We start from the raw sequence: 72,089 nt of genomic DNA, 5'->3' as shown, positions 1-72,089 counted from the left end.
GGCATCATTGGTAAGCTATGGAAACTCTCCATTCACTCACACACTACTGTTACACCTAAATATCAACAATACACATGCAAGACACCATTGATAAGATGTGGAATTCCTTCCATTCACACGCGCATTGTCATTGTAATTAAATATCAGCAATGTGGGTACAAGACATTATTGACAAGCAATGGATATCTTTCCATTCACACACACATTGTTACTGCAATTAAATATCAGCAATCTAAGTACAAGAAATTGTTGACAAGCAATGGAAATCCTTCCATTCACACACACACACTGTCACTGCAATTAAATATCAGCAATCTAAGTACAAGACATAGTTGACAAACAAAGGAAATTCTTCCATTCACGCACACACTGTCATTGCAATTAAATATCAACGATACACATGCAAGTCATCATTTCTGAGCTAAGGGAATCATCTCATTTCTGTGCATACCTACTGTAATTACTGCTAAATTTGAACTCAAAAGTTTACCATTTAGAGTCTTGAGGGCTGGGAAGTGATGTTTGTCTTTTACTGTAGAATGCGTTGCAGGATTCAGGCTAGAAAGTGGTGTCTGCATCTAACATTGAAAGTCAAAGACCTTTGAATACACTATGATGAGTAATACTTGTCATTTTCCATGTGCTCAGAGGAATACCTCTTTACTATATGTGTAAGGAGCTCAAATATTTGTACAGAAGTTACCTTCACTACTGCATATTTATATCAGAGACACCAATAACAATGCGACACTTATCAGGAGCAGGGGATACTGCAGGGAATACTGGGAACAAAGGTGTATAGGTCTAGTGTACCTACAATCAATATGTCAGTTGGGACAAGTTTGTGTCATAAACAGACAACTTTCATCGGGATTCCATCAAACCTCCAGATATCATGCCAATGAGCCTTTTAATGCAATAAGTGGACACCATGCAAATGCTATGTATGAGACTTTTGAAGGATCAGAACACCTAGTGGCCTAGTCTTCAGACAACCTAAGGCTTCCCTTCTTCAAGGTACCCTCAACCACAGATCTTGCCTTATATCAATATTACTTAAGGGTAATACTATCCAGGAGATCTGTAGATTTATCTTAGGGTTAAAACAACACAGTTTTAAATTTACCAGTCACACTCATGTTTACAAATTTATATCCATTAGTCTTCTCTACAAATTAGAACCTACACACGCAGAAATGTAACCTTGTAACCATGCATGGACATATTTGGGCATCTCAGTTAATTAAACACTCAGCACAGTGTGGGCATTGGGGCAAGGTTTATGATTCTCCTTTCAACCATTGGCAACCAACAATGCAACTACCACCCCCTAGCTTATGCAACCTATCCCAATGTCCAGACCAGTAATTCCAGAGGTCTTGTCCAAGAAAAAACTCTCATTGTGTCCCTAAATGACTTCAGGGAGCGAGTTGTATCTCGCCATAAAACTCAATCAGGATGACAATTTAAAAATTGTTGATTGTGTTGGGTTCTTGACATCAAATTACAGCTAGTGGCACACATTTCATTTGATTCAACTATCGAAAACTATTTTATTTGACAATCTCCTGAACTAGGGTTTTGCTTAATATTGGGCAATGTAAATTTTGCACTAAGGTTGTATTTCTCGAGGAAATAGCCCAGGTGATTATGGGAAGTGTGTTCATGTCGTCCATGGTTGATCACACTTGCAAGGGCATAGAAAATTCAATTTTTCTGTTGAGAAATGGCAACAAGAAATTCCAGATTAAATTTGTCCTTGAATTTAAACTGATAATTAAAATAGAATTCTATTCTCATAGCAACTTGTAAATAGTTAATTAAGTTTAATTGGCTTAATTAACTTAGGAATTTCGAGTTGGAAGTCTTTTGAAAGTCATGTAAGTGTTCTCCCTAAGTTTTAAGGGTCCAGTATGAGTTTAGATTGAGTGGAACTAGATAACTCAGTTTACTGAGTTATAGACAATTAAACTAGTTTCTAACTGTTTGTTGAACTAGTAGAGGATTAGCAGTCAGTTAATGCACTAGTGTATCCACAGGTGCTACTCCAGTTAACTGAAGATTCTCTCATCGAAAACTCATGCATGTTAGTTTTGAGAAAGACCCAGTTGAAACTAGAGTGCAGGGACAGTTTACTATTTGTTGTATAATTTTTTGAGCTGTATAGATCATGCATGCACTCAAGAAGAGGACCTAGATTGGATTGCGCAGTTTTGGTGCACTGGATTCCCATTAATATGGGCTATTCATCCTAGGAATTGCGCAAGGAAATAGGGGCTTGGCAGGCAGTGGAAATTGGCTAAGTGTTGGCTAAGAGCAGGCTTGTGAGGGAGAGAGTTGAGCATACTTGTGCGGAATTGTTCTTGTGAGAACAAGCTTTGTATCTTCACTCATATTTCTGATTAATGCAATACAGATAAGCGGGGTTTTGAGCAGTGGCTTTCCCCATAAAAACTTTTTGTGTTGTGCCATTGATTTATCTTCTTCTTGTGTTATTGTGTTCATCGATCTATTAGCTTCCGCTAGTTGAAAGTAGAAGTAGATTCTTGTCTCTTGTTTTAGCAGATTACTTGAGCTTGTGAATCTACAAAAAATCTACATTTTCTTCCCAATTTATATTTTATGCCCATGGACCAAAATCTCATTGTGTCCTCGAATGGTTTTAGGAAGGGAGTTGCAACTTGCCATAAAACTCCAACTGAAAATCCAATTGAAAATCCCTCGATTGCAATGGAATAATAACATCAAATTATAGCTAGGGAAACTCCTCTCATCTGATTCCCCTAGATAAAGGAGGTATTATTTGACAATCCGGAAAACTAGGATTTTGCTCAATAAGAGACAATGCAACTTTTTGAATTAATATTCTATTTTTCAAGACAATAACTTGGGCGATTCTAGGTAGTGTGCTCACATGGTACTTGGCTAAACACACTTGTAAGAGCTTACAAAACTCAATCATGTTTCTTAGTTTGGATTATATATCCCTAAACAAAATTTTCATTCTATCCCAATAAGGCTTCAAGAAGCAAGTTGCAACATGCCAGAAAACCCTACACAAGATACCAATAAAAAAACTATCGATTAGCTTGAACTCCTAACATAAAACTACATTTTGGCGCACCCATCTCATCTAATTCCACTAGCTAAGAAATGTTTTATCTGACAATATCCAAAACTATGGTTTTGGTCAGTAATGGACAATGTAATTCTTGCACTAAGGTTCTATTTTTCAAGACAATATGTCGCGACATTGTGGGTAGTGTGCCCACATGGTCTCTAGGCAAACACACTTGTAGGAGCTTACAGAACTCAATTATGCTACTTGGTTTGGATTTTATACCTCCATACCAAATTCTCATTATCTCCTTGAATGATTTTAGGAAGTGAGTTGCAACTTGCAATAAAGTTTAAACTCTAAATGGGACTTCAACCGAAACAATTGTCTATTATGTTGAACTCCTGACATCGAATTATAACTAGTGCCAACCTTCTCATCTAATTCCACCACCTAAAAAGGTTTTTATTTGCAAATCTCCAAAACTAGGGTTTTGCTTAATAAAGGACAATGTAATATATGCATTAAGATTCTATTATTCAAGACAATAAATTTGGTGATTTTGGGTAGCTTTCCCACTTGGTCCCTGGTTGAACGCACTAGCAAAAACTTACAAAACTCAATTATGTCGCTCGATTTATATTTTATGCCCAAGCAACAAATGTCCATTGTCTCCCTGAAGAGCTTTAGGAAGGGATTTGCATCTCGCCATTAAATTGTAACCATGAGTCTCATCGAAAAATCATCGATTTCATTGGATTGTTAACATCGAATTTCATCTACGAGCACCCTCTCATTTGATTCCACTGGCTAAAGAATGTATTATCTTACTATCTCCAAAAACTATGGTTTTTCTCAATAATGGACAATCTAATTTTACAAAAATGTTCTATTGGGACCCCAAGCTGCATTTCATGGAGTTGGCACACTTGAGACAAATGGGCAGCATAGAGGCTTACATATCGTAGTTCCAGAGTCTAGCTGTAATGGTGTCGTACATCTCTCAAGCTCAGTTGATTATGTTGTTTGTAGAGGGGTTATCAGATCCCTTGTGTGGATGGATGAGGGCCTACAAGCCCACAACATTGATGGACATCATTTCCAAGACCCGAGACATGATTGATGCAATTCCCAATACCAAGGCCCCTATACCCACTGTGCCCGTGGCTCCTTAGGGGAGCAAATATACTCATCATCCTTAGAGGGAGATTGGGTGTGGTCAAGTTGGATGACGAGACTTGGAGGGACCTATGGAGGAGGAAGTTGTGTTTCACGTTCCAAGATCTGTGGGTACCAGGGCACAAGTGCACCAAGGGCAAGGCCCATTACATCAAGGTGTACTCAGATGGTGAGTAGGAGGATGAGGCTGAGCAAGAGATAGACAATGGCGACGAAGGACCACAGTTTGCAGGAGGAGAACCACCGCCGCCACCACCACCTCGGTGAGGAGGGCTAATTGTTCCCACCAGGGGAGTTCTTGCTTCACTTCAGGAAGTTCCAAAGTACTTGACACTACGGAACAGGGGCACAGTGCAGGGGCAGTGTGTGTTAGTATTAGTGGACAGTGGGGCTACCCATAATTTTATTGATTCCTAGATGGTGGACCAGAGAGGCATACATATAGAGGCATTTGAGGGGTCTTTGATATTGGTACCAGGAGACCGAACTATGCGGTGCATGAGATATGTCCCTAGTCTAACTTTGATTATGGGGAACTATTCCATGACTAACCATTTCTTTGTGGTTGATGTTCCAAACACTAATGTGGTGATGGGTGTCCAATGGTTATATTCATTGGGGTGGGTCACTACCGATTGGAGGAAACTGGAGATGGAGTTCATGGGCCCAAATGGGAAGTTGGTAGTGTTGAGGGGTATGCACTCCTACCCACCATAGTCAATATACGTCCATCGGATGGAAGCAGACATGTGGCGTGGTGGTATAGAGTGAGCGGTGGTGCTCATGATTTCAGAGGCAAGAACTTAGGCATGACTGGTTCATCCAGACATCTTTGTGTTGTTGGAGAGACATCAAACAGTTTTTTGGGAGATCTGTCCAGGAAGGCCTCCTGATCGAGGGTTTGAGCACACCATTGAGTTGGAAGAGGGTGTACATACAATTATCACTACTCTGTATCAACGCCTTGAGGCCTGCAAGGACGATATTGAGAGGTCCATCTAGAAGCTATTGGTGTTAGGGCATATCAGGCCTAGTACTAGCCCTTTTGCTTCATCGGCGGTGCTAGTGAAGAAAAAGGATGGGACCCTTCGCATGTGCATCGACTACTAGGCGCTAAATAGAAGACTTTGAAGAACCAGTACCCCATGCCCCGTATAGATCAACTGATGTATGAGCTTAGAGGAGCCAAGTACTTCTCTAAGGTAGACTTGCGCACAAGGTACCATCAAATTCGAGTGTGTTAGCAGGACATTCTGAAGAAAGCATTCAGGTGCCACAAGGGGCACTTTAAGTTCTTGGTGATGCCCTTCAAACTCACCAATGCCCCAACCACATTTTAGTATTGCATGAACCATGTGTTCTGCAAGCACTTGTGCAGTTTTGTTTTGGTGTTCTTCAATGACATGCTTATCTACAACATGACATGGGAGGAGCACCTACAACACTTGGAATAGGTCTTAAGCATCCTGGAGGAGCAACAATTTTATGCCAGGACATCCAAGTGTGAATTTGGGATAACCAAGATGTTGTACCTAAGGTATGTGATAGGAGAGGACGGAGTTAGAGTCCACCAGGAGAAGATTCCCGCCATCCTTGATTGGCCCACACCAAGTAATGTGACGGAGGTGAGGGGATTACTGGGCATATGCACATATTACAAGCGCTTCGTGAGGGGGTTTTCTCAGTTGGTCGCACCCCTTATAGACCTCATGAAGAAGGGGGCACTCAGTTGGTCAGACACAGTGCAAGAGGCCTTTGAGCACCTCAAGATGGTCATGAGTACTTTCCCAGTCTTTGCGTTACCGAATTTTTCCCAACCCTTTATACTGGAGTGTGACACATCAGGTGAGGGCATTGGGGCAGTGTTGATGCAGAGTGGTCATCCCATACCTTATGAGAGTAGGAATCTTCGGGACTATGAACGGTTGTACTACATCAACACTCCCTCTTAGCTAGGGAGGTATTCATAATGACTATCCAGATTTTCTCTGTTAAAATCTTTCTTTAAGAATAAGGTTACACACTTCATAATACCATTATCCTATGGTACTATAACATAATTATGATCGAGATTCACCATCAAACAACTAGTCTCCATACATAGTCTAGGTGAAACTCCAAAGGCCTCGTCTTAGGCCTAATACCAAACAAGCTCACTGTAGAAAGATTTGAGCATGATACTGGGAGGAACTTGCTCATCAAAGTTGCCTCCAAAAATTTCTTCAACCAAGTTCACAATGATAATTACTCTTTCTTCACAGCCATGATTCCAACCCAACAGACATGCTTCTCCAAGACTCTAGGTGTTATCTAGGCTCTTGTTGAGACACCAATCCAAAAGACATGTTGATCTATAGGTCTAGGTACCATCTAGGTGATTACCAAGGCATTAAACCAACACATATTATTTCACGGATCTAGATACCATCCAGGCTACTGCCAAGTTATCGACCCAACATTTTTCAGGGATCTAGGTACCATCTAGGCTACTGCAAAGGTACATACCCAACATCTTTCAAGGATCTAGGTACCATCTAGGCTATTGCCAAGGTACCAACCCAACATCTTATAGGGATCTAGGTACCATCTGGGCTACTGCTAAGGTACCAACCCTATGTACCATCATACAGCCTATTCAACCTAAGGTACCACAACTTTATGTACCATCATACAGGCTACCTAGCCTAAGGTACAACAACTAGTCACCATGATCTGATCGGTGCCTCAACCACATCGTATACAAACTAGTATAGGTTTTCCATCACCAAGGTCAAAACTCCAAGAACATTTGTGTTCCAAGTTCCAACTACATAGGGTTGGCCAAACCCTAGAGCATATTTAACTCCTCACACCACAGGGTCAAAACCCTAACAAATCCTCACATCACAGGGTTGACATTATCTTGGCCAAAGGTCTCAAAAGGCTCACTCAACAAGTAAACGAGCTTGATAGAGGCACTCACTCTTATAGAGTGGTTGTTCCAATCATAGAAAGGTACGTACTCTTCTGAGTAACTAGGCCTTAAAGACCATACTTTCTAAATTAGGAGAATGTATGATTTCAACAATAGTCTGGGCCAAACTTCTACCCCTATTGTTATCTCATTAATGCTCCCTCTTTCTGAGAGAACTTACCTTAATGTGTCCAAGCTTGTCCCTGAAGTACATGTACTTCATCCAGGACAAAGGCTTGTCAAAGGCCCATCACAGCTTTAGCCATTAAATATAATTTAAAAATAATACTTAAATACATAAGAATTAAACTACTCCCTCTGAATCAAAGCTTCTTTTAAATTCATAGTTCTTTCTGGATTCAAAGCTCCTTCTACATTCACAACCCTTTCAAGATTCAAAGCTCCCTTTGAATCCAGGACTTGTCAGAAACTTCTTCCAACCTTAGACAACCTTCAACATGTTCTTGCAATCCTCTCTAGGAGGTCACGGAAGAATAGTTACAATCAAGCAATGAAAATAAAACGAGACTAGATTACTAGAGAAATCAATAATATTAAAGGAAGAGAGATAGAGTACGTATCTTTTATGATGAGTAACAACTCCCTCTTGATCTTATATTTTCGCAGTTATCCAATAGATCAACATTCTTGCTCTAGACATCATTATCATGACCTAGGGTTTCTTCTTTTAGCGGGAGCATCTCATCCTAGGGTTTTGTCCAAAACCCTAGGCATTCTCTTATCAAGCCTTTCTAAATTTGCAAACCCTATAAATCAAAAAGTCAAAACCCTAAATGTACTTTTACACAAGGGATAGATTACTCTATGGTTTTGTCCAAAAACCCTAGAAAATACACCAAACCTCAAATTCAAAGCAGATCAATACTCCAAGTCAAGACTTCAGATTACTTCAAATCAAGACTCCAGATCATCCTTGGCTCTTTCAAAAATTCTTAGCAACTTTGGATCATGAAAATGTCTTAGGCCAAACCTCACAGAAGAACCTCAGATTCACTCCATCTTAGGGTGCACTTCGAACTCCATCTCACGATCATTTTGTAGACAATGTTCTAGTAAACAGAACTTCGAGATTCATCCAAGGAACTTGGATCTTCATTTTGGATCTCATTATTGTCTTTAGGTCATCATATTGGTCTTAGATTACTATGCTTGGATTATACTTACAGAATGTGGAGCATACTTGTGGAACACAGAACTTGGAGCAAACTCTTTGACATGACTGGAATATGTTATAGATTGTTTCAAATTTCGGCCAAGTTTGGGAGCTTGAACTTGCACCTGGTTAAAAATGATCATAAGCCTAACTTTGTAGAAAAATCATAAGCCAAATTTAATCGATGCCATAGTAGATTGAGCATAGTTCCATCTCGGTGTGCGCAGTTTACATGATCTGTCAACTTGAAAAGTAATGAAGATATATAGAGCGTAAATAAGGTAGAAGATGCATACTCTTGTTATCATTACTCACATGGTTGTTTCAAGAGATACTAGTTTATTTCCTTCGACACCAATCTTGTTCATAGAAATAGGTATACTACTTGCTGAAATGTAAATGGAGACTGCAGTTGATAATTCTCTGTAAACTCTTGGTCTAGATGAAAGGAGATCCCGAGTACTAAATCCTTTTTTTAGTAAGCTGCAAGTTATCCATATGTCAGTTGGATTCTTGTTAACCTTCAACAAAGGTTCAAATTAAAGAATTGAGCATATTTTGACATATGATGGGGCACATCAATAGGCATATTAGATCCAGTGGTGACTATGCTTATTAATATGAAAGTGTTGATGGCAGAGGCCAAGACTGGCCAAAACATGTTATGCATTTAAGCATTTCTTGGTTACATGTAGTGCATGTATGGTTGTCTTTATGTGAGGTGACTTTCGGAATTGTGTGCAGTCAAATATGTAATTCCCAAAGAATGACCTTGCCCCACACTGAAGGCAAACCTTGAAAAATGACCTTGCCCCCACACGGCATCGCTGGAGAAGGTGAAGTCACCCATATACACATTGAGATTCAAGGTTAGGATGGTAACCACCTTTGGTTAGGGTGGGTTACATCCTCAATGCATAGGACCCTATTTTGCATGCATCTTCAAAACCATGTTAATAATGTATTTTGGTGTTCGGAACCCAGAATTGCAAAGAGGTAGTAACTAAGTTAAAATATGCGTAGAAGCAATCAGAACCACATTTGGAAATTCAAAATGTTTTGAATTTAACAAAATCAGAAGAAAATAATAAAATATAAAACTGAAAGAAAAAATACCTATGCTGAACTGTGAAACATGTAGAGGAAAAGAATATGAAACGCTTCAACTCGACCAATCTGAGACAAAATCGTGTATTGCCAATTTGAAAAATGAGATTGAAGACGGCACAGCCCCAAATAGCAAACTTCACAAGTTTTTCTCCGGTTTTGGCCTTTGTGCCCATTTCTATATCGGTCTTTGACAATGCAGGCTCTAGTTCTCTTTTTCTACTTTTGTTGGTGACGCTTCAACTGAAAAAACTGTGCCCACTATAGGGCAAGAATATAAAACTGAAAGAAAAAAGATACCTATGCCGAACTGTGTAACATGTAGAGGAAAAGAATCTGAAACGCTTCAACTCGACCAATCTGAGACAAAATCGTGTATTGCCAATTTGAAAAATGAGATTGAAGACGACACAGCCCCAAATAGCAAACTTCACAAGTTTTTCTCCAGTTTTGGCCTTTGTGCCCATTTCTATATCGGTCTTTGACAATGCAGACTCTGGTTCTCTTTTTCTACTTTTGTTGGTGACGCTTCAACTGAAAAAACTGTGCCCACTATAGGGCAAGATTGACCTAGATAATGATTTTGAAATCGGTTCAGGAGGGCAACAGAGGCTATGACTATTTCATTTATGGAAAAATCTGAAACTGTGCACATGGTTTAATTCGGATTGCACAGTGATGATTTGTGAAAATTTGGAAGCAACCTATGTTTTTCATAAATTTGGAGGCAATAATTCAAATTCGTAAATTTGGAGGGAATAATTTGGAATCATTATAATCTCTAATTTTCTTAAATAGATTTTATCTTTCTTTTACTCAAATTGCGGAGATATTAGGGTCACGGTGTGACAGAATGTAAAATTATGCGTTTTTTTTTTAACTCTTATTTCTTTTTTTTTTTTATTTTCAAGCTTATTGTCATTTAAGCCAGGATTGTTTTTTTAGGAAAGATAAAAAGGAAATGGGTTTGAAAGGTTGTATTTTTTAAAGGATCGAAGAGTTCTTAAAACCTAACCCATAAAATTATGATTTTTATTGGTATAGGAACCTAACAAAGTAATCATGGAAACAGGAATCCAACAACTACGAAATCGATTAATTTCGGTTATTATGATTGCGAACTTTTTAAAAAAGGCCTCTTTCACGCGCACAGCAGCAGCCCCTGGTGCGACCTGAATACTCCCTCCATCGCCATGGCCCTAGGAGGGAGCCCTGAGGCCCCTCCTCCACCAGAGATCCTTGCGTTCAGGAAGCTAATCAGCGACAGTAGTAAACGCCCAGCAAAGGAAACTCAGTGCAAGTTTGTAAAGAAACTGGACAACATTCCCACAGTCGCCCTGCCCGTTGAAGATTCTTGCAGATCTGCTTTGAACTTAGCTGAAAGAGGGCTCATCAGCCAATTTACAAGGCTATGGCCTTCCCCCAAGGCTGTCGAGGCGTGGGCACATAGGAACTGGCAATCACTAGTAAAGGAAGGCATCGGAAGCTTCCTGGTTGGTAAGGGCCTTTTTGTCTTTGTTTTTTATTCAGTAGAAGACAGAAATCTCATCTTTAGGAATGGACCATATTTCATGGGACCTCAGGGTCTGTATCTAAACTCATGGTCACCAGATTTCGATCCGACACAAGATGTGCCATGAGCAGTTCCATTGTGGGTGCGCCTCCCTCATCTTCCACTACACTGCTGGAACCCGAAGTCACTAGAAACGATTGGTAACACCCTGGGAAAATACATAGACAGAGCAGAGAGAAGGGATCAGTGTTCATGTGCAAGAATATGTGTCGAAGTTGACTTGGAAATAGGGTTACCTGAAGCCATAAAGTTAACAATAGCAGACTGGTCTTATATCCAAGAGTTAGACTACGAGCAACTACCATTCAAATGCAGAAATTGCCATGAATATGGGCATTTCGCAAGATACTGCAAAAAAAAGGAGGAAGATCTAGAGAAGTCGAAAGGAGAGAAATGGATCCAAGTGCAGAAAGTAGTCCAAGCCAAGGTGAGTAACAGGAATAAAGGGAAAGAGGTATCGATGGAGTCTGGAACTCCCTTAACAGGAATGGTTCAAATGGAAGGAAGAGGAGAACAGCCAAAGACAACAACCACAATAAACCCATTCGAAACCCTTAGCTCTTCAATTGAAATTCCAAAAATAGAGATAGAGGAGATTGAACGACAAGTTCCCTCACTCAAAGCAGAAAAGAAGAACATGGAAGTAACCCAACTTCACTCCCCAGCAGGAACCTCCTCCTCACCCACATATGCAGAAATGACAAGAAAAACCCCCGAAACCTCTGGGTCATCGGAAGACGAGACATTCGAGAGAACCTCTAAAAGAGTTGGAAGGAAATCTCATAAGGAAGCCAGGGAAGAAGAGGCCGAGAGGCAAAAAATGTAAGGCAACCAATCCACCATTGAAATGTCTATCGGGAGAAACACCAGAACAAGGCCCTCTAAGGGGGCATCAACTCACTCCAGTCCCGCTAAATAATGAAACTAGTCTCTTGGAATTGCAGAGGCTTGGGGAACCCTTCGAAAGCTGAAGCAATCAAAGATATTCTGAAAATAGAAACTCCCGAGATCCTCATGCTCCAAGAGACTAAGATTGAAGGGGAAACCCTTCTTGAGATCAGCAAATTAAAATGGGGAAAAAATGCAGGAAAGGCCATTAGTGCAAGAGGTACCTCTGGTGGCCTAGCAACATTGTGGTCGGAGGACAAGTATCAACTAGAAAGCTCCTTTGAGACCCAACATTGGATATTCACCGAACTTCGGCACCTCTCTAGTAAGCTCTCCATCTCTCTCTTCAACCTTGATGTTCTAGTCTACCTTACAGAGAAGAAAGAATGCTGGCAAACCTTGTCTAATTTCTTAGACATTTACTCCCTTCAGAATATAATAGTGGCTGGAGATCTCAACCTCGTCATTGATCCAAAAGAAAAGAGAGGTGGCAATAGTGGTAGGGACCAAATGCTTCCATTAGTAGAGGAGTTGATACTTCATTGGGATCTTCTTGACTTCAAACCGAAGAAAGGTCTTTACACCTGGACAAACAATAGAGTTGGGGCAGAACACATCTATGCTCGCCTAGATCGCTTCTTAGCACAGAGCTCTTTGTTGCTAGGAAAAAGACTGATCTCCTCAAAAATTCTCCCAAAGCTAGCCTCAGATCACAAACCTATTCTCTTACAGTTGGAAGAGGAAGAATATTTGGGTCCTATCCCCTTTAGATTCAACCTGCTTTGGTTAGGGAAAGAAAGGTTCATGGAAATTGTTTTGGAGGCATGGTCCATACCTGTGACAGGATCTCCAAGCTTCGTGTGGGAGCAGAAACTAAAAATAACCAAGAGGGCTCTGAAAAATGGATTAAATAACCCTCAAATTCTCCTACCAGCAACAGAAAGGAGACAGTTCAGTTGTTATCAAATCTGCAAATGGATTTGGAAAGTAAGGAGACCTCTGCTTCAGATTTAGAAAAAGAACAAGTTATCCAAATCAAATCATTTCGCGCTTTCCGCCATGAAGGAGAGACTTGGATGCTTAAGTCTTGTAGCCTGTGGCTTAAAGCTGGAGATCGAAATACCTCTTTCTTCCATAGGCAATATTGTTGAAAATGGCAACAAGAAATGCTATAAATAGCATCTCAGGTACGAGTGTTGGAAATAGAAACAAGGAATGATAAAATAGAAATACTAAAAATAGCATTGCTATAAATAGCATTTCGAGATAGATTCCAATTTTAGTTAGTCCCTGAACTAAAATTGAGAAGTAAAATTCGAATTTGATCTTAGCAGCTGTTTGTAAAATAATTAATTAATTCATCTTGAGTTAATTAGTTTTAGAAAATCAAACATGAAGTCCATGTGAAGACATGCAATAGTTTCTCCATCGATTAAGGAAGTTATCCCTTGATTAATGAGATCAGGATGAGTTGTACTTTGAGTTGTAATTAGTTAGCTCAGTTATCTGAGTTAAGTCCAGTTAGATTAGTTCCAACAATTTGTGGAACTGATTGTGAGTTCAGTTAGTTAATGCATGCATGCATGTAATTGTTGCACTTCAGATAATTGAATATTCTCTCATAAATAACTCATGCATGCCAGTTCAGTCAGAGACCCAGTTGAGATCAGAGGAAGGGACAGTGTACTATCAATTGGAGGAATTTTCCTATATAGGAAACTCATCCATGCAGAAGGAATTATCTCCTTCAGGATTGCACAATTTTTTCAGAGGTCAGTGTTATGTGTGAGGTGAGAATCACACAGGTTGCAGCTGGAGGACCCAGGAGAAACTGCGTAAGGAAATAGGAGGCTTCGAGGACTGAGGGAAGGCATATGTGGTGTCTATTCAGTCTATGAGCAGCATTGTAGGATTGTACTGAGAGCTGGATAGCTTGTGAGCTAAAGCTTTGTGTAATCCGAACATATTTCCACTTGTATGATAATACAGAGATCGGGGTTTTTTGCTAAGGCTTTCCCGAGAGTATTCTTCTGTGTTCATGTGTGATTGCTTTCTCATTCTCTGTTATATGTGTTCTATTTGATCTTGCTCAAAATCGATTAAGCTTCCACAAGTTTGTTGTAGAAGTAGATCTAGTATTTTGCTTTAGTATATTGCATAATCTGTTGATCTACAGTGAGAAATTCTACAAATATAGAGCCCGGCTATCTCGAAATCATATCTCTAAAATCACTTGCTCAGATGGGACTGTGCTCAAAGGTCAAGAACAACGAAAAAAGGCATCAGAAGATTATTTCCAGAATCTGTATAAAGAGGAAGGGAATGGGAGTGAAGAAGTCACCTCTGAATTTCTCTCCCACATTCTATCTTTGGTAAGCAAGGAGGACAACACTAGTCTTATGAAACCTTTCTCTGAAGAAGAAATCTGTAAAGTAATATGGTCCATGGAACCAGACAAGGCACCAGGACCTGACGGCTTCTCAATTCATTTTTATAGAATCTGCTAGGAAATAATAAAAGTTGATCTTATGAGGATGATTAAAGCTTTTCATCAAAAAGCCAAAGTGGGAGGCAGTACTAACTCTACCTTCCTTGCATTAATACCAAAAGAAGTGAATCCGGGCACTTTTGATAGGTTTAGGCCAATCTCACTTTGCAATGCATCATACAAAATCCTGACAAAACTAGTGGCAAACAGAATCAAGCCATTGCTTGGGAAACTCATTTCTCCCACCCAAGGCGGCTTTGTCAAAGGGAGACATATTTTGGACAATGTAATATAGGAGGACTCTTTTTGCAGCAGACCAATATCCCTCACATGGTTTATGCATAAATCTGAAAAGTATGCTCACAATATATGAGATATTTGGTATGTTCGTGGTTAGGTAGTTGATACTTCCAACAAGTTTTATGTACTTGGTTGCATCTTCAAGTGCATTCCCTTCTTTGACGTAAGCTTTAAATTCTAATCCATTAGAGTGGAGAGAGGGCTACAATCTGTCATGCCAAATCTGTTTAGTAGTCCTCCAATGTACTTATTTTGGGAAATTAATATGTATTTTGGATTTTGATTGACTTCAATTCCCAAGTAGTAATGAAGATGTTCCAAATTTGTCATCTCAAAACCTTTCTTCAAATATCTCTTCAAATCTTTCTTCATGGATGCAGTGTAAGTTTCATTGTTTCCAGTTATTAACAGATCAAAAGTGTGGATGGAATGACCTTGTCGGCCTCCTTCAATTGATCTTCAATAAAGCTAGGGCATCAATCCTTTCTTCCTTGGTATGCTACCTCAAATCCACCAAATGTTTCTCCATTTGTGCTCCACGGTTGACCTGTATATATGTGATTTGGAGGGGCCATTGCATGGAATAGACGAAGATTGAGCCGAAGCCTGGATGAAGCCCACTTCATTCTCATCTAAACACACAATTGTATATACGTCAAAGCTATTACAATAGCCTTTGACTGTCAACACCTCCAGGTTCTGTTTATATGCGGCTATCTTTTATGGTTATTATTGAACGTGTGATTGGAAATAGTAATGGTGGCTTAGGGGTACCAAATTTCCTTCGATTCCCTCACTACATCTTAATGCAAATATTTGTTCATGATATGGTTTCCATTAGCGGCGCCCCACTTTTATGGATGTTTTTATCCATTTGCCTAGGCTTATCTCAGAAAATCTCGCATTTCTCTCCCACGAGGCTTTTCCTCATAAAAGATTGCCTTTCTCTCCTACACAACTTTTATGTTTTTCTTGATGGATATTGATCTCCAATCCATCCAGCTTATCTAGAATTAAATCTACAAGCTTATCATGAAAGAATTATCCTTTCCCATTCACCAATGGGATTTGGCAAGAATCTCATCTCTTGGTGTCTCGCTTTTCCAAGTGATTAATTTATTAATAATGTATTTACTTTTTATATTACACATCATACCTAGCTTTTCTCAGCTTAGGTTTGCAAAGTTTGACACACAAGGGAGGGTGTTACATTTTGGATCCCTTTCTTTCCTTAAGATCCCTCCAACTGCAGCTAGAGTACTTAGATGACTGTAAGGAGGAAGCCCCTTTTGGAAAGGGACATACAGTTTGAAGGTGTCTAGCTTGTTGGTAATTCCTACATCGAAAAGTTGTCTTTTCATAGTCTAGGGGTTGGGAATACGCAATGCCCATCCATTTGAGCTCTATTTTATCTAATAGACCTTCATTGAGATCTACCTAAACACATATGTAGACATAGGTGAAAATGCCTTTCAAAAGTCTTTCCCCGTCTACTTTGACGAATATTCCAATAAAATTGCCCACTTTTTCTAAGAGATCTGGTTGGGAAACCATGACTTCACAGGAAGACCAACTCATCCCCAAAACCATGGGCCTTGGTCAAGGATTTTTTGCTTATCCTCAAGACATTTGAAGATCGCCACAAAAAAAACTTTGAGCAAAATATCAATTCTAGGTTATGAGTCCAATTTTGATAGATCCAGTCCGTGAGGGCAGATGATGAGGGCCAAAAACCGTTGAAACGACATATGATTGCTTGATTGAGATACTATGCAACCCTCAAATTGATGCCAACCTTTGTTAGTTCCAGGCTAGGAGTGGCCAGAGAGTGCTCAACCACAAAGCCCAAGCCTGAATGATCCTTAAAATTTGAAGAGATGGGACCAGGCTTGAAGGCTTCTTAACTTGGTGGTAGAAGGAGCCCCCTCTCCCCTGGCTTCCCCTTTCAATTCTACAACGAGGGAGATTAAAGCCTCATTTTGAATGCCATAGTCGCTTAGAAGGAATTCCTCTTGTAGCATCCTGCCTTTGTAGATAAGCCTCGAAAGCGCAACTGGAATTCTTATACGTTCCTAGAGTTTGGTACCAAGCATGGCTACCAAGTTAGCTGTTGACGTCGTGATACAGATAGTCCCTTGTGAGAGAGGTTTTACAAATATTATGAAAAGGGGTGGTTATGAATTTGAAAATCCATGCTTTACTAGTTTTTTCCGTGGGAAGTGAGGGACAAATTCATGCCTACCCTCTTCATCGTGGTGAAACATTTTGACAAACATATCCTAGATGGCCCAAGTGCTGCCCCACTTAGCTCATTCAGGTGTTTCTTCAAACACTGTGCGAGCAACCAAAGAACTTGCAGATTTGGGAAGCAACTGAGCAAATTGGACAACTACATTGTAGTAGCTCCCATACCCCGAGCGACCAACTCAATCCAACGCCTTGGGCCATGGTCGAGACCAATGATCTTTCAAAAAATTGTTTGATGAACTGTCATTTCAGGCCTTAAAAGACAATGGCCACCAACGCCCATATTCCACTGCACGATATTGATAAACCTTGGTGCCACTACTAACAATCTAGCTAGAGGTGGTGATACTAAACCCAATGCTTTGAAAACTAGAAACCTCTTAGCTCCTCTCGATTGCCTCGGGGTGGCCCACATGAGATTGTGGTGCCGCGGGTTCCAATGTCTTCTCCTTCTTGGCGTCCTACTTATGGTCGTCTAGGGAGCCCTTGTGATTCAAACCACCACCGATTGTGGTGCCACGGGTTCCAATGTCTTCTCCTTCTTGGCGTTCTACTTATGGTCATCTGGGAAGCCCTTGTGATTCAAGCCACGACTATGCACTTACCCCTTTACCTTGACATGATTCAAACTCAGAATAACTACAAAAATATGATTCTTATAAAACATCGAAATCTCTTCTCATATAAACCTAAGTCATCAACAACACTTTAAAAAAAAACCTTCAAGTGAATTGAACAACACTCTTTAAAAAAACCCTTAAAGTGAATTAAACAACACTCTTTAAAAAAAACCTTAAAGTGAATTGAACCTAGGTAGAAATATCACCATACACATCTAACAAGTGATGGAGAGATTTTCAATAATATTAAAATACCCATAAAAAAATTAAATTTTCAATAATATTAAAATACCCATAAAATAAATTTAAATTAATTGTTCACATGAAATTTGAACAAAGAGATTATTAGTTACGCCCCGCCTGTTAAAATATTTTCAATCAGCGAAAATTGCGAAAAGTTAAACAAACTAACTCATGGGCCTCTCGAATCATTACTGGACTTTCATCCAGGTACTTCGGAGCTTCATTGCTGTGGTAATTCAAACTAACTAAACAAACTCATGGACCTCGACTTTCATCCAGGTACTTCGGAGCTTCATTGCTGTGGTAATTCAAACCAACTAAACAAACTCATGGACCTCTGGAATCATTACTCGATTTTCATTCAGGGACTTCGGAGCTTCAATGCTGTGGGAATTTGTTCAAGCGATTCGGATCCATTCACAGCTTTGAGCTTGCCTCCTCCTCCGCTATCCGTGGATTTTCATTTTGCAGGATTTGGCCACAATTTCACCGTTAAACCCTTGGCGTCAGGTTTTCTACAAGGTATATTTTCCTCTAATACTGAGGTTTTACCAGGCTTTTAAAGTTGGAGAGGTTACACAGAGACCAACAAATTAGTAGGTTTAATAATAAGCGCAGTTCCCAGCGGCTAAGCTCGAGGCCTCGTATAGTTTGAGGTATCCAGTGAAACGTGGTCCTATGGGAGGAGGGCAGTAGCAGCGGGGGCTGGTAGTAATAATACTCATCACAGTAATAATAATCATAATGCCCAGATGCATTCGTCAGTGGAAATTCATGGACCTGGCAATCGGTGCACGGGGCAGAAGTCCCCAAGTATGGGAAGCACATCGTCGACCATAGGGCAGAAACTGGTTAACATAATTTTCATCACCTAAGCCCCCAGCCAGCGGCAGTTTCTCAAGGTGAGAAAACTTTCGAGCCCATCCACATCTGTTAGGGTTCAATATGGAGTTACATACCTTTTTGAATTCGATATACGTTAATTTTAAGTTGTTGCTGCGTTGAATGAACTTTGTTGCCGCATTATTCAGATTGCATTTTTTTGCAGATTTTGTTGTTTTTTTGGTTTTCGTTTTAAAGTATTCCCTCTCTATTTGTTTAATTAAAATGAAAATCACCATGAAGGTGATGCACATAGTGCATAAATATAATAGTCTTCCATAACCAGGTCCCCTATTTCATTAAACACTGGAGACCAAAACAGATGACTTAGCGTATGCATCTGGCCTTCCTACAATCACTCAGATTTACAAAAAACTCTTTAACAAGTTCTGTTATTTGGATTCAAACTTTCAATTCCAACAAACAGAAAGGTCACATTATCATTGTAGATATCCTATGGATCGTTTTAATTTCTGCATCTAGATTACATGCCTTGCTTTCAATGAAAGTTGGCATTGGTATTGTATGTACCATTTGGCTACCTATTCTCTGGAATGGCATTCTCTATGATGAGCGTTTTCCCTGTAGAGAGGGTTTTAAGACGAATGGAGAACGGAGCACGTAAAGGGCCACTGTTCAAAGCCCAATTTGAAGGAGAGATCTTGGAAGAGAGATTTGATCCCAGGATCAAGATATTTCATTTACCTTTTTCCCATTTCTTTCATCGAACTTTGCCTCTGCATCCTGAGGATCTACTATAGGATATTGGATTGGATCTGCTGCTAGTACAACATTGCCCCTGAGTTCTCAGGGAAGGAGTGATGCGGAACTGTAATGTTTCTAACTAGGAAATTAAGTGATAACAAAGCAAACAGACAATCCAGCAATCAAAAATGCGAAATAAACATCATACACCCATGAAAACCCTAGAAATAGAGAACTGTCAAGCCATTTTATTAAATCATCAAGGGAAAATACAACAGTGAATGGAATGGTGCCCCTGGGCTTGGGCTTGTCTCCAAGGACAAGCGTGACAAAACCCAGTTGAGCAAATGCTGATCTGAGAGCTGCCCAACTGCTGCTCTAGAACTGATCTGTGCTGTCTGCTGGAACAAAAATGCTGGAATCACTGCTTCCCGTGCTCAGAAAATTATAAAACTTCAGCTCCCGGATCCTCAGCAAAAACCTACCAAAACCCAGGAAGGGTTTGGCCTAGATCAAACTTCTAAAATTCGACCCCCAAGGAGTCCGTCCTCTGCTGAAGCTGGCAAACTCGGCCTGTCTGAATGAAGCTAGGAAAGCTCTCCAAAACTGCCCCAAATCACCGGAATGAGACCCCTTATGAATTTCCTTCCTTCCCAACTGTAATTCTGGTGCTATGGCTCTCTCCCTCAAGACCCACGTGTTGCTCAGTCTGGCCCTCTGCGCTGTCCTCCAAGGATGAGTTTTGAACTGCCCAATTGCTGCACCCACATGCTCCAAAACTCCTCCCAAGTGCTGACCTCCTAAAGTCCTTCAACTCTTCAGATTCCTCCGGCAAGTGCTGACCCAATAAAGCTCTGTCCCCAACTGCGTGTTCCCTTCTTTGCTGGCCCTGAAATACGCACTGTTGGTTTGTGGATGAATGTGTTGGATATGAATCCTCCCTAGTGCTCTGAAAATGCCTTCCTAGGGTGGCACTCATAGTCCCCCGAAGGTAAGGTTGAATCTCCCGCTTGAGAGATTCGTGGCTAAGCAACCAATTGACTCAGCTAAGCAGCTCGAGCAAACATTCAAGTGATTTTCGATATGCAAGAATTAATGAATCCCCAAGTGAGGAACTCTTCCTTCTAATGACTTCGTGGGCCTCCCTTTTCCCCATGTGGGCACCTCCAAAAGCCATATGATTTTCCTCCAAGCCAATTCAAATTGCCCAATGCATTTTCCCACGTGGATGGCCCCCACCTTCCACTAACAAATTAATCTGGCCTTCATTTCTCCTAAGTTCCTAAGTCAAAATTGCTTGGATCCTTTTCCTTAACCAAATTCGTAAAAAATTGTGGAGAGACAAAACCTCTTACAAATTCTTTTGGGAAGGGACATGACAGGAACAATACTCTCGGACTTTGGATTTCAGGCAAACAACTCACACTATCTACCTTCTTTTGCATTACTTCATTTTGTTGTTCATGACAATCTCCTGTTACCTTGAGCTTCTGAATTAAATTTGGGTGCTACTAGACAACTTCATTCACCAATTGTTGCAACTCAAATAATTTAAATTCTTTGACCGATTAGGATATTTTTTCATTTTTATCTTCGTCCCAGGAAGAGCAACTAGCTGTAACTTCACTATTTTCTAATGGGGAAAATCCTTTCTGCCTACTGCTGCGGCTCTTCCTCCGGCCATCTTGGTAAACAAATAAAAGAGTTTGCAGGTTCGGCAATCCACTAGTAAAGTCTGTGGTAGAACCGCTGAATTGATGATTACTTCTAAGTTCTCCACCAAACGACCCACAGAAATTGATATTCCCTTCGGTTTATAGATAATGTTTCGACAACGATTGCATGACACGCAGTGTCAAGCGGTGATGCGATGGAAAATATAGTGACATAAGAAATCAATGATAATGTTGATGGTATATGTTGTTTGTCAATATATAATTTTGAGGCCTGCGATCGAGATACGATGTCCAGACCCATATCATTAGGAAAGACATCCCACATCTTTGTCTTTCCCCTCAACCGCTCTTCCCTCTGCCTGTAAATAAGACGAAGGTTGGTGTGCACATACACCATTGTCTCTACCCTGGACTGCTCAAGCCTGCTCTTCTTCACACTATACAAATTCCCATATGTGCTCCAATTCCTCTTGCAACAAGAGGATGAAGTCACCTGAGAGAGGAGCCTCATGGCTAACTACTGAAGAGGAGGGATTGTTGCCCCATGATTTGCCCACCATTCTTAGCCCCCCTGCCTCTAATCACATCATATCCTGCAAATCGACCAGTGCCAGTGGAAAACTCTGCAAAGGCATCCTCTACCTCATCAAGGGATGCTCTATCCTGGAAAACCTGCCTGAATGCATCTTTCCTCCCCTGTGAGATTTCACCATCCATGTGAGGAGGGAATCTACGGGAAGGTCCACCATTCAGCCACTCATCGCTGTAGTATTTTGGGTTCAATGAGTGAGCCAAACAATGTAAAGGTGTGCAATTCTTGTCCCATCTGCTGACAAGAATATCCTGTATAGTACCACAGAAGGCCTCTGGTGATGTCTCATACTCGGGGCACTCACTCTGTAGAATAATGCTCCTCACAGACTTAATCATGGAATCCCATCCCTCATAAACCTCTCTTAGGATGGGTTTGTTTGTATCTACAAATCGAAGCAAAGAAATGATAGGGTCCATGATATGAATAATTAGATCTACCCTCTCCCACCAAGCATCATCTAGCACTGTGTCCTTCACTCTTTTAGAGGCTACTTGATCTGTCTTTCTCCAAAAAGACCAAAACTCAGAAATAACCATGGCCCCAAGAGCGGTCTTGACCTCCCTCAACCTCTTCAACATCATGAATGAAGAGGCAAACCGTGTATCAGCAATCTTCAACAATGATAGATTGCTGTACTCCTTGTAGATAGTGAGGGCATTTGTATGATTTTGCACAAAGTTACGGATATGTCGTGCATCCTCAATAATGTTACCAATCCAAAGCACATCAGAAGCAATGGATTTCGGTGCTAAGTTCAATGAATGGACAATGCAAGGTGTCCAAAACACTTGTGGATATTTAGTTTCCACAATCATGCCAGCAGCCTTGCAAACAGGTGCATTATCTGTAATGATTTGCACACAAGAATCAAAACCTACATCTTCAATAACTTTAATAAATAACTCACCCATAAATTGTGCATCCTTGTATTCTCCAAGTGTATCCACTGCTTTCAAGAAAACTGGACCATTCAGGGAAGACACCATGAAGTTAATGATTGAGTGTCGTGCTGGATCTGTCCATCCATCAGAAACAATGCTAACCCCAGATGTTGGCCATGATGTTACAATAGGCTCAAGCATTTTTTGCACCTCTTTTTTTGCCTTCGTCAACAATGTGGTTCTAAGCTTCTCTGAACCAGGAGGCACATACCATGATGGAGACCCGTGAGTTAGAGCTCGACACATCTCAATAAATAGAGGTGAGCATGCAACATTAAATGATATGAAGTTTTGATAGAAAAAGAAGGCAATGGTGAGATCAAGCTCTTCCCGTTTCTCTTTTTGAAAAATCTTGTCCATTGGACCAAGTGTAATTGCTCTTTTTTTTGCTGCTTGTCCCCCAATATAACTCTCAAATGGAAATTTGGTGGTGCCTTTCCTCAAAAATGGAAGGGGGTCTTCATTCTTGGTTTTTCTTGATTTTGCAGCCACATTTTCCATAACAACAGTGAACTCCTTTTCCATTTCTTTCCTCTTTTGTAAAGGAACAGTTTTACAAGCTCCAATTCCACAACTTGGTAAAGCCAACAAATGGCCTTTCACATGGTAATATGTGCTTTTGAAAGAAATGTGGCAAAAGTTGCATCTCCATTGCACATTGCATCCTCCCTTCCCATTGGTGCTTGTCCCATCCTCTCTTGTGACATATTTCCACAAGGGATATTTCTCAATGTTGTCTTTAGGTCTTCCTCTTCCCTCAACATTACTTGCAGCAGACTGATGATATTGGGGAAGGAGGGGCATCTCCAATGGAGACATTCTTTCCCTTCCTTTGCCCCCTAACTGCTGCCCTTGATTGATCTATGAATACTGTAAAAAAAATAAACAAAACATGAACAAATTTGTAAAAAAAAAATCATATACAAACTGCTGTAATAGAAATGCAAAAAAATAGAGATGAAATGCACTTACTTGGTGCTTGAATCTCCTTGCCGAATGCTCCACACCCTTAGCTCCTTGCTGCAGACCCTTAGCTCCTTGCCCATAGCTCAATGTATGCAAAACTGAAAGAGAGAAATGGTAAAAAACATAAAGAACAACGCCTTTTTTTATGCCTGCGGGTTTTATTTTTGGGGATTCGAATCCCAAAATTGGGACACGTTGTGTCCTAACGAGACACGTACGGGATTCGTACGTGTCCCGTTAGGACACGACGTGTCCCCTTCTGGGATTCGAATCCCCAACGAATCGTGTCCGATTCGCGAGATTTGGACATGTGGCCCCTTTTCAGCGAATCCAGTTTCTTAGTATTTTAGTAGCCTTTAGAGAAGTTGGCTCAAATGCAAGAGGTAGAATAAAGGGATACCGTACTATCTTGTAAGTTTTTTTTCGAAGCTGGTTTTTTTTATGAATAAGATGTTATGGCCATAATGACTAGGCCACTCCATGCCCTCACAGACTGCAATAATATTATCGATGATAAATTGCCCTTTGGTGAAACAAGTCTGCTCAGGTTTGATAATAATCATGAGAATATGCTTGGTTATGAGTGTTGAGCTTTGGTAAGACTATTACATGAGACATTCAACAGAGTGATAGGCTTCTAGCTCATAGTCACTTTGGAATCTTCAAAATTGGGTATAAACTTGATAATGCCTTTGTTTAAGTTGGTTCTCAATGATTTCTCTGTGATGGATTCTTTGTAAACCTCTGCAAAATGTCTGGATTGACAAAGTACTAAGTAGCATTATAGAATTCACATTGGAATCTGTCTAATCCTAGGGCTTACCATCATCATTGTTCATGTTTGAGAGGGTAGCAGCTAGCTTACCCAAAGTCAAAGACTAGTCACACAGTATTCTTTGCGCTTCATAAAGTTTGTGACACAACTCCAAGACAGGGTTGCATGGACGTTCCTCATTTAGTATTTGCAATTGAAAAATCTTTTGTAGGGAGAACTGAGAAGTATATTGTTTCTCAATTTCATCTTTTAAGTAAGCCTACCCTTGGTTGATTTGGTAGTGGAGATTTTCTTCAAGCCTTCTTTTGAATATAGGGCCCCTAAAAAATTAAAAATCCTTTTGTAGGCCTATCGCCTGTTTTAAGCCAGTGGATGATGGCCCTGGAATTGTGTCCCTTTGGCACTTTGAATCTTGACAATATTCAGATGACCATTGAGTGTGGCCACCCTGACTTGAAGTGCTTCATTGAAAAGGATATTCTGGAGGCATTGTCTTATAGATTCCCTTATTCTTTGATAACATTTACATTTTATTTGGATGGAAGCAATTTTCCCTCCCATAGGCTCTAAGGAGAGAGGTACCTCACAAGTTATATTAATATAAACATCTTTTTGCCAACCCCAATCAGAACTTATTCTTTAAGGTCTTTGGACAAGTTAAACTTCAGGCATGCTTTTATGGCCCCTGAGGGTTGTAAAGTTTCTCAGGCCTGTGATAGTTAAAGTGAGTGAGAGAATAAGAAATATGTTTGTGGAAATGCCAATATTGCATGGCTATCCCAGGGAACCAGGAGAAGACATAACTGTGTGTTTCTCTTCACCGAGAGTTTCTCATACCACCAGGAGAAGACAACTAAGGTGTTTATATGTACCGAGGATTGCTGGAAACACTTTCATCAAAGACAACTTTATTCAAAGAATAAAACAAACAAGAAGCCCATGGTCAAGCTACCAGTAGTTTTCCAAAGCCATCTGAGACTCCCCTACCTCCTGCATCCATACCTTGAAGATCATCCACAAAGGAATGTGGTCCATGAAATGGCCAAGCAGTGATTGTTGCTGATAATCAGCACACACAAAATTGTATTCAGAAAGCTAAATGACTATTGGAGTTCCATCAAGATCAGATCCATTTCATTGTGGAAGACTTCCAAAATGAACTTCCTAGGGCATTTTGACCATTCAGGGATTTCTGTCCAGACACAGTTGCATCAACACTGGAATCAACAGTAACCAGAGCAGAATTGTCAATAGAAATGTTGGATTCAAGGTTTGATTTAGCCATTATGGGCTCACAGACTCCCCATGGCATGAAGTTAGGGAAATCAAGGCTAGCACGTGCCAGCCAGGTGACAGGACAGTCATTGCATCATATCCTAAGCGTGTAAGAGCCAATATATTGGGTGATTTGTGGAGTAGGATTGTTTTGAGTTTTTCTGAGAGTACTGTATTGCAGCATTACATGTGTTTGAAGTGTTAATGAAAGCCCCAATGTGAAACATAATGTAGCCGCCTAACATGTCAGTTATTTGTTACTTTTGCATGGTATACAAAATGCTTGGAGAAATAATTTATCCATTATGGTTTGGCTTTATTCTTGTTTGCTTTTTATTGGGTTATTTGTCAAAGTTTTATGTCAGGAAAGGAGAGGAACAATTATGCTAGAGAGCTATTTTAATAAATGCAAAATAAGAGATCTAGAATTTGTTCAAGAAATGCATCTCTTGGAATCGAAATCATGGAACACTGTTTCCGTGCCATAAATTGCCAACATGCTTCACATATTTGAAGTAAAATCAAAAGGTGTATAAAACTTTAGGAGTTGAAGCCATAAATTTTTTTATGGTCATTTTGTTGAACTGTGTTTTAGAAATAAATGAGTCATTGATTGATATCTTTAAGATGAATTATTTGCTAAGAATTTGACCTAGCAGGTCTCATTAGTTCAACTAATCATGTGAGATTCATCGTTTTAGTGCCTTATATAGGTCCTGGACTCTTTCAATCCGTAAATCCAGAAATATAAATGCCGCAAAACTGTCATAAAAGAGTCTGTGATTGTTTCAGGTTCTCTAAACCAAAGCTATGATTATGTAACATAACTTTTATCCTTTTTGAAATCTGTAAACCTATAACAACACCCTTGCGACATGAATTACTGGTTGAAATGTACTACAAACTTAAAACTGTAGTTTTGATTTCTCCATGCACATGTGCATGGATTTCGATGCATGGACTATTTCAATCTTACCAACACTAGAAAAACCTTTTTCTAAATTCTTAGTCCTAGTATTGAAAGTTTGGAAATGAAAAGTTCTAAGTTATGCTGACAGAAGCCAGACAAAATCATTAGCCAGAGAAATCGATGTTATCAGACCTAGATTATTTTTGGTGAAACCAGCCTGAACCAATCGGTTAGGGGTCCGTACTGGTTCTATTGAATGTTCCACACTGTAAATGGCTGGTTCCATACTGGAATTGGTGATAAATGTCAAAACTAACTGGTTCTGTACAGAACTGCCCAACTCCATTCTGTAAAAATCCATATCGCTGGTGATGGGGACGACTTGAATATTTAAAAAAAATCGATAAAATATAAAAAGGTTGAACATGAAAACCTAACCAGAGGCCCACCCTAATGCTATTTAAAGAGCTCCCCACCTTCCATTTGACTCACAATTCATTGCAGAAATTTGGAAATTTTGAGTTGAGTATCTTGGGTTGATTTGGAGAGCTGATTTGAAGAATTTGTTGGGCTGATTTGGAGAGTTTTAGAACATCTTTGTTGATGTATTTTGGTTTCAGATATGGATTGTACTTGGTGCTATTTTGGTTATATGCACCCTTGCTTGCTACATACATGAGAAACTTTGCATATTTGTGTATGATGGCTTGGATTCATATGGATGCACATGAATTTGTAATTTTTCCAAAAGTTGAATATTTTATCTATTTTTTGGTTGACTGGTTTTGTGGCCCAGTTCTGTTTTCTTTTTTTGTTTAGTTTTGATTTCTGTTGTCGGTCAGTTCAATGATTGTTTCGATTTTGATATTACTGAGAGGAATTAACTGGATATTTTAGAACTGTTTGAAATGGATGAAGAAAGTCTCCAAAATTTTGAAATAAACTAGAAAAACATGCCATTGAAAAAATACACCTCAAGTTGGGCAAAGTAAATTCCAGCAAGGATAAGAAGATGATATTATAATGTTTATAGTAAGGATGGGAAGATGATGTCATCATATTTATCAGGAAGGATGAGAAGATGTCAAGGTAACACCAGTAAATGACAAATATGATGGTATGAAACTTTCTTGCTATCTTTCTAGCCCACGTAGCCTTACAAGTAGAGAATTGCTTACATAAGAATAAATTCTTATCACCTAAAGAGTGGGACCCAACGCTCCATGAGAATCATTCATCTCAATTTGGTGAATCGGGTGACACAGAATATTGAAAAACATCAGCTTATGACTGAATTTTAGAAAATAACACTAGTCATTGTGCCCTAGTCAACCAATAAACCATCACTAATGCAGTAAAATGAACCAATGCAGTTTTAGGAATAATATAACAAAGATTCCCAAATACTAAGTGCCTCAATCAATCATTGTGGGGCACAAGAAGTAATTCAATTGAATTAGTTAATTAGTAAAATATAATTTTTTGTACCTTTTTTTGTGTCCCCTGTATTTCCTCTGCAATTAGTAGTTGCTTTTGCTTTCTCACATGTATCTGTTTATGCTCAATCTAAGTCACACATGACACTGACACTGGAACAGACGGACATGAGTTTTGGGCATGTAGACCATTGAAATGGGACGTGTGTATATATATATATATATATATATATATATGTTGGTTAGACCTATGAAGTTTTTTGTTTTTATTTATTTATTTATTTTTCGTTTGGTTTATGTCTATGTGGTTCACAGACCCCAAAGATTGGTGACGGCTACGTCCACAGAATATTTGTACTGGGAAGATACACCTGAAGGGATCACTTCTTGTTGGCTCAACCACAGAGGTCGTTATGCAATCTGCAGGTACCAAGCAATAATCTCACACAGCAGTGTTGAGGTTTTGCTGGCATCTTATTAAAATCTTTCGTTTCTCCCCATGTAGGTTAACCATACCAATGTAAGGTTCCATTGTTCAAAAGTTTAGGGCCTCCTTGGTACAGCCATGCATGTCATATTCAGTGACTATGGCATACTCCGAGGTCGATTCAGTAATAAATTTTGTACATCAATAGAGTTTTGGCATTTTCTGGCTAAGCTAAGGCACCAACACCACAGCTGTTATGAATGACCTAGTCAAGTCTCAAGGGGGAGCCTCTTTTGTCTCATCACTATATGAATCCATGAAATGGTGGAGAGCCTAACAACCTTCTCTTTTAATCACTCAGGCTAGACCAAATTGACAAGCTGTATTCCTAACGAACCAAACATTTGTCATGTTTTTGCTTCCTCATAAAAGGAGGGCAGTCTAGGGTTTCTCCTGATGCAAAATTTACCTCTCGGAAGACTATGTGAACACCTTGTTTCAGGAGATTAACCCATTGGCCTTTGTTTTGTGGTGACTTTCCAAACCCAACAGCTCCTCCATAAGATTACTCATGTATTGAATCTAAAACCTTTTAACTATGATTAATTGGTAGCACGTGCAATTTGCAAGGAAGGGTCACAGTTTCAGGTTTGGACCATTTAGTCAGGTTTATAGCTTAGATAGCAGTTTCATACTTCGAGTTAGACTACCTTTGACATATGTGATTATGATAGTCCATTTTTATGTCACTACTACAACAATCCATGAAATGTGCATGCAAGGTCTAATATCAATGCTTAACTTGGCTTCCATAGTAAATGCTTTTGCTTTCTCACATATATTTGTTTATGCTCAATCTAAGTCACACTTGACACTGACACTGGGACAGACGGACATGAGTTTTGGGCATGTACACCATTGAAATGGGACGCGTGTGTATAGATATATGTATATATATATATATATATATATATATATATATATATATATATATATATGCTGGTTAGACCTATGATTTTTTTTTTGTTGTTGTAAATTTATTTATTTTTCATTTGGTTTATGTCTATGTGGTTCACAGACCCCGGAGATTGGAGACCGCTACGTATATTTTATTGGTAAGATCCACCTGAAGGGATCACTTCTTGCTGGCTCAACCACAGACATCGTTGTGCAATCTACAGGTACCAAGCAATAATCTCACACAGCAGTGTCTAGGTTTTGCTGGCATCTTATTAAAATCTTTTGTTTCTCCCCATGTAGGTTGACCATACCAATGTAAGGTTCCATTGTTCAAAAGTTTAGGGCCTCCTTGGTACAGCCATGCATGTCATATTCAGTGACTATGGCATATTCTGAGGTCGATTCAGTAATAAATTTTGTGCATCACTAGAGTTTTGGCATTTTCTGGCTAAGTTAAGGCACCAACACCACAACTGTTATGAACGACCCAGTTAAGTCTCAAGGGGGAGCCTCTTTTGTCTCATCACTATATCAATCCATGAAATGGTAGAGAGCCTAACAACCTTCTCTTTTAATCACTCAAGCTAGACCAAATTAACAAGCTGTATTCCTACCTAACCAAACATTTGTCATGTTTTTGCTTCCTCATAAAAAGAGATCAGTCTAGGGTTTCTCCTGATGCAAAATGTGCCTCTCGGAAGACTATGTTAACACCTTGTTTCAGGAGATTAACCCACTGGCCTTTGTCCTGTGGTGACTTTCCAAACCTCCTGATGCAAAATGTGCCTCTCGGAAGACTATGTTAACACCTTGTTTCAGGAGATTAACCTAATGGCCTTTGTTCTGTGGTGACTTTCCAAACCCAACAGCTCCTCCATAAGATTACTCTCGTATTGAATTTAAAGCCTTTTAAGTATGGTTAATTGGTAGCACATGCAATTTGCAAAGAAGGGTCACAGTTTCAGGTTTGGACCATTTAGTCAGGTTTATAGATTAGATGGCAGTTTCATACTCCGAGTTACTATCTTTGACATATATGATATAACTGACCTAGTCCATTTTTATGTCACTACTACAGCAATCCATGAAATGTGCATGCAAGGTCTAATATCAATGCTTAACTTGGATTCCACATTTGAATGGACTTCCCAAAAGATTGCATTCTGTTTATGTAATGATGCTTCAGGCATCTCTAGTAAAAACTAAGGGCTAGATGCCAAAGTTGTTTGTCAGATGTTGCTTATGAACACATAGATAAGATTGGTGTATTTAATATATTCTCATTGCAATACTGAATGCTGGATCTAACTCTTCAATGGTCCATGGATTGAGTTTTAACTCGTTGAGATCTCTGTTTCTATGAAATGGAGCTCAGCAGCAGCATAACCCTTCGAGTGCTATTATTGATTAAGTTCTGTACCTCTTGAATTGGAATTGGGTTAGGTCACTACATAGCAACTTTGAGTTTTCTTCCAAGTCTAGGTACTTGTCAATGATTTCTGGCACATATGCAAGCTTTGAAAGTGTGAGAATGCGCAAGAATAAACTCCTGAGATAAATACCCATTTCATTATAAGGACTTCTCTTACATTGATGTCACAGTGTCAGCAAGGACATTTGCAGATATCTTGACACAAAGAAACAAGCAATCAAATTCCCCTAGAATGCACTTAACTTTCCATATGCCCAAAAGCAGAGGCAATAGCTAAGCTGGAATCCGATCCAGGAAAATGCCCCATATTATCATCCTATGCTTAGTAATGCTTACAAGGAAATGGGTCGGGTATGTGTTTAGTTTAAAATCCGTACAATAAAAAGAAAGAATCTAAAGGTAGCCCCAGCAATCTGAACAGGCAGCAAGATATCAGTTTACCATGTCAATCTAATAATATAGCATGTGTGGACTCATCTTGATATTGCTGCCTTGATTTTACTGGTTGTTTCACTTGTCAAAGTGAAGGATATTCCCTTCGATTATGTGTAATCAATGGGCCAGGATCTTGAGCACTAAGGAATCAGATGAACTTGCAGCTGATTTTATCTCACTAGAGGTAGCACTGATGTATTCTAGCTGTGTAGGTGTCATTTGAGGAGGTTGCAACTTTTCACATATTACAAAAATACGTCAATATATGGCAAGATCTTCTGTGTGCCTGGTGTTAGAGGGAGTAAAACTCCATTAGCAACAGAAGACACAAGTACAATAGACAATAAAGATGACCAGTTTTTCTATCTTACTGATGCAGAGACCCAGTTGTTACCATAGAAGTTCAGCGGCTAATTTAAGACTCCTGATTATAATAACACTTTCATCATGATCTCTATAAGGTAGTAACTAATAATCCTTTGCCTTGTTAAGTGAGGAAGCAAGAGAGCTCAAGTCCTGAAGTACCCTGAGAATTGTAGCACTAGACATTTGACTTGAAAGAAGCATGGCTTCTGCCTCAGCAAAAACACTGGAGTTCACACACTACAACCTTGGTCAACCTTTTTTATAGCATTTGGCAATTTGGTAATGAAAAGATGTCAATGGGGAGGTGCCAATTTCACTAACTTAATCAATACATCTACATGATGAGAATATACAAGGTTTGACAAACCTTCACATGCCAGCAAGGATGATAACAATCTAAACTCTGTTCCAGGGACACTGAGCAGCATTGTTCATAAAATGCCATGTCTCACCTCTGCACAAGCACAAAACCGAATCATCACTGTGGTGTACGCCTGTGCTGAAGAAGCCACAAATGCACATCTAGATGCACCCTAAATAGATGTGCTAATACCTTCCATTCATCCAATGAAGGTAGGTTGGCCCTCGGAGTTGTTTTGAGATTGCATGAAGAGAATACTGGTACTTTGCCTCTGAATTGAGGACCATTCAGCCTAGTTGGAATGGAGAAGATTGAGGAGGTATAGGAATGAGTTTGTCTATTGGGTTTTGATGTATAGAACAATCAGATGACATGCGCTCTCCAAAAAATAAGTAGAAGCAGGCCTGTCTGGGAGACTGCCTTTCAAAAATTCACAAGGTATTATTCCTATCCGTTAGGAAGCACATCCTCAGGTGCTCGAGAATAAATAATAGCACAGTTAGTTGGATAAGCAGGTCTAATTTACAGAATGTCACTCAGATCTACTAGTATCATTTAAGTGATTTAAATATTGAATGGAGGAGTCTTAATACTCCCAATCACTTAACATAAAAGTGACTAAGGCGGCCAGAGAATAATATCCCATGACTCTCATCATCATGCCATATGTGCCTAGGTCTAATTGGAAAAACACATATATTTTCCTATAACTAATTCAGCATGGTAGTCATTGCAAGTTATGGGCTATGGTCACTACCCTGGTATTGAAAGGAGTACAGTTTGTTCACCTTAATTGCACACATATCAATGCATATGCATATTTCAAACTTTAAGCTAACAGGGTTGTAAGTTGTAACTATTGCACAGGGATGGATATATATATATATATATATATATATATATATAGAATTATAAGGAATTCCCATGAGTACATGATCAGCCTTGCTATAGAGGAGAGATTAATAATGTATATATATGTTATGATCCTACTACCATGAGTCTGCTTTTTGTGATCCAACCGTAACACTAATAACCTTCCATATGGGGTGTTGCATAATTTCTAGGCAGGTTAGTAAGTCAGCATTATACATGGAACCCATCATACTCTTATCAATAGTCTATGAACCATCAGCTTAAATTCAATCCAACACGAGTAAACCATGGTCAAGCATTTAGTGATCATAACAATAGGTTATATAACATGAAATTTCATGGCATATGCTAAATGGGATAGATACTTATCTTGAAGTATGGACCGACAACTGAGTCCGAGACTCCAGCACTCCACCCAACCTTAGATTGGGCTACACTATGGTCTTTCTTGCAATCCAAGACTCCAATCACCCTCGAGCCAAATTCCAGAGCATGAGTGAGGGATTTGCTCAAAGGATTAAAACCAAATCCACCAGTTGAAACAGGGGTTCCAGATGTCCAACTACCTCCACCCATCAGCTGAGACACGAAAGTCAGATTGTGCACAGGGACCTTCAAAGATGTCAATGGTACAACAAGGCAACTTATTTATTAGCTTCTTATGAGCTATCGTGCTCAACTCCTTTCTTCTTCTACTTTGTGTTTTTTGACTTCGTTCAATCACTGCATCAAGGCAAATCTCTGGGAATGCACTCTCATAGCGTAGCTCCCTCCAACAATGCTAGAATTCCTCGTCACTATGCACTCCATCTCGTACTCTTCGCTCACACTAGGGATGCATGAATTGTCTACGTAGATCTTGGGTGAGCTCTGCTACTCTCCTTAGCCAAACTTTCAAATGCCCTCCCAGGTTATCTGCATCCTATTGATAATCCAACTTGTGTGATGTTCAATCAGTTTTGTTTTAAAGTGTAACTAGGTTCGGTCTTCATAACGATATGCGTAATTGTGATTTTATGAAAAGAAGAAAATAAAATTATCTATGTAAGTACTTGAATCATGGGTTTTATGATCAAGGGATTTTATTTTAGTTAAGGTTCCCATTGTGAACCTTTAGGTATTGTTATCTAGTCATAAAAGTCAAATTGAGTCAATGTCATGTATGAAGGACCCTTCTTGGGCATGTTACATTTGTGTATGAGTCTTTACATGTATAAGAAGGCCCTCCAAGATCAAGCAAAGGCACCTCCTACAAGTCGGCTACAAGATGGAATAAGTAATCTTCACAAAAGGACATGTTGGCTCACCCTCTCTCAAGTCAGCTTAATTGACTGGGGAACAACTATAAATAGGCAGCTCGGCCTCATTCTAGAAGGCAAGATTTCGGTGAAGAATTCAGTCTGATATAAAGATATGTGAATTTCACTTAGAAGGAAGCCTAATCATTAGCGAAGAAGGGAGAGAAGTCTATGGTATCATTTGGATATGTTTTTGGGTCACTTTGATCTCACATATGCAAAGAAAAGGGACTGTCCTTGTTGCAGAAGAAGCCAAAATATTGTAGTCCCATTGGAAGGTTAAGTTAGGGAAGAAGCAAGGATGTATCTCAAGCCGAGTTGACAAACAAGTAGCCTTCACCTAAAGCAAAGGAAATTAACGTTACAATCCTAATGATTCACACGTGCTAGGGTTTCTAAAGTAAGCTAAGTACAACAACAAATTGAAGTCTAAGGAGTAGTTGAGAAGGAAAGAAGAATTAACAGTTTGACCATCATTGACTCAAGGAAGGAAAGGGTCAAGCTCAGAAGCTTTGTGTATTGGTCTTACAGGGCTCTTGGTCAAGGGGTATAGGTTTCGTATTCGTTAATTGAAGTCTCTATAAGAAGAAGAATTCGTTTGGATTTTCCTCTGAAGTGGGAGAGGTTTTGGCCCTGTTTGATAGCCTATATTATGTGTCTCTTATCTCTTTATGGTTTATGCATTGGTAACTGTTTGATGAAGAATAACACTATAATAACACTAACCCAAGAAGTAAAAAGCATTCACAAGAAATTATCAATCGAAGAGAAATCACTTAATCTCAATGCTGTAGATTTCACAACAATTTTTTCCCCAACATTTTCAAGGGCTCTCGATGTTGTTTGTTCACCATTTAGACCTCTGTCAAACTTTCCCCAAGCTTCTTCGAAGGATCTCCTCTTCTATTTACGACACAGTGTCCTCTACGATTGCTATTTATTCTCAATTTCTCTTAGGAGCTCACTACCTCCACCCTTTGTGCTGCTCCTCTCTTGCCTGTGTCCTCTCGACACTCCAAATTATGTGTTGTTCCCCCTTGTCTCCTAGAATTTTCTGTTGTTACCACAGGCGGCCAACAATCCTATGTGCACCTAGTCACAAACTAGTTCCTTGCTATGTGGCCAACTTTCCATTGGTCTTGTTGCCCTGTGTTCAGTTACTCAAAGGCATACTCTTGCCTTCATCCTTAGCTGCTATTTTTACAACATGTCCCTTGTGCACACTTGTCAGCCTCCATGGCTGCTATCAAACAATCAATATCCTAGACAATTCCCTCCCTCCTTAACTCTGGGATGTGTCCCTAAACTCGACACATTTTTATTTAAATTAATTTACAATGCTTATAATAAATGGGAAAGGTAACGGTTGTTAAACGCAAAGTGCATGTATGTGTATATGTTTTGGGACCAAAGTATTGGTGGGCATATGCTTTTATATGTTTTGAGGCTAAAAAGTCCGGTGTTGCAAATATGATATTTCATGACATACCAATAAACGCATTAGCGTTGTAGACCAAATAAGATGAAAAGAGTATGAGGGGGTAAGACCCCATGTGCATACAAAGCGGGTTTCATATAACTTAATCATTATGATAAAAGTGCATTGGCTTCTAAAAAAAGTCCATGACATGACTTGAGGGGTGCTAGGTGTCAAAAAAGAGACATGCAAATAAAAGTATGTGTGTGGGAGCTACTAAGGGTTAAAGTTGTTATGTGCTAAAGGAATTCTAACATTCGTTAGATTTCTTTCATCTTACAATGTTGTTGTTAGCAATACACTTGTGTTTATGATAGAATGAAATCTAGCATGTGTTAGATTTCTTTTGCTTGATAATGTTGTTGTTGGCAATAGGCTTGTGTTTTTGCTAAAAGTAAATATAACGTATGTTATATTTTTTTCACCTTACATTGTTTTATGTGCTTATGTTTGAGCTAGAAGGAAAGTTAGCATGCACTAGATTTCTTTCACAATGCAATGTTGTGGTTGGAAATTTGGTTGTTTGTGCTAGAAGGAAATATGCTAGAATTCTTTGACCTTGCAATGTTGTTATTGGAATTTTGCATGTGATTGTCTTAGAAGGAAATTCAGCACATGCTAGATTTCTTTAATTGCAATATTGTTACTGGCAATATGTTTCAGTTTGTGCTAGAATAAATTTAGTGTGTTATATTTCTTTAACCCTACAATGTTGTTATATTCTTGTGTTTGTGTTAGAAGGAAATCTAGCACGGGTTAGATTTCGTTCATCCTGTAATGTGCTTGTGTTTGTGTTAGAAAGAAATCTAGCATGCGCTAGATTTCCTTGCCCTGTAATGTTGTTGTTGTCAACATGGTTGTGTTTGTGCTAGAAGTAAATCTAGCATGCACTAGAATTCTTTCACCTTATAATGTTTGTGTCTGCTTGTATTTATACTAGAAGGAAATCTAAAACACATTAGATTTCTTTCACCTTGCAATGTTGCTATTGGTGATGTGCTTATCTTTGGGCTAGAAGGAAATTTTGCATGCACTAGATTTATTTCACAATGCAATGTTGTTGGAAATATGGTTGCTTGTGCTAGAATGAATCTAGCATGTGTTTTGTTTCCTTCAGCTTGCAATCTGCTTGTGTTTGTGATAGAAATGAATCTAGCATGCACTAGACTTCTTTAGTCCTACAATGTTGTTATGTGCTTGTGGTTGTGCTAGAAGGAAATATAACATGCACTAGATTTCTTTCAAATTGAAATGTGCTTGTGTTTGTGTTGGAAGAAGATTTAGCATAGGCTAGATTTCTTCTACTCTACAATGTTGTTGTTTCAATGTGCTTGTATTTGTGGTAGACATAAATTTAGCACTTGCTAGATTTTTCACTCTATAATGTTGTTATGTGCTTGTGTTTGTGCCAACAGGAAATCTAACACATTAGATTTTCTTTTACCTTGCAATGTTGTTATTGCTAACATGTTTTTGTTTGGGCTAAAAGGAAATCTAGCTTGTGCTAGATTTGTTTTGTCATGTAATGTTATCATTGGAAATATTTATATGTTTGTTTTAGAAGTAAATATAACGCAGATTAAATTTTTCTCACCCTACAATGTTGTTATGTGATTATGCTTGCATTAGAAGGAAATATACCATGAATTATATTTCTTTCACCTTGTAATGTTGCTATTTGCAACATGCTTGTGTTTTTGATAGGAGTAAATCTAGCATGGGGTAGATTTGTTTTGTCTAGTAATGTTGTTGTTGGCAATATGTTTGTGAATTTGTACTAGAAGGAAATCTAGTGTGTTATATTTTTTTCACAATGCAATATTAATTTTGACAATATAATTATTTGTGTTAGAAGGAAATCAAATGCCTTGCATTGTTTTTATTTTTCAATGTGTTTTTGTCTATGCTAGAAGGAAATTTAGCATGCACTAGGTTTCTTGCAGTGTTGTTGTTGACAATATACTTGTGTTTGTGATAGAAGTAAATTTAGCACATACTAGATTTTTGACACCTTGCAATGTTGTTATGTGCTTGTGTTTATGATAGAATGAAATATAACACATTAGATTTCTTTCACCTTACAATGTTATTATTCGCAATATGTTTTTGTTTGTGCTAGAAGAAAATCTTGTGGGTGCTAGATTCCTTTTTCCTTATAATGATGTTATTGGTAATATGCTTGTGTTTGTTCTAGAAGTAAATCCAACATGTATTAGGTTTCTTTAGCCATACAATAATGCTCTTTACTTATCTTTGTGCTAGAAAGAAATATAGCATGTGCTAGATTTTCTTTTACCCTGTTGTAATGTTGTTGTTGACAACATATTTGTGTTTGTGATATAAGTAAATCTAGCACATGTTAGATTTCTTTCATCTACCAATGTTGATACAAGTTTTGTTTTTTTTGTTTTTTTTGGTTTATCTTATGCTTAAATTTCTTTCCCCTTCTAATGTTGTTATTGGAAATGTGCTTGTGCCTGTAATAGAAATAAATCTAGCATCCGCTACATTTAATTTTCTTTGCAATATTGTCGTTGGAAACATGTTTGTATTTTTGCTAAACGTAATTCTAACACATGCTAGATTTATTTCACCCTACAATGTTGTTATGTGTTTGTCTTTATGTTAAAATGAAATTTAACGTATGATATATTTATTTCACCTTGCAATGTTTTTATTGGCAATGTGCTTGTGTATGTGATAGAGGTAATATAGAATGTTTTTTTCACAATGCAATGTTGTTGTTGGCAACATCCTTATGTTTGTACGATATCCCATTCTTAGACCACATATTCCATATGAAGGGCCTTCTAGTATTTTGAGGGTTTAAGATTTTTTATATTGTAACAACAATCTATGTAGGTATGGACTAAAACCTCATTATCTCTAAAAAGCAAGGTCAATTTTCATAAGCATGGAGATGTCTTAGGAAATATTATTATTGCTATGTTTTTATTGACAACGTGTTTGTGTTTGTGTTAGAAGGAAATTTAGCATGCACTAGATTTACTTTACAATGCAATGTTGTTGTTGGCAATCTTCTTTTATGCAATAAAAGGGAGATTAGAATGTGTTACATTTCCATTGCCTTGCAATATTTTTAATGTCAACGTGCTTGTGTTTGTGCTAAAAGGAACTCTAGCTTATGTTAGATTTTTTTTGGTTTGCAATGTTTTTCTTGGAAATATGCATGTGTTCGTGCTAAAAAATAATTCTAGCATGTGCTAGATTTATTTCACAATACAATGTTTTTATTGGCAATATCCATGTGTCTGTGATAGAAAGAAATCTAGGATGAAAATATTGATTTTTCTTTGCAACATTCTTGTTGGCAATATGCTTGTGTTTCTGCTAGAAGTAATTCTATCACATTCTCTATTTCTTTCACCTTACAATGTTGTAATGTGTTTGTCTTTGTGTTAGACAAAGATCTAGAAGAAAATATAATGATTTCCATACTTAATGTTCTTTCATTGTATTTTTCTTTTATGGTTTCTAAAGCAAGCTAAGACTATACATGACTACAAAAGATAAATTTTGTGTAAATATGATGTTGTAGTTTCTACAATTGTTTTTATTTATTCACAATGTAATGTCTTTTGGAAATGTGCTTATGCTTGTGCTAGAAGGAAGGCTAGTAGGTGCTAGCTTGCCTATAGTTACGATTAAAAGAATATAATAAATTATTTGGGGGTGCCTTTTTTCTAATCAACACCATGATTAGATATTATTGTGAGTTCTACACTTGTTATTGATCTTGTTCATTTTGTTACACATATAATGATGCGAGTGGTTATAGTATTTATAAATTCATACTTTCTTCAATAATTCGAAATTGTGATAATAGTGTGTGTGTGTTTTTTTAGAAACCATGGACTATGAAGCTAGTGAAAATTCAAAGGAAGCATCAAAGGAAAAATGAAGTTGAAGAAACACGACAACAAAATCTTTAAATGGTATGACAATTTTAAAATTAGTTTATACTTTGTTACAATGATTAGACATTATGCTAATAAATGGTTGTTGATTAGTTTATATTTATTATTTTATCAGATCGAGGATAAAATGTTGTGCTCTTTCGACTATCCAATTAAAATTTTTTCTAATAAACAAATTCTCTTATAACTTGATCAACCTATTTGGGATAAACAAGACACTATTTTTAACTGCTACCAACTAGGCACATTAAAGTGTTCTCCAAGCCAACTTGATTCTTAGAACTACAAGAGAAATAGTCTACACAGTTTGACAACAACTACTCAGCCTGTTCGTGTTAAAGATTTATACGCAGCTGCCTCATCTATTCTTCCGCCGCTCCCCAACCTCTCCTTTCCTTCCAAATTCTGGAAATCTTCCTGTCCGCTCAAGGCAATTTTATTTTCGTGGCTGGTTTTTTCTAACAGGAACCTTACATGGGAGGTTCTTCAAAGGAAGGGATGGATGGGTCCAGGAAGATGCTCCATGTGCTGTCAGGAGTCTGAAACAAATGTCCATATGTTCTTTCAATGTCCGGCATCGTCCCAAATCTAGTATGATCTCTCCTTATCTCATGGTTTTCCTTACCAGGTTTTCTCAACTGTTCAGGATGGTTACAGATGGTGCGCTGATCAACGGCCAGCATGGAGATCGTTATTCATCAACACGTGCTAGATCCTGTGGAAATGGAGGAATGCTTGCATCTTTCAGGAGTCCAAGGCTCCAATTGCCTCCGTTCTGGTCTATATTTCTGCTATGCACGATTCTGCTTGATTCTGCTCGTCTTCTATCTCTGTTTTTTGTGGTTTATGTTGGATCTTTTCTACATATGGACCTCTCCTTTTTGGTTGACTGTTATAGCTCTCATGTTATTCTGTTTTGCACATCTGGAATGTATCGCGTCTGATCTATTCAGCATTAGTCCTATCTCTTTCTGGCCACTCTGTCGGTCGGAAGCATATGGTTTTATATGTATCTGCCTATTATATTCCCTTAATATAATATCATGATGTTTTTCTCTCTGAAAAAAAAGCTATTGGATGGAACCATTTGGTTTTCTATTCCACTTAATCATCCAATAGATGTCATAAAACTAAAATATTATTGTTCTAAATTGAAATCCAATAAAACAATATTGGATGCAATGGTACATATTGTCAAAGTCATGATGAGAAATTGAATGAGAAGAATCTTACCACGTTCACAATTGTTGAGCATTATGAAATTAATGATATCATATTTTCCAATTTTTGCAACATAGTGAAGGGGTCTACTTATGTAAAAGGAGCACGTAATACAAAGATAGAGTCCCTTTCTCAGCGAGCATGTGGACTCCTTGACAAAATGATAAATGAATCAAGAAGTGTTTAATAGGTTGACAACAATTTTGAATTTGGTTATCATTTTGGGGGCCCTGCTCTTTTGTCAACACTTTTTCACTCTTTTCCAATGTCAGTTGCAACCAATTCTACATACTCACCTTGTTGTTCTGGATACACTGGCTTTGAAAAAAGGACCATTCCACAAGGGATATTATATTGAATATTTTCGACTTCTTATAAAAAAAAATGTGTTGAATGACTTTACTACAATTCTCTTAGTAGAACTTTGGTTTTGTAATAATGTACGGGAGTCTTTGGAAATTTCCATAAATAACTCCAAGTTCAATTATAAAATGACTAGTGGCATTTATGAATATAAGTCTCAAAACAATTATAGTTATGATATAGTTTTTACTGTACATTTATATATTTCAAAATTAAAAATTTTGGAGGCTTCAAAATACTCTCACACATTTGAAGACATATTTGACGAAAATGGGAGAGATTATGATTTATGAATGGATTTATTGAGAAAACACCAACAATGTAGTGATTCAAAAGTCGTTATTTCTCTTTATGCGGGGACAAATTAATCAAGGCTTGTTGTACATATGGAAGAAGAATTGCATGTGTTGTGCAAACAGTCACAAAGGATAATCATGTTGAATAATTACAAATCTTTTCATTTATCAAATCTAGGATCCATTAACTTTTTGGAAAATTCAGGTACCATAGTTCCTTTGTTGTTTCTCTTATAATACTTTGGATATTATTTTGCTTAGGTTTCTTAGTAGTCAAAGTGTTTACTAAAATGATTAATGATGGAGATTCTAAAACAAAGAGAATGAAAGTGGTAATAAAAAAAAATCAATATAATGCTTATGATGTTGAAAAAAGTTTAGATATGGAAACAGGTGGAGGAGGAGAAAAAGTTATCATACCAGGTACATAATTTGTTTGGTTATTGCTCTTGTTACTTTTTGAATTTATTTAATTTCCATATTCATAACATTTTTGGATGCCTATTATAGGGAATTATGAGAAGAATGAAATTAATCAAGACAATGACCATGGAATGATGGAGATAGAAATTGGTATTAATCATTGTAATTTTTTTATTTTTATTTTTATTTTTATTTATTTATTTTTTAAATCTAAATTTTTATTTTTATTATCATGATTCATAGCATTTCATATGTTGATTATTGTAGGAAATAAAGAGAGTGAATATAGTGACCAATGGAATGTCCCACAAAACTACAATCAAGACCAAAATATTATATGGACGATTAAAGATGATTCGTTTTTTGTATAGTTGTTTAATGAGTTTTGTTCATTGTCACAATTTATAACGTTTTTTAATGTTTATTATAGTGACAAGCAAGGAGAACAAAAACATTGATCAAGTGAATGTGAAACAAAGCTTTAATCAAGGACAAAATATAATATCAGGTACTTATAATTTGTCCACTTGTTTTGCTTATTATTTAATGATTTTATTCATTTTTAGAATTCAAATTATTTTATATGTTTAATTTAGAGACAAATAAAGGTAACAAAGATGATGATGAGGTGCAAAGTTACAAATATGAAGATAATATCATATCAGATACTTATAACTTGTCTTATTGTTTATCTTATTATTCTTCGAACTCTAATGATTGTAACTACCATAACATTGTACATTTTTATTATAAGAACAAATAAAAATGATAAAATTAACAATCAAAATAATGTTAAAGGTGTGTGTGTGTGTGTGTGTTTTTTTTTTTTAAGGTTGCATTACTAATGTTTTTCTTGGTATTGGTATTTGATTTAAGGTTTAATAAGAAGTACTATTGGTATTTCATTGAAGGTCTAATGTGTTTACTCTAGGTTCTATCAAGATGATAAAATAAATTATTATTTCATCTATAAATAGTGAAAACACCACTCAAGGTAAGTGTATCGTTTCAACAATTTTTTAGTAATTTTTGAAACATGAATAAAACGGTTTGACTAGATTATTTGTAATTCTGTTGCAGCCAAAATAACTAAAAAGAAATTAGTTATTTTTGAACTAAAGGACATTTTTTTTTATCATAGCATTGATGATGAAGCAACAAACAAAGGGCATATAGAGAAAATTGGAACTAATGCTAATTACACAATAGAGAAAAAGGTTATTTTGGATTCATTCACATGCAAAAACATCTTTTGAAATGTGTTTAAAAAATGAATCTCTTGACATTTCAATTTGGACAACAACTTTGAAGCAAAGCACAAGAAGAGTTTTAAAAAAGTTGGGGTTTCAGAAACATTACAAGATAAAATTGTGTTTATGTGGACTGCGTAAGATTGTAAACCACAAAATGGACATAAGGTCATTGACAATCCAACCAAAGTTATACACTAAGTCATTGAAAAAAACGTGTGAAATGCATACCCAATATGATGCAACCAATATTATTATAGTGGATTGTTCATTTGAGAGAGAGAGAATCTCAAAGAAAATGTGATTCTTGCCCCTCCATTCATTGGATCAAATCAAGAGGATAATTGGTTGATCGATGAACTATGGAGAATGTTGCTTAAACTCAAGAAGGCTACAGATGTGTGAGCTACTTTGAAAGATGTTCAATTACATTTAGAAGTACCTTAAGATGACTGATGTCTATTTCATGCTATTATATGTATGTCATCATGAATTATTGCTTTTATTTCACAACGCTAATAAAATAATTGTTGATTTGGTTAGTCATTACTAAAAAAATTATTTTAGTGTTATTTATTTTTGGTGAGATATTGTGTTGATAACGATTATTGATTTCAATGGTCATTTAATGTTTTCATATCAAAATTTCCCATGCTATACAATTTTTTATAATGGATTACATTATATGTAAAAATTAATATATAAATGGTCTATTTGTTTGAATTAGATCATTACAATTATTTGTTTCAATTGTGGTTTAAGTTATCATTATACCTCTTAGAAATTAGTAATGTGAAGGATGGCCCATTGCATCCTTATAACTTTTTTATTCCATATAAGTTGCAAAACTATATTAGGTTCTACGTAGCACCAACAATAAACATACAATTTGTACTAAAAGAAGCACCAAAATCAACTAAGGTAGAGACTCTAAAAATTAGCATATAATTAATTAGGTTTGAAATTTAAAAATTGTAATATATTGTATGTGGAAATTAATATATATAATTATTTTGTTTACTCGCACTAGACCATTGTAATTATATTTTTCAATTGCAATTAAAGAAATCATTATAAGTATTAAAATCAATGATTTAAATGGTGGGTCAATGAGTTCTTAGAAAATTTTTATTCCATACAAATTAAATAAAGGTATTAGGTTGTATGTATAAATTAAACATATCGTTTGTTTGTTCATTTTAACAGAGCCATTGTATTTGTATTTTGTGATTACTATTAACTCGTTGTAAAATTCCCTTTGCATACAAATGGAAATAATTCATAATAAATGTTAATATCAGTTTTAAATTGGTAGGTGTTTATGTCATTAAGCAATGAAGTGTAGATATTTTAATATCATACATGTGGTTGCAATGCAGATGCAGATGGGCATTACTACAAGTCAAAAGATGTTGATATTTGAAATGGAAGGAGTATTCTTCCAATCATACACCAAAGGTGAACAAAATTTTCATATTCAAAGAGGACTAGATTGATAGTTTGGTGAGAGTCCTCTTTTTTTTAAGGCCTTTTTAGTCAAGAGTATTAAAATGCTGCTTAAAAAATTATGATGTTACAATATGGACATTAAATGTCACTGACAAGTACATCTGAAAAGTACTTGAAAAATCAAATATTGATAAGAGGATTTTAAATTTGCATGGGATAGGTCTCATTGTCATTTGCAAACAAAATTGGAAGCAGGGAGAACAAGACAATTTTATGAGAAAAAGTTGATTGATTTGTAGTCCCAATATGGAGATAATTATCAAATGTATTACTAATAGATACAACAAAGCATACTTTTCAATTCATTGGATATCGATAAAAACAACGTCTTGATAAAAAGCCTATACAGGAAAAGAGCAAGATACTTGACTTATGTGTGTGTGTGTGTTCTAAAATGAATTGTTTACCTTTTAAATTATCTTACATGGACCATCGAGACATGTTATTTTTAATGATTTCTGTTTACTTATATGCATCAATAATCATGTATAAATGTGAAATATAAGTTTTGAAATAGAACTCCTTGCAAACAAAGGTGTAATTCTTACTAAAGAAATTATAATAATTTACTTGATAAATGCTCTGTGCACTATTCACTATTAAGGCTAATGGGAAATGTGTCGTAGATGAATGATTTGAATTTTTTGAAGCATAAGATATGTGATTTCTCAATTCATAATTTTCATAAATTTATATGCTTAAATCAATTAATGATTGTAGCTGCAATCATATCATATTGAAAATCAACAAGGCACAAAGTCGGTTATTCTTTTTTTACATATAAAATGCACTAGTATGAGTGCATAAATATGATTTGTAATTTTTGGGATAAAAATATATTGTAAATAGTTTTGCATTTCTTAAAAAAACATATAATTAAGATAATTGATTGCTAAGTGGACTATCAAGGTTTGGTTAGACACTAATGGATGAATTATGTCTTTGAACTGTAAGGCATCTAATTTCATTACTTAAAGTTAATTTTTTGTAAATTAATATTTTAAATAAATTGAAATCATATCATTTGAGCTAGAATTATATTGACTTGTACTTAGTTATGTCCAATAATATGAGTGTATAAATGTGATATATAATAGCCATATTCAATGATGCATTTCTTCGAAAAATAAGTCTTATAATTTCTTGGTAATAAGTATTAAGTGGACACTTTAGGCTAATAGGTGATGACACATAGGTGAATACTAGTTAAATTGTAGGGCAGTCGATTTTTATTCCATAATTCTATCACTTAATTTATTAAGAGTATTAATTTCATATTGTATTGTTTTGAAACAAAACTCTATGTAAAACAAAATTATCTTCTTAGTAAAACATGGAATAATTAATTAACAATGTGTTAAGTGGACCATCTAGACTCATTAAAGAGATGGGTAAAAAATGGTTGTATTTAAACTTTTTGCACCATAAAACATTGATTTTCCCATCCATATTAACATTTTGTCATTTTCAATTCTTAAATAGTTTATTTTTGGTTTAAATAATTTCATAGAATCCAATAGGACTTGACGAATTCTATTTGGTTATATGGATTGATAAAAGTTTATAAATGTGGTGCATTTTTGGAATGTAGCTCTTTATATATATATATATATATATATATATATATATATATATATATATATATATATATATATATATATATATATATATATATATATAGATATTATAAGACAAATTATAAGTAATTGATAATGAGTTCTAAGTGGTCTATATAAAACCATTTATCGACTTTTATTTTCCTATCATGAGGTTTAATATAAATGTATAAATGTGACATTTTTTTTGAAATAAAGCTCCATGTAAAATTAAATGATTTTCCTAACAACACATGGAAAAATTAATTGGTAATGAATGTTAAGTAGATTGTTCAAGTTCATTTAGGATATGGTCATAAATACATGTAATTAAACTTTCTACAACATATGACATTTGATTTTACCACCCCTATTAACATTTTGTAAATTTCAATTCTTAAATAAATTATTTGCAATTGAAATAATCTCATAGAAGCCAATAAGACAAGTATGTGTTAAATTCTATTTTGTATGTATGTATACATGCAATTTATTTTTGAAATAAAGTTCTTAATGTAAGTAAAAATATATTTTTTAGAAAATTAATAATTTAAAATCAATTGTTGATGAGTTCTAATTGGTTTATTCTATTTTGAATTGACAACTTTTTCTAACTATGCATTCTTAAATCATTTATTTTTATATGTAATCATGTCATATTAGTCAGTAAGTCAATAAACCAATAATTGATTTTTATTTAACTATCATGTGGTTTAATATGAATGTATAAATGTGACATTGTTATTTCTAAAATAAAAATCCATGTAAAAATGCATTTTCTAATAAAACATGGATTAATGAATTCACAATGAGCATTAAGTAGATTATTTAAGCTCATTCAACAGATGACCCATAAATGGATGTCTTTAAACTTTTGCACCATATGACATGATTTTTCCATCAAGATTAACATTTTGTAAATTTCAATTCTTAAAGAAACTATTTGTATTTAAGATAATCTCATATAATCCAACAAGACTTGGAAGGTATTTATTGAATTCCATTTAGTTATATGTATTGATATAAGTTTATAAATCTAATTTATTTTTGAAATAAAGCTCTTAACATAAGTAAATATATATATTTTACAAAACTAATCAGAATTAATTGATAATGAGTTTTAAGTGGTATATTCAGAGTATATGAAAATTCAAGTGTCATAGATGAATGCCTTTTAATACATATTTAATCTTCAAAATCAATATCTTAACAATAATTTATTTGTATTTACATTAAGTATTTAATAATTAAAGAACACGAGGACTTATATAAATTTCAACTAAAATCCATGAGTTATGTTTCACAGTCATTTTTTCCCCATTAAAAAACCTTTTCGTTTTCTCCTCTTAGTGAAAGTAATGGTCAATCATGGTTTTCCATACAATTGAGACTAGTATTTATGTACATCGAGACTATTATTGGTTTTGACAATGTTTACAAGGAGATATCAATATCCACACTATTATCCACTGTACTAATATTTGAAAACCCTTGCCTCCACTACTTACAAGAAGACCACTAATTCTTGTTTACTTCAATTTGTGACATTTTCCATCACAATGGAACGACTTGAATACCCATTTAAGAACTCTCATTTGATGTACTTGGCTTTGAGTGGAGATAGATCAATGGTGCCTAACCTTCTTGAAATACCTAGATCAACAATGCCTAACTTTTATAATGGATGCTTGGATGCTACGAAGATGAATGATCACCCCCTCATTAGTGCTTCATAAAGGCACGAAGAGACCGTAGGAAACTTGAGCACAAAAACATTTTACTAGGTTTTTAGTGGAATATTTTCAATGCAATGCAAGGGACACACATCCTTGCCATTCACACTAAGATCCTCACATCACCATCATTCAATCAATAAATCTGTCGTAGGTTGTGGGAAAGGGGGTTAGAGTCACTAGACACAAAATTCAAACATCGAGGAATCTAGTTTGTTATCCATAACTATAATATCTTCATTGTATGTTAGACATACTAATATGACTTAGCTTAAATCAATTGCTTCTAAGAGTTTGATTTCACACTCCTATCGTGTATTGATACTATTGTACATAACAACTTCGTGTTTCACTTATTCATGATCTCTACTTGGGTGAAATTACTAAAAGTATTTTTATGTTGAATTAAGTTAATATGGCGATTTACAAAAGAATGAATGTTTATGAAGGCCTTGTAATAGAAAACTTCCAAATTTAATGAAATATGTGTTTATTAATCTTTTTCTTAAATCCAATTCAATACAAATGCAGGCAAAAGAAATGAACCCATTATCCATTCTTTCACTATCCACTTTGATGTAAAGTCCAATCATGTTTATGATGCTCTTGAGAAAATTTGGGCCAATCAAATGGATGGGTAAGTTTGAGAGTCTTACCCATACTAGAGTAGCCAAATATTTCATGTAGAAGGTGTTGAACTTTAGGAACCAAGGTTGAATTGAAAAACCAGTTCGACTCTAGAACTAGCGCCTTTGTTGAAAAACTCTCTTCCTTTTTTTGAGATCCTTAAATACTACCACAAAATAACCTTTAGAGTAGAACAAAAAATCTAAAATTTGGGTCCAATTTTGAAGAACCAATCTCGGAGACCATCAACTTTGGGCTAAATACCATTATATCAATGCATGACCGCTTGCTTCTCATGGTAGGAAATCTTGATTTTTGTAAAGAACTCATTGACCTCAAGGGTTAGGATATTAGATGAATATTCCACCTCAAAGTCTTGGCGTGATAACTGTAACCTAGCTTAAGAACATCTTTGGATGACATGCTCCACCCCCTCTGACACCTCCTTTCACTCATGCAGCGAGGATATTAGAAGTGTCTTTGTCAATACCATATTCTTTGAGTTCCTTTGTTGATTTTCATTGTCTCCCTTTGAAGATGAGCACTATTGTCGCCATAGGTTAAACAGTGGAATTTTGAATGTTATCTTCAAGCAACAAAACCAAATCCCCAACACTTAGACTTAAGCATAACGATTTTTTGGAAATGGTTTTAACAAAAATTGAGAACTTTTCAATCTCCCAGATCCAAACCTTAAAAAGATATAAGATGGGGTTAGAGGCACAAAACCCCTCTGAGAATCCCTCTCAGGGAATCACTTTGAAAATTTAAAAATAGACTTGGGGACCAAATCTAGCTGAAGCATTGAAATAAACACTTTGCATGCCAACCCACTACCCCAAGAAAAATTGGGACTAGAGTTCTGTCAAGAATTTTGAAAGAAAACTCCCCATACTTGTCATTTACACTCTCCAAGGGTGATACGAGTGTGAAGGCCTCTATAGTAGCCCGAAAACCACCACCCAACCTGCAATGCACCCCTTTGGCCAACCCTAGCATTGCCCACCTAAAGATGAAGGCCATCGACGTGATTTCCTATACATGTTCTATGATAATCCCTTGAAAACTGACATCGATGAGTTGTCATGGCTCCTTGGCTCTAACCACAACCTGAGCTAAAACATACAAGGGGTTCCATGAGCGAAGCCAACCTTTGTCCACGTAAACTTTAAACAGTTTTCCAATGATAGGCAACCACACCACCAATGAATGGACATGAGCGATAATGTTAGCCATGCTCATCCCGGGAGACATATGTGAAAAATTCCGCTTCTACTCTGTAATTTCTTGGAGTTGTATGGGTTGTTGTGGTGTGGCTCCCTGGCTCATCCTGGTCCCCTCGTGCTCATCCAAATAATACAAGTAAATAGGTTTTCTTTTTGTTTGAAAGTGGGTTGGTAATTGAGTTGTTTTTCGGGTTTGCGTGAACAATGGCCTTGGGTCATTTGTAGGGTGGCCGATTTTCATCTTCTCTCCATCCCCACTCGGTAGCACATGAGTGGTAATGTTGGCCATGCTCATCCTGGGAGGCATATGTGAACAATTTCCTTTTTCTCTCCAAGTTCTTGGAGTTTTATGGGTTGTTATGGTGTGGGTTGGTAATTTAGTTGGTTTTTCAGGCTTGCCTGAAGAATGGCCTTGGGTCGTTTGTATGGTGGGAAATTTCCATCTTCTCTCCGTACCCACTCGGTAGCACATGAGCGGTAATGTTGGCCATGCTTGTCCTGGGAGGCATATGTGAACAATTCCCCTTCTGCTCTAAGTTCTCGGAGTTGTAAGGGTTGTTGTGGTGTGGCTCCCTATGACGGCTAGCCTCTTCATTGTTCGGTTGTTTAGGGTGCGAGTTTCTTGTGCTTGTACTCTTTCTGTGTTGGCATTGTCAGTTGAGATGCATACATTTAAGAGAAACATGGAAGGGTTTTGGTTGTAAACCACCTACCCCTGATCTTGCTTGCTTTTTCTGTCGGGCAATGTGAGGAGTTTTTCTCCTGATTATAAAGTTAAGGGTTGGCATTCCTTTCAAAGTGCACGTCATCTATGGTTGTGTTGGCTTTGAGGTTTTGATAGATGTGGTGGCCCATATGTTTGATTGAGTGGTCAGCTTTTTCCTTTCATCTCACTTGCGTGGTAGGCTTTTGTGGCTGGAAATGTAAATTCACAACATTTATGGGTGTTTTTTGTTTCAATTGTGTTTGAGGGTGTCCCTGTAAACTCGTTCGAGCAGGTCATTTCAGGGCATTCGTGCAAATTCGTTCGGGCGGGTCATTCGAGGGCGCCTGTTTAAACTCATTCAGTCATATCGTTCAGTGTGAGGGCCCGCCCGAGCACATGAACCCATATCAAAAATGCTAATCTGTGACTCGGGGTGGGCTTTGTGCACGTTCGTGAAACCAATTTTCCTAGCTCTCCCTTGTGCCTTTGTTTTTGTCACACCCCTACACTGGCGGTACTCTTCCAACTACACTATAGGAGGTGCGGTAGCACCGACCACTTTCTTTTCACCAATACTTGCGATCGTGGACTACGCCTAACTTTCGATACTTAGTTTATTTTCTTCTTTACCAAGTATATGTTTTCCTTTATACACAGTGAAAACCATTAACATTCACCGTAAATAGCATTAAAACATAAATGCACAATAGTATAAAGGGAGGGGAAACTCCCTATAATGACTTTACCCAAGTAATCAATATATATAAGTTCAATCTTGTGAAACCCCAAATTTACACTTAGCCAAATTTACATTCACCCGAAAAACTCGGTTGCCCAGCTCGTCGGCGCGCCTGCACAATTGCCGCACAACTTACCCAACTCTTTGTTTACCCTTGAACATGTTTTTTTTAGCTCGTTGAATGAACCATGCCATTTTCCCAGCTCAGGCACTGCTACCCGTGTCACTGTGCACATCGGGCGCACCTCCGTTCTGAACCCAACACACTCGTCGCACTTCGTTTCACCACGCCGCACTTCACCACACTGGGCGCTCCCACCTGCGCGTTCTCCTGCATGAGTTTGTTCACCCAACCAAAGTCATTCACCGTCGGCAGGTGCACACGCCCTGTCGCCCTGCTCGAGCTCGTCTTTTCATGCCTCTCGGTTTACCCGTCGTGCAGACTCATTGCACATTCTGCTCCATTGCAGAACCACCGAAGCTTAGCTCGCACTTACCACTTGTTTTATGTCCAAGTGTTCAATGATCTCCAGCCTCACTGTCGTTCGATTGTATACATGTCCGCTCGTCCATCGTGTGGGTGGTTGGCCGACCCACCATTCATAACACATGACTCGTCGGCTCGTTTCTTTTTGTGATATGTTGACCCACCCGTAATATTATAAAAAAATAATAAATAGAAAAGGATAAGAATTTATTTATTTAAGTGGTCAATAATATTTTCATGTAGTATTTTGAGTGATTGGATATAAATTGTTTTCATCTTAAATCCATCTTCTAGCAGTGATTTATAAATTTGTTTATTATAAGTTAATTATCATTTTTTATATCATTTTTCAACCATCTTAATGGACTTTTACCATAAATTCAATTTACCATAAAAACTTAGAAAGTTGACTCCCCATTTTAGATGTCCTCCTCAATTATCAACCAAGTGGCACCCTTATTCTCCAATTTTACTATAAAGTGACTCCACTAACCATTATCTTCATTTCCACTCTCACCATTGCCTAATCCAAGAATCCATTGCCTTTAGATCTTCTCCCTCATTTCTTGAAAAAATCTCAACTTACAAAGGCTCTTATCACGAATGGTTGCTCTATATCTAAGATCAATAAAAATTTTCACTCAACTTTATATTCCAATCCCAAAATATCTATGTCTTATAGCCCTCCCCTAGTTCTCATTGATCTTCTTTTGAAAATATTGACAAAAACATATTAATAATCATTTCAAACCCTAAAAAACCTTAAACAATTAGTCATATACATGAAGGATAAACATGATTCTGTACTTAGCTAAGATTTTTTGTAAATCTAGCGCTCTTATGGAAAATCATACATTCGCCCATGGGGATATCATTCAAAGATCATGTTAAGGAGCATATACCTAAAGCTTCCCATAACCATATGTCCAAAATAGTGATCGCTAAACATATCTAAACTAAAAATTAGAAACATTTTATTTCCTTTTATCAAAGTAGAATTCTTATGTCTACCCCCTTTAACTCATTTCATTTCATTGGTGAAGCTCTAGAATATGAATATCACACTTAAAATTTCAACCAAGAAGATGACTACAAATAAAAGCAATCACAGAAATCACCCATTCATCATCTAAACCCATGAATTTTTTATCTTCTCTTAAATGTTGTTTACTAATCCTCTTATATTTGGGTTCCATTTTCTATGGTTATCATCCCACTCCTATTTTTTATTGTCTTCCATGTTTCCTCCATAGGGAGATTGGAACTTTGAATCTCATGGTTTACACAATAGTTTATAACACTGGGATGGCCAATTGGGCTACCCACAATGGTTTAACGGTAAACAAACTTTTCATAATATGTTCTACTTCTTATTATTTATTTTTTCTTTATTGATATTTTTTTTGTATTTCAAGAGAATTGAAAAAGATGTGAACATTTTTTCCCATATCATGACATTTTTAAACAATAAAATCATATTGTTATGGACCCTATGCATGCATATATCATCTATTTGTTGAAATTGCATCTTGGTAGTCGGTATTGAATATCTAAATTTTTGGTTGTAGCTGCTCACTAAGAAGAAACAATTCCAATTCAATTCATGTCCACGTCCTCTTTCTCTTGATGGTACTTACCAATCCTTTATGGCTCTACTCACCTTTCTTATAATACTATTTAAATAATTATAAATAAATACTCTAATTGAAATCACTCCATATAATTCATATCTAGAATGTAAGTACTGGAATTAAATTCCTCCACATGGTAAGTCACTTAGTAATCATCATACTATAAAAAATGTAAATATTCTATTACTCGTGTTATAAAGTATTATATAAATTATATGATTCAAAGTTCAAATACTTTTAAATCAAATCAACTAAAAAATAAATTTTATTAATTATATATATATATATATATATATAATTTCATATATAAATTAAAAAAAAAATATTATTTTGTAAATCTATAATAATATATAAAACATATATAAAACTTAAAATTCTTTTATATAAAAAAACATTTTATTTCATCTTTCCAATATTAAAAATAAAATAAAATTAAAACTTTAATTTTATTTCAAGTCTTCTTTGAATTTGATCCCTCTTATTCTCCCATAACCCTTGCCTTCACATTTGCCCCCTCATATCTCCCACATGCAAAGCCTCCCAACGTGAACGGTAAATTAAAATGTAAATGTAACCTGTTCATGAATGTCAAAAGCATATACAAATCAAAAGGTGCCCTTCAGAAAAGCTGTTCATGAATGTCAAAAGCATAAAAAAAAAAAAAAAAGCATATACAAATCAAAAGGTGCCCTTCAGAAAATCAAAGTATATATACAGTACATACCCGACATAAAGTTGGGTTCAGTTGAATCGGAAGAAACTACGAAAGTATATATACAGTACATACCCGACATAAAGTTGGTTTCTATGTCTCAGTTGAATCGGAAGAAACTACGATTATCACATCCTCGGATGCTTTGGGTAATTTTACAGCACTGGTCTATAAGATTTTTTTGGAAGTTTTTCCGGTGAGTTTTTTTAGTCAAAATCCGGCAGTAATTTATTGGAATCGCAAGTTTGATAGTTAGTTTCTGCACAATCAAGGCGTCCCAAAGGTTTTTGAGGGTGCTGAATCCAAATATGCAGTTAAAAAACCATTTTAACTGCAACAAATCAATATTTAACCTCAATTTCTTCTGCCAGATTCCGTCACCTGAATTTCCAAAAAATCACATTATAGACAACTCCAATTTTAAGATTTTTTTGGAAGTTTTTCCGGTGAGTTTTTTTAGTCAAAATCCGGCAGTAATTTATTGGAATCGCAAGTTTGATAGTTAGTTTCTGCACAATCAAGGCGTCCCAAAGGTTTTTGAGGGTGCTGAATCCAAATATGCAGTGAAAAAACCATTTTAACTGCAACAAATCAATATTTAACCTCAATTTCTTCTGCCAGATTCCGTCACCTGAATTTCCAAAAAATCACATTATAGACAAATAGTTTACTCCAACCTAGTCTCAAACGTGACTGCACATCTGAATATCAGGATTGGACATTTCTGCCCCTTACTTTGTGGGGTTTTATATTGAACGGGATCCCCTGGAGAGCTGGCCCTTAAGGAAGGAGCCACTCTTGGTAATCTCTCACACGGGCTTATCAGTCAAGCGAATCATGTTGTAAGATATTGCACCTAATATGGCACCTAGAGGAGGTGCAACCATGTATATCCAAATACTCGTATATTTGTTGCCAGCCACCGCAGAACCTAGGGTCCTTGCAGGATTCATCGAAGCTCCTGAAATTGGGCTGCGAAAAGAGAAATAAAACATGGTAACTGGTAATCTGTGCGTGATTTCTTAAAAATATTTAGTCCCACAAAATGTCATTAAGAATAGAAGTCAATACCCTGATATGGCCGCATTCACGACAATGGTGGCGCCAATTGCCATTCCCGCCAGTTCCCCTATCTGCGTTATTGAATATTCAACGGTCAATTGTTTGTTTCTGTTTTTTACATTGTTGATTGTAAATTCTGAGAAATTCTTAAAATCGATCTTAAAAGATTCTAGGATATTTTTAAAATTTGATAGTCATGAGAGAAATCAATTTTGACCTCTCCATTTTTAAGTTTGAAATATTCCTACAATCTGCCATCTACATAAATTCAGCATATTCTATCTGCTATTTATAATCAATAATTATAAAAATTGGGGGAATTCCATAGACATATACCGCTCTAGTATCAGTGGCCACTGCAGAAACCACAAACATCAACAGAAACGTAATAAAACCTTCCATGACAAAGGACTGCATATCTGAGCCTGAAGGCACAGTTGCTGCAATATTTGCCACATCTCCAAACATCAAAAGGAGGACAAATGCAGCAGTGATTGCTGCAAAAACTTGAGCTCCTATGTATGCTGGAACCTGTGATTTCAAGCCAAGCAATAAAAGTCCAGCAGCTGTCAAACTTCATAACTATATTTCTTACATTTTACTAACCTTCTTATCATACAATTGCAATTGATCTCTTTCCTGATATTCATATTATGGGAATATTCTGAAATCTACCATGTATATCCATCCAATCCTTCTAATTCATTTGGCTTGAATGTCACTTAATTTTGGAGAAATACTGGATACATACCTGATTCTTCATTTGGCTTGAATGTCAGTTAATGTTGGAGAAATACTGCATACATACCTGATTCCAGGGAAATCTCCGAACTGCTGCAAAGGCTAGGGTTACTGCGGGATTCAAATGAGCTCCAGAAATATGACCTATGGAGTAAATTATGATCATCACTGCCAGTCCCCATACAATGGAGACACCAAGATGAGTTAGGGAGCCATTAGTTTTCTTATCTATAACTACTGATCCACACCCTACAAATATCAGGAAAAATGTCCCAATAATTTCTGCGACCACCTGCAAGAAATATATCCATGTCAAAACAGCTTCAGTGGTATTGTTAGTGGATCCTGAAAGCATATGATCAGAAAATACAATTTGCCTTTTCAGGCCTTCAACTCTGGAAAACAAAAATTAAGCGGTATTTTATTTGTTATAAGTTTTGGAAGTTTATTTGTTATAAATTTGGGAGATTTTTTGGCTTATTTTCTGGTCTAATTTTTTTTAGAATTCAGTAGAGATTTGTTTCAAATAGCAAGTTTGAATTCTCTACAACCTAAGTGCCCTATAAAAGCCTCTAGAAAACCAATATTAAATAATATTCTATAATTTTTTTAGAATTCAGTAGGGATTTGTTTCAAATCACAAGCTTTAATTCTCCACAACCTAAGTGCTTTATAAAAGCCTCTGGAAAACCAATATTAAGCAGTATTTTATTTGTTATAAATTTTGGAAGTTTATTTGTTATAAGTTTGGGAGATTTTTTCGGCTTATTTTCTGGTCTAGTTTACTTAAAAATTTGTTTCAAATCAAAAACATAAATTTTTCACAATCTAAGTGCCCCATAAATTTTTATAATGCTAAATTCATCTATACATCCGAAAACTTATTTTAAACAATAAATAAACCAACTTCTCTCAGTCACCCCCTTCACCCACCCCACCCACCATAAAATGAAAACAAAAAATCCAACGTCAGAACTGCTAAGAACACCAAGCTCCCAATATTACTGAGAATATAAATAGCAAGCAATTGAACTACAATAGTACCTTCTGAACAAACGTAACAGATGGTAACAATGATTTACATGTTCGCTCGCTATACCCATGACTTTCTATTCGCCCCTCTTCTATATTTCTGACAGCATTAACATTTTCTTGGTCAGACATATGGTCTAAAGCCAGAACGAGGGCTTCAACGAGCGCTGATCCTGAAACTAGTATGTTATCCTCGGGAAAAGCAGAGACGCACTTGCCTAAGGCGCCCTACCATCTCCAATTTCCAAGTTGTACCACAAAACCCAACTGTAGTACTTTAATAATTTTCCACATCTACCATATTCGTTACTTCCATCCTGTTCAGATAAGAATGACTTTCTATGCAGGCCTCCAACAGAATTGGATTACACGCAAACGCACGGCTTAACCACCGAAGTTACAATCATGAAGTTACAATATTTAATGTGGCTGGCCGACATGATTTGATTCCTGGTTTATTTTTTGTCAAAAAGAATTCATCCAAAACATTTCTAATCCTTTATTTACCCAAAGTTTGAAATTCTCCATTTATGGTAATCTGTTTCAGTGCCTCTTTTTTCTAAATTGTTGTCTTTTCGATCACGTGGGAATGGATGGAATCTATGAGTTTATACACGTACGAGTTATATTGACAAATTCATCAGAGTTTAGGTTAATATAACGAAATATGCTCAATATATTTAAATCAAAACGCAGTCCATTGCAATCATTTCAAGTAAATAATTGGATATTGTTATTTGATGCTTATATCATATTCGAATTTTATATTGAAGTGTCCCAATATCTTTGAGATTTGATTGCCACCACTGAAAAGTGTAAGCGAATTATTTTTCTTCGTGTCCCTGTCTTCGTTTGAATTTTTATTTTTATTTTTTAAATTCAAATTTTGAAATACTTTAATATAGTTTATTATTATTTCCGCCACCTAAGGGAAATCAAAGGTTATAAATCTGGATATAGGTTGTCAATGGTAGGATGTCCTAAGGCTGAATGACATCTCCATCTGGCATTTGCAAAGCATTAATTTGCATCCATCAAATCCACCATGCTGATTTTTAGGAGTGGTTTGGAAAGGGGTAAGCACCGTGACTACAACAGTATCATGGTTCAGGTTGGCCTCCTTATTTCGACTGGTGGTCTATAGAGGATAGATGTGAATTATAGCTCTAACTCAAGGGAAAATGTTGAGGTTGTGAGCGCTCTTATCAAAGCCTCTAAAGGCTCTATTATAATCTCTCATTTTTCATTTTAATTTTGATGGATGTGGTCAAAGTCTAGTTTTAGCTTTAGTTCTACTCCTTATTCTTGAGTCACTTTGGAAGATCTTCCCCCTTCTTCTTCTTTTGTGTAGTTGTCACTTCGGAAGATCTCTCCTTCTTTTCTTTTCTTTTCTCTCTTTTTTTATTTGTAATTTTCTTGTTTCAATATCATCTTGAAATATCTCTTTCTTTTGAGGTTCTCATTTTACTTAGCCTCTACTTTACCTTTTGTCTTATCTCTTCACTTACCTCTTGGTTTTTCAATTTTTCAATTTCACTCTAGGCATTTTTTAGTGCTTTTATGCTTTCTTCTTCTATTTGGAAGCTTCTTTTCTCTGGCCCTCCTATTGGTGGGTTTCTCTCCCAAATGTGACTCTCTTTGTGTTTAAATAAGCTCATATATATTCTTCATGTTTGCTTCGGCCAAGCCTAGAGTGTTAGGATATTCCGACACATAGGAAATAGTTAAGTACAACATGGTCTAGTATAGAGTTAGGTATAGAGTTAGGTAAAGTTTGTTTCTTTACCATTGTACATTTTGTAACTTACAATCCGACGGTCACGATATGTAGTGATCCGACGGTTCATTCTCTCCTCGGTATTACCGACACTTGATCCATGGCTTGACACCCGATTGGTCCATGAATTCTATTTAAAGCGCATGGAGGATCATTTGTAGGGTAATCCGTGCATGAGAGAAACATATGTAAATTTTCATTCTTTTATTAATAAATTGTCTGAAGTGGCCGCGTTCGCTCAGGCCGTGGACTGTTTTCCTTTTTGAGGGTTTTAACCACGTCAAAATACTGGTGTATTGATCTGCGATCTGGTTGTAAGCGGTGTCCTTTTGGTGTTCTGTCTGAGGAACTTACCCTATAAATTCCTACATGGTATCAGAGCTATTTGAGGGCCGCGTCCGTTGGTGATCCAAATCTGAAGCCGGTAGAACTACATCCGACTGTTGTTTCCTAGATCTGTTGTTTCTGACTGCTTTCGGGCTGAGAGGACTGCTCTGTTGTGTTCGGAGCATCTGTTCCAGTGAGGAACCCCTTTCGTTTCACGCGAAAAGGTTTCTGGTAGCCCTAGCTGCGTCATTTTTAAGATCTGGAGGTATACAGTGTTTATTTGCAGTTTACTGTTTATTTCAGTTTCGGTTTATTTAGCTTTTCTTTATTACCGGATCTATACCTTTCATTTCTGTGTATGCTCTTTGCCCTGCGACTCTGTGCGATCTGGGCAAATCAGAAACAGAAAGGAAGGATTTTTCTCATGCGTATACTCTTTTCCCTGCGCCTTAGGGTGATCTTGGAAAATCAGAAACATTGAGGAAAATATTTAGTTTCCGGCCAAAGCTAACTTTGAGCCACAAGGTTCATTTTCGAAAATATTTAGTTTTTCGGCTAAAGTTAACTTCGAGCCATAAGGTTCGTTTTCTTTGCATGTCTGTGTTGGGTTTTTTGTTTTTTGTTTTGTAGGGAAAAAGAGCTTTCTCAAAGCAAGCACGCAACCCAAAGCCCCCCCCCCTCTCTCTCTCTCTCTCTCTCTCAAATTTTTTGTATAGATCAATTGATTCAAAGCTATTTTAAGAGAGTAGAGGTCTTGGGTTCAAGTCTCCATTTTGTGGGGGCAGACTTTTTCATTTCCGCACATTCCCGCACTTCGTCGGCAACTTCAACAACTTTTTTTCAAAAAGCCATAACGTCTTCATCCGGAAGCCGTTTTCAGAGCCGCTTTTTTTAAACCAGCCTAATTTTTCGAGGTCTATCCATTGGAACACTTATTTTCAGCATCTTTAGCTTCAGTTTCCATTGAAATGGAAATTCAATACCAAGTTACCCTTGACAGCACCAACTACTTCCAATGGTTGGCTTACATTGAGGATTTACTTAGAAGTAAAGGTCTCTACAGAATAGCCTCAGGCCAAGAAAAGAAACCGAAGGATGAAGATAAGGCTGCTAAATGGGAAAATAGGCAAGATCAAGCACGTGGATTGATAGGTATGTCTATTTCTCCAGATCTTAGATTCCATATTGCAGAAATTGATACTCTTGATGAAGTAATGAAACAAATCAATAAAGTTTTTGGGATTAAAAATGAAATTAGAGCCCATCAACTTGAAAATGAGTTGCTTACATTGGACCCTAATAATTTTTCTTGCATTGAAGATTTCTTGTCCAAGTTCAAGACCCTTAGATATCTTTTGGAAGGTGTTAAAGTTAAGAAAGAAGATAGTAACCTTATCTATTCCATTCTTACAAAGTTGGGACCAGCCTACTCTATGTTTGTTTCCACCTTCCATTCTACAAGAGAAGCCTTCATTTCTCAAGGAACAGACTACAAGCCCCCTTCCTTTGACGCTTTTTGTGACTCTTTAATAAGAGAACAAGAAAAACTCTTACACCTTGGTCTTCTTAATCTTGGAAACTCTTCCAAGAAAGCGTTAGCCACCCAGCAGCAACCAAATTCAAAGAATCCTAAGAAGTCATATCCTAAAAAGAATGGTCCTAAACCAAACAAGGGTCTTAAGCAATTTTAGCCCCAAAATGAAAAATCATTTCAACAAAATGATAAGACAAATAAAAACAAAGGGAAGAAGACTGATAGACATTGCAATTTTTGTAATCGAGATGGCCACTTAGAATCAAAATGCTTTAAGAAGATGGAAGCCTTGGAAGCAACAATGAAGAAGCATAACATCCATTTGGGGCAATCTTCAACTTCAACTTCATCTTCAGGAATGGCACTTTCTGCATGTGGTTGTCAAGCATCTCGGTCTGGCTATGCATTAAATGTATCATCTTCTTCTCATTCTCATGAGTGGCTCATTGATTCTGGAGCTTCTTATCACATGACCAAAAACAAAGCCATGTTTTCTTCTTTAAATGATTGTAACACCAAAAATATATATGTTGGTGATGATAGATCTCTTAGTGTTGTAGGGACTGGAACTGTTCATCTAGACAATGGTCAGTTTAATGATGTATTATGTGTTCCAACATTATCCTGCAACCTTCTATCTGTATATCAGATAACTCATTCAGGTGAAGGTAAAGTCGTTGAATTTTCACCTCATGATGTTGTAATCAAGGACTTAAGAGATCCTAAACAGATTTTGGCTACTGGCATTGCTGATGATTCTACAAGGTTGTATAAGTTTCACAACTTTGGGTCATCAAATCTTCCCTCAGTATTTGTTGCTCATAACGATGAAGTGAGCAAACTTTGGCATGAGCGATTTGGTCACTTAAACTATCGCTCCCTTCAGCATCTATGTAAAGAAAATATGGTGACAGGTCTTCCTATGGTATCTTGCAGAGATGGTGTTTGTTCCGGATGTGTACTCGGAAAACATCATCGGGACAGTTTTGAAAAACGTGCCTCTTGGCACGCCTCAGCCCCTTTACAGCTTGTGCATAGTGATTTATGTGGTCCACTTCCAGTTGTGTCATTCTCTGGCTGCAAGTATTTCTTAACTTTCATTGATGATTTCTCCAGACGCACTTGGGTATACTTCTTAAAACTCAAGAGTGAAGTATTTAACACTTTTTTGGCCTTCAAGGCCTTTTTTGAAAAACAATCTGGACATCAAATTCTTAAGTTAAGATCTGATAATGGCGGAGAATATGTTAAAAACACATTCATCAACTATTGCACTGAGAATGGAATTCAAATGCAACATACTGTTCCATATACTCCACAACAAAATGGTGTAGCTGAAAGGAACAATCGCACCTTAAAGGAAATGGCTAATTGTATGCTATAATCTAAAGGACTTGGTCTTAGTTTTTGGGCAGAAGCAATTAACTATGCAAATTACATAATAAATCGCACTCCTACTAAGGCTTTAAAGAATATCACTCCAGAAGAAGCATGGAGCTCAATCAAACCAGATGTAAGTCACTTTCGTGTTTTTGGAAGTGAAGCAAGGGCCCATATTCCAGATGAAAAGCATAAAGCTTTAGAACCTAAGAGTGAAAAATGTACTTTTGTTGGATATTCTAAAGATGTCAAAGGCTATAGACTTATTCCATTTAAGTCCAAAACTGTTATCATTAGAAGAGATGCAACATTTTGATGAAAATATATCGGCCTGCGAGCCTAGTCCGGCGGTTGTGCCACCTCTCCCTATCTCTTCTACTTTTGAAAACATTTCTTCTTCAGATGATGAAAGTGAGGATGACAATCCTCCCCCACCATCTCAGGATCTTCCTTCAGCTCCTCAGCTTCCAAAATGGGTTCGTGCTACTCGAGATGTAGCAGGTGATCTTGTCGGTGATCCTACATATCAGCGACGTACACGTTCTCAGTTCGAGAGAGCCTCTTCTTTACTGGCTCAAGCTCCAGTAAATTATGATCCTAACACCTTTGCAGAAGCTTTAGGCCATCCAGATTGGGAAGCAGCTATGAATGAAGAATATCATTCATTGTTGGCAAATGATACATGGGATCTTGTTCCTCTACCAAAGGGACGAAAACTTGTTAGATGCAAATGGGTTTACAGAACCAAGTACGGACCAGATGGGAAAGTTGATAAACATAAAGCTCGTCTTGTTGCTAAGGGTTTTTCACAGGTTGAAGGCATTGACTACACTGAAACCTTCTCCCCTGTTGCCAAAATGAACTCTATCCGCCTTGTTCTTTCCCTTGCTGCCTCTTTCAAATGGGAAGTCCATCAGATGGATGTCAAATCTGCCTTCTTGCATGGGGACTTGCATGAAGAAATCTATATGGAACAACCCATTGGCTTCATACAAACAAACTCCAGCCTTGTATGTCGACTTAAGAAATCCCTTTATGGTCTCAAGCAAGCTCCTCGGGCTTGGTATGCCAAAATGGATAGCTTTCTTTTAGAATCTGGCTTTTCTAGGTGTCATTCTGACAATACTGTCTACACCAAGAAAGTGGGCAACTCTCTTATCATCCTTGTTCTTTATTTTGATGATCTTATCCTTACTGGTAGTGATCCCAACCTTATAAACCATGTGAAGTCTAGCCTTAAAAGGAAATTTGAAATGACAGACTTAGGACACTTACACTATTTTCTCGGTCTTCAAGTCTTGCAATCCAAGGAGGGTATTTCCCTTTCCCAATCCAAGTATGCTTGTGATATTCTACGTCATTTTCACATGGAAGACTGTAAGCCAACCCCTTCTCCCTTTCAGTCTGGAGTCAAACTTTCAGTCACTTGTACTTCTCCTGAAGTTGATGCTACCTTATACCGTCAACTTGTAGGTAAACTTTTGTATCTAACCCATACTCGTCCTGACCTTTCCTTTGTTGTTGGCCTTGTTGATCGGTTCATGCAAAACCCCCGTGAAAGTCATTGGAAAGCAGCTAAAAGAATACTTCGTTATGTTCAAGGTACAATTCAGTTTTGGATTCATTACAGTGCCGAAGCATCTCCTCTATTGGTTGGTTTCACTGATTCCGATTGGGCTGGTGACCCTGATGATCGGAAGTCTACTGCCGGTTATGTGTTCACTCTTGGTTCAGGACATATTACATGGGCTTGTAAGAAACAAGCTGCCATTTCTCTTTCATCAGCAGAAGCAGAGTATCGCGGTGTCGTAGAAGCTAGTAAGGAAGCCTTGTGGCTTCGTCAGATCCTATGAGAGTTTGGCTTTGAGCAGCAGCATCCGACTACACTTTGGTGTGATAATCAAAGTGCCATTCAGCTATGCAAAGATCCAGTCCAACATCACTGCAACAAACACATTGAACTGCACATGCACTTCATCAGAAAGCTCATTCACGACCATGTTCTTGAAGTGAAATATTGTTCAACAGATGATCAAGTTGCAGACATCTTCACAAAGGCTCTCACAGAGGCGAAGTTCACTAAACTTCGATTATGGTTGGAGTTCAGGAAGTTGTCACTAAGGGGGGATAGGCTCTAGTGCCTCCTTCCTTCTCCTATTTGTGTCATATTTGCTATCCCAAGTTGTTCTTAAGGGGGGGTGTTAGGATATTCCGACACATAGGAAATAGTTAAGTACAACTTGGTCTAGTATAGAGTTAGGTAAAGTGTGTTTCTTTACCATTGTACATTTTGTAACTTACAATCCGACGGTCACGATATGTAGTGATCCGGCGGTTCATTCTCTCCTTGGTATTACCGACACTTGATCCGTGGCTTGACACCCAATTGGTCCATGAATTCTATTTAAAGCGCATGGAGGGTCATTTGTAGGGTAATCCGTGCATGAGAGAAACATGTAAATTTTCATTCTTTTATTAATAAATTTCCTGAAGTGGCCGTGTTGGCTCAGGCCGTGGATTGTTTCCCTTTTTGAGGGTTTTAACCACGTCAAAATACTGGTGTATTGATCTGCGATCTGGTTGTGAGCGGTGTCCTTTTGGTGTTCTGTCTGAGGAACTTACCCTGTAAAATCCTACATAGAACATTCTCATTCATTCGCATTCCTCTCCCTTCGATCCTTAAGGTGTTTTAATTGGTTTTACTTTATCCTCCTATAAGACTCTTCTTTTTGGCCTTTGTTTTAAGAAGTAGGTTACTTAGTAGGTGAAGGTTTTTAGTTTTCGTGGTACCGTTTCTACTTCCTTTATGTCTCTTGGTCTTCTTTATTCTTTTTCTTTCTTTAGGATTCTCTTCTTTTTGTTTATCACCATACTTATCACATGAGAGGTACACAAAAGAGTTTGATACCTTTTAACTCTAAAGCTTACAACCCAATAGAGAATATGGGAATATTCTATTAGAGAAATAATTCGTTGGTTGTGTAAAATGAAATAGAAAATGAAAAGAGAGAAGCAAAAACCAAATTTCCAGTTGAGATGTTTTGGAATAGGTGGACAACTGAATTCTAAATGCAAGTACCACAAGGATAAGGAACATCAACTACATGCAAATTGTGCAAATCTACTAGAAATTAAGATGTTTTTGAGTAGGTGGACATTTGGATTCTACATGAAAGAACCACAAAGATAAGGGACATATTCAACTACATGCAAATTGTGCAAATTTACTAGAAACTAGAAGTGATAATCTCGGATATTCTAATGGAATGATATAAGGAGCAACAAAAAATTATTGTTTAATTGGATGAAACTTAGAACCTACTTACGAATTGGACACCAAAGTGATAAAGATGGTTAAGACATGGGTAGAATTAGAGTTCTATGGCTCAAAGAAAGACTTGACTCCATTTATTAAAATTCAAGCGGTTTCCCCTACTAAGTAGTTACATTTATTATTATAATAATAATAATTTATTTTTAAGCTCATGACCAAGCTAGACATTTAATTGGTGTATGATACCATGTTGTTTATGCGACAAGGGACCCACCTGTTCTTGGTGATTTTACTTATAAGGTGTACATAGTCAATGTCCCTCCTGATTTTAACTTATGACTTTCAAATGAGGAAGCATATATTCTTAGTCTTACTCAAATGTTATTGCTATAATTTGCAATTTTTTGTTAGATAAACTTGACCCAATGGTGGAGTTGAGGTAATGTCAACATTTATGGTTAACAGTTATGATTTTGGGCAGTTGGTATTGGTGACCAATGATATTAAGCTCATGGTATTACATGTAGTTGAATCCATTAAAAGGCTTCAGTATTCTCCATTGTAATGTGCTAGAGTTGAGAAAAAACACTCACTTCGTAGAGTGAAGGATGTTGGTTGACTTAGTGATCCTGGTGAATATTGGTGGCCACCTGCCTATTCCACTTGGCCCCCCACTATTGTACCATTATTTCTTTCAGTTTCCATAATTATAGCACAATTTACTATTTTTGGCACTTTTTCAGGTACTAAACTTTCTGAGCCATTTTGAGGCCCTAAAAGACGTTTTTTTGGAAAATGGGTAGTTTTGAATGAATTTCAAACATTTTCACTTCTAAGGTATTTATATTCTTAGGAAAGATCTTTCTAATGAGGTATCGTGCACGTCAAATGAAGATTGTATGCCAAATTTATGACTCTGAGAAGTTGATGTACCAATTTATCCCAATGGGGCCCATAGTTTTAACACTTAATCTCCTAGGGTTAGGTTTTTGGATGTTTAGGGTTTTCTATTATTTCTCAATAATAAATAGGCCCTTGAGCCTCATTATAGCACAGTTTAGAAGCATGTAGTCGCCACAACTCTTCTCATAGATAAGTTACCATCGCCTGAGATAGATTGTTTCCATTCTGTATGTAAGCATATTTTAGTTCTTCGATATTAATGAAATGAAGTTTTATTTCTATTGCATCTTTGTGTCTATGCTTATATATATATTCTATTGTGCTCCTTTATAAGTCTAGATCAGAGGTATCAAAGCGATCTGTTCTTTCTCTTTTTTTCTTTTCATGTCTCAAACGAGGTCAAGATATAAGGAGTTAGGGTTCAAACTGGTTGAACCTTTTCAAGACCATCCTTGCAAACACTGATAGCCTCCCATGGAAAAATAAAAAAAAGATGAGGGAGCAAGAGATCCCTTCAAAATATTGCCCGAAGAAGCCCTTGAGTGACAGAGAAACATGATGATGGACAACTTTGTAGAAATTCCCATTGTAGATCAACAGATTATACAATATACTAAAGAAAAATACAAGATCTACTTCTACAACAAACTTTGCGAAAGCTTAATATAATATGAATAAGATCAATGAGAACACATATAACTGAGAATGAGAAACAAATCACACTTAACATAGAAGAAATAACCTAGGGAAAGCCTCAGCCTAAAACCCCAATCTTTGTATTATCATACAAGTGGAGATATGTTCAAGTTACAAAAAGAATCAGCTCACAAGCTATCCTGCTCTCTCTGCAATCAAAATAATACAGCTCACAGACTGAGTAGACACAAGATATGCCTTCCCTCAGCCCTCCAAGCCTCCTATTTCCTTGGGCAGTTTTTCTTGGGGTCCAATGATGTCACATGTGTGAATTGGCCTCATCACACTCACTAAACTGAAGAAGTAACTACGTAATCTCCAAGGAATGAATTCTGTTTGCATGCAAGAGATATTCAGAATGGAATATTCCTGAAACTAATAGTACATTGTCCCTCCATCTGATATCAACTAGGTCTCTGTCTAAACTGACATGCATGAGTTATTTATAAGAGAATATTTAGTTATCTAAAGTGCAATAGTTACATGCATGCATGCATTAACTAACAGAACTTACAATTAATTCAACAAATTGTTTGATTTAATCTAACTGGACTTGACTCAATTAACTGAGCCAACTAATTACAACTCAATATTACAACTCATCCTTATCTCTTTAACTGATGGATAAATTCCTCAATCAATGGAGAAACTGTTGCATGTCCCCACATTGACTTCATGTTTGATTTTCTACAACTAATTAACTCAAGTTGAATTAATTAATTATTTTACAAACAACTGCTAAGATCAAATTCGAATTATTACTTCTCTATTTTAGTTCAGGAACTGACTAAAATAGGAAGGTATCTCGAAATGCTATTTATAGCAGTGCTAAATTTAGCACATTTATATTTAGCATTTCTTGTTGCTATTTTCAACACTCCCTCTCAACAAGAAAGGGATTATCAGTGACCCCAATCCTGTCTCTGTGGAACTCGAACTTGCATTTTGACATTGCCTTAGTCAAAATATCTGCATCCTGTTCCCTGGTCGAAATATACAACAACAACATGATCCTCTTGACCACACAGTCTTGAAGATGGTGATAACAGATATCAATGTGCTTGGACTTGTCATGAAAACCTGGATTCTCAAAGAGTTTGATACAACTCTGATTATCGCAGTAGATCATAGTTGGATCGATCCTCTGACCAAACAATCTCACTAGAATCTTCCACATCGAAATGGCCTCACATGCAGCCTGACTAGCAACCATGTATTCAGCCTCTGCTAAGCTAGGTGCAACTGACCTCTGTTTCCTGCTGTACCAGGAAACTGCAGCTGAACCAAGGTTTAAGATTCTTCTAGAAGTGCTCTTCTGGTCTGATGGACTCCCTACCCAATCTATATTTGTGAAGTCTTGAAGCTTCAATCCCTCTGTCCGTCTGTACCACAATCCAAATTGAGATGTGCCTCTGAGGTATCTCAGCACATGCTTCGTTGCCTTCCAAAATAGATTGGTAGAATGAACCATAGCTTGACTTAGCTGGTTCACCGAAAAGCATAAGTCGGGTCGTGTGTTCACCAGATACATAAGTGAACCCACCAGTTGCTGATAAATAGTAGTAGCTACTACCTCACTTAAAGTAGTGTCCTCCTTCCTCCAATTCCCAGCTAGAGGAGTCTGCATGGGCTTGCACTTCTCCATGTGAAAGCACCTGAGTATCTCATTGGCATACTTTCCTTGAGACACAAATACTTCACCATCTTTCTGCCACATCTCCATGCTTAGAAAGTAGTGCATAAGACCCATGTCTTTCATTTCGAACTCTCTTGCAAGGTCCTCCTTGCCAGACTGGATCAGCTGATCATCACCTGTCAAAATCAGATCATCAACATAAAGAACAATGATCAATGGTTTTCCTTCTACCATGATGTGGTAAAGGTTCACATCTGCTTCACTCTTGGTGAAGTCCAATCCGGTAAAATAGCTGTCAATCCTGGTGTACCAAGAACGACGTTCTTGCTTCAGCCCATACAAAGCCCTCTTGAGTTGGCACACATGTGACTTACGATCAAAGGTCTTGAAACCCTCTGGCTACTCAATGTACACCTCCTCCTCAATCTTCCTAGTGAGGAATATTGTCTTCACTTCCATTCGATGTGTCTTCCAACCCATCTGAGCTGATAGTGCCAACATCGATCTGATAGATGAGTACCTTGCTACAAGAGCAAAGGTCTCATAGTAGTCGATCCCCTTGACCTGTGAGAAATGTCAGGCAACAAACCTTGCCTTATGTTTCTCAACACTGCCATCAGCTGCCTGCTTTACCTTGTAAAGCCATCTGGAGCTAACCACTGACCTGCCTCGAGGTCTTGGGACAACATCCCACACACTGTTTTGAATGATAGAGTCGTACTCCTCTACCATTGCATCAACCCATACTGGTTGCTGCACTGCCTCCTCGAATGAAGAAGGTTTGGTATCTACACACTCCCCAACCAGGGTCATGTACCCAATGTACCGCTCGGGTGACCTCCTCTGTCTGCGCTGAGAAGATGGTTGTCCCACATTCTCTCGTGCATCCAGCATCAACTTGTTAGCTTCCCTTGAGCGTTTCTGCCCATCTCTGGAAGTCTTAGCATGAGTGGATGTCTCCACTCCTGGATCCTCTACATGTAGCTGCTCCACATCAATCTAAGGCTCCTCCTCCTTAGGAACTGAAAGTTCCTCCTCTACATGCAACTTGAGCTCCCTCTCAAGTGATAATGGCATGTATTTCTACTCATTGAACTTCAGATCCCTGCATACCAAAATCCTCTGGCTGGTAAGATGGTACACCCGATAGTTGTGGGGTGTATCCGTGTACCCCACAAGTATTCCCAACTCAGCTGTTGGATCCAGCTTCTTCCAGGCATCTTTGGTCACATGATGGTAAACTGATGATCCAAAGATTCAGAAGTGACTCGCATCTGGTCGCTTCCTGGAAAAGGCCTCCATAGGTGTTATAGACATTTTTGGGCACTGCAACCCCAAGCATAAAATTTCCATAAACCAAGGTATCCTAAGTCCCTAAAAGTGTTGTTCCAACCCCTAAAAGAACAAGGTCAACTGATTACAGCTTCTACCAGAAGTTCTCCATGAAAAACTACTTAGAACTGCTCAAAACTGGATCATTTCACCTACTCCATAGGCAAATTGTGTTGCATCTCACCTAAATACAAACAGTGGGTGCGTTGCATTTCAAAAATCCCTTCTATGGGGTGCGATGGGCGAGAAGAGACAAATGGCAGTGTCAATCCGCGAGGTGGAGAAGAATGGAATCTTCCAGAAACTTCTCCTGTGACACTTGCCTCTCTAAATTCGACCAGGGATGAGTAAGAGATCATCAATCTCCAAGTGGAAGCAAGAACTATCAGAGGGACGACACTAATCAAATCACAAGTTGACTCATCTCCCTTGTAGACATCTATATATGGATCCCTCATCCCAGAGATCGAGAGGCTGGAATTTTGCATCTTGTAAGGAATTGTTGTTGGTTTCTTGAGGTAACATCATAGTGTTGGGTGATCTAAGCTTTTCATGAGGTGAATAAGGGCTTACTTGCTGAGAGGATGATGCTGGGTCGGAACAAGTGGTTGTAACTCTCTTGGCTCTTTCTTGATTATCAATAAAGCTATTGAAGTTTTCCTCCATACTCTTGTGTAATTTATGTTTCATGCATTTGTATGGTCAATTTACATCTGATCCTAGATTGTTTATGATAATAGATCTATGTTCTTGTATAGTGTTATGCTACTTTGATTCTACAGGTACTCTGTGAAGCTAGGTATACGAGAAAGCAAGTAGCAAAGGACTATCAGAAGAGAGAGGAATCGAGGAAGGAACCAAGCGCAAGACAGAGGTTGGTCTTCTCTATTCTTCTCTCATCTATCTTTCATAAAGGAAAATGAAAGTATTTTTACTTTGTTTGTTTCTAAGGTAGCTACCACCCTTAGTGGGATTAGCAGTTCTGCATAGACACTTTTCCCTGTAACAAAATGGAGACTCCACTAGGGAGCGACTAGGTTGTTTGTTTATCTACATTTGTTTACTTTATAAACTTACAGACGGAGCCTGAAGTCAAGCCAGCTAGCCTTCGAACTGCATTTGCTATGCAAATGCAAAGTAGATCAATGCTGCTTCAGTCAATCTCTGGGTTTTGTTTATGAATTAAACAACTGATTTACAAACTTTCTAATTGCCCTTGTGGTGGATCTAGTAACCTCCTTAGATCTACCCCTGTGATTGATTTACGGATTACCACTTGCTCGGCCAAAATCCCTGAACTGAACTGAAAACTGTGACCCGGAACCCAATCAAAGTCTCGTCCCTGGTCTAGCGCACTGTCTATTCTGTGAATCTCAAATCCAGCGCACTTCCTGAGTGTAGTAGGTGCGCTGCATTTCAAATTCACTGTGTTACAGGTGCGCTGATCAGACTAGGCATTGTTCCTAAATTTTGGTTTCTGTGTTCACTCTTTTCAGATCTATTCAAGAGTTTTGTTGCCTGTAGTCAGTATACCTCTGTTTGAAACCCCTTTCCTTGCTGTTATTCTACCTCCATTGTGCAAAGAGCTATAAATGTTTTTATGTATTTGTTGAGTCATTTTCAGTTCTCCTTTACAAAGAAGTAATGTAATTGTACTGTCGTTTCTTGATTTGAAAGTGTCGCAAGTGTCGTTTCCAGTCATAGAAGAGAATCTAATTGTTCTTGATAGTCGATTGCCTTGTTACTATTGTATTTGATCTGAATTAGTAGTTTTTCTAGTGTTGAAAGCAAGTTTTCATTTCCAAATCACAAAGTGTTGTCATTGTCTTCATTTTGATTTTTGAAAAGAGACTTGTTAGCAATTTTCACTTTGAAAAATAATTCAGATTTGCACATTATCTTTCCTTTATCATTCGCATATTAAGAAGGCTGAAAACAAATACAGGCATGTGCATTTGCATTTAGATTGTTTGATTGGTTTGATTTAGGACAGTGCATATAGTGTGTGCTCTTTGCTCTTTGTTGAAAAACTATTGTCTCTCTTTCCTTAGTAGATAGGATTTTCATTGCACAAAGAAGATAAAAAGACTATTTATCATCTTAGATTGCATTTTAGGAATTGTATATCTACATCACGCGGTGAACCTGAAAGGCAAATTTCTTAAGCAAGATCAACTATAAAATAAATTTAATGAATCTAACAATGCTTTGGAACTTAATGCACAACATCCAGAAGTCTAGGTTAGAGATGTATTTCGGCGTTGTAAAGCCTGGTAACTGTTGTTCTCACTGTTGGTTGGGTGATTCCTCCACTTTGAG

The 72,089-nt window shown here is 37.3% G+C and overlaps 1 protein-coding gene across 1 annotated transcript; it reads right to left on the bottom strand.

Annotated features, from left to right (window-relative positions):
* Window positions 1-54,741: 54,741 nt before the first annotated feature.
* Window positions 54,742-57,243, bottom strand: LOC149230289 (aquaporin NIP1-1-like). Its single transcript, XM_089376032.1, has 5 exons — window positions 56,924-57,243; window positions 55,947-56,171; window positions 55,475-55,669; window positions 55,148-55,209; window positions 54,742-55,048 (listed from the first exon to the last, which is right to left on the bottom strand). Exons 1-5 carry the CDS (start codon window positions 57,041-57,043, stop codon window positions 54,886-54,888), a joined length of 765 nt encoding a protein of 254 aa, XP_089232158.1. The 5' UTR covers window positions 57,044-57,243; the 3' UTR covers window positions 54,742-54,885.
* Window positions 57,244-72,089: the final 14,846 nt, after the last annotated feature.

The sequence above is a fragment of the Pinus tabuliformis genome, chromosome J (assembly GCF_031772625.1).
Source record: "Pinus tabuliformis cultivar Carrire ecotype Pingquan chromosome J, CPIR1, whole genome shotgun sequence".
NCBI lineage: Eukaryota > Viridiplantae > Streptophyta > Pinopsida > Pinales > Pinaceae > Pinus > Pinus tabuliformis.
This window is presented reverse-complemented; position numbering and strand designations above follow the sequence as displayed.

Bases quoted from the DNA above. Each gene is read 5' to 3' on its own strand.
- LOC149230289 (XM_089376032.1), bottom strand. From the start codon at position 57,043: ATGTCTGACCAAGAAAATGTTAATGCTGTCAGAAATATAGAAGAGGGG. The intron at 55,670-55,946 runs GTATGTATGCAG...TTGAAATCACAG, and splicing joins GGAGATTTCCCTGGAATCAG to GTTCCAGCATACATAGGAGC. The intron at 55,210-55,474 runs GTATATGTCTAT...TCAATAACGCAG, and splicing joins TGGCCACTGATACTAGAGCG to ATAGGGGAACTGGCGGGAAT.